At 47.3% G+C, this 71,694-nt stretch overlaps 1 protein-coding gene across 1 annotated transcript; it reads left to right on the top strand.

Moving 5' to 3' along the window:
• The first annotated feature begins 32,906 nt into the window (after positions 1–32,906).
• LOC146356133 (uncharacterized) lies at positions 32,907–66,875 on the top strand. The gene is made up of 10 exons (XM_084830020.1): positions 32,907–35,054; positions 36,448–37,271; positions 41,168–41,291; positions 43,109–43,975; positions 47,684–47,767; positions 59,186–59,943; positions 60,379–60,502; positions 61,399–61,623; positions 64,472–64,588; positions 65,449–66,875. The coding sequence occupies exons 2-10, from the start codon at positions 36,537–36,539 to the stop codon at positions 66,621–66,623; spliced, it is 4,209 nt and encodes a 1,402-aa protein (XP_084686146.1). The 5' UTR covers positions 32,907–35,054; positions 36,448–36,536; the 3' UTR covers positions 66,624–66,875.
• Positions 66,876–71,694: the final 4,819 nt, after the last annotated feature.

The following is a 71,694-nucleotide window of genomic DNA, read 5'->3' as shown; positions in this document are numbered from 1 at the left end:
GATTCTGTTTTCCGAGGCTTAGAGGCTGAGAGAGAGTTCTGTGTCCTCCATTGCTTAGAATCATAGAATAGTACGGTTGGAAGGGGCCTACAAGGCCATCGAGTCCAACCCCCGGCTCAATGCAGGAATCCAAGTCAGAGCATCCCTGACAGGTGGCTGCCCAGCCTCGTCCTGAATGCCTCCAGTGTGGGAGAGCCCACCACCTCCCTGGGTCATTGGTTCCATTGTAGTATTGCTCTAACCTCCCCAGGTAATTGGCTCCATCGTCATATTGCTCTAACAGTCAGGACGTTTTTCCTGATGTTCAGCCAGAATCTGGCTTCCTGTAACTTGAGTCCATTATTCCATGTCCTGCACTCTGGGATGATCGAGAAGAGATCCTGGCCTTCCTGTCTGTGACAGCCTTTCAAATACTTGAATCGTGCTATCATCTCTCCCCTCAGTCTTTTCTTCTCAGGACTAAACATGCCCAGCTCTTTCAGTCTCTCCTCATAGGGTTTTGTTTCCAGTCCCCTGATCTTCTTTGTTGCCCTCCTCTGGACCCTCTCCAGTTTGTCTGCATTCTTCTTAAGGTGTGGTGCCCAGAACTGGACACAGTACTCCAGATGAGGCCTAACCAGTGCTGAGTAGAGGAGAACTAGTACTTCCCGGGATTTGGAAGCCATGCTTCTATTAATGCAGCCCAAAATAGCATTGGCCTTTTTCGCAGCCACATCACATTGTTGGCTCATATTCAGCTTGTGATCTGCAACAATTCCAAGATCCTTCTCGCTTGTAGTGTTGTTGAGCCACGTATCCCCCATCTTGTAACTGTGCATTTGGTTTCTTTTTCCTAGGTGCAGAACTTGGCATTTCTCCCTATTAAATGTCATTCTGTTGTTTTCTGCCCAGCGCTCCAGTCTATCAAGATCACTTTGAATTTTGTTTCTGTCTTCCAAAGTATTAGCTTGATCTGTGTCTGTCTTCTACATCTCAAATGGGGATTAATGACACAAAGTTACCTTACAGGGGTAAGCCTACTTTTTGGGAAACCCTAGCAGCATGGCAAGTGTGGCTAGCATGAAGCAGAGATGGCAGACAAATTCATTTGCAGGGTGGAGCTCAGCGAGTTTCGCTTGGCTCAGCTCCCCCGTTTTGGGTTCGTTTTTCTTGCTATCCCCGTTTGTCTGGAGTTGGGCTGATTCCCAGACTTTCCTGGGGTTACACCATTAGCATGTTACTAAGGGAAGTGGGTCATCAGGCTTACAAAACATAGTACTGATTTGCCGTAATCGCTGCATAACAAAAGACCATGCTTTTGGAGGCCCCAGGGACAAGAACACAACCTGAGGGAAAACAAAGGAGAGGGAAGGGGGGTAATAATCTGTTTTACGAATTACTATTTTGGCCACCTAATGCGAAGAGAAAACTCCCTGGAAAAGACCCTGATGCTGGGAAAGACTGAAGGCAAAAGGAGAAGGGGACGGCAGAGGATGAGATGGCTAGATAGCATCATGGATGCAATGAATATGAACTTGAGCACACTCCGGGAGAGAGCGCAGGACAGGAGGGCCTGGCGTGCTGTGGTCCATGGGGTCACGAGGAGTCGGACACGACTGAACGACTGAACAACAACAGGAGAGCCCCTGTTAACATTGGAGAAGAGCACCCATAGACCTGTTTTTTTGTTTTCACCCTAGATGAGAAATCCTATTGCACTGCGATACCAACTTCTTTACACCGCACACGTCCAAGAAGCAGCATGGCCAATTTTCAGGGAGTTGAGGCGAAACCATCCTGGAGGTGCAATGTCTGAGCATGTGCAAAGTTCAATCCACTCACCAATGTATGCAATAACACCCCCTGACGGGAATGACAAACCTTCCTGAAAGGACTGAGCTGAAAGGGTTCCCAAATGAAATGACTCTATGGGGAATGCGCCGTGCACTTAAAACCTGCATTACCATACTCTTCCATACAATCTGTAGGCCCTTTTCCTGGCGTTTGTGTACTAACAAAATGAAGAATACCCACAGAGCCACTGAAAGCTGCATAATGCAGCCAGGTTCAGTTTTTTCATTTTTGCACTAGCAGTGTGCAGGCATTGCACGGATTTGAACCTGGGTCTCCTCAGTCTTAATCCAATACGTTATTTTATTATTATTACATTTCTATCCTGCCTCTTACACTGTCTTCCTCCCCTTCACTTTTCATCCTCAATGCTGCCAAAATGTGAAATTGTTTCGTAGGCCAAATCTAGTAGGTTTCTCAACCTGTGTAGCAAGTCCAGGCGTCGATCCAATAAATGCTAACATTTCCATAAGTGAAACAGATTCATTATGAATGAACTTATATTTTCTGTACCTGTGTGGACTGCATAACTAACAATCCAAACTCTGCCATTTCTGCACATGCTCAGACACTGATTGCTGTAATCCTTTACTTTCCAAAGGAAAGGTAAAGATCCTGTTTCCAACGCACGTGACTGCAGAATAGTCCTGTGCGGAAAATTTCTCCCACATTTTTTCGACCATTCTCATTTAATTTGATGGAAAAGAGACTGCTTTCAAAAAGAAATTCAATGGTGAAGAAATTTTGGGGAAAGTTTCATGGGATGGGTTTGGGGGGCTTACCTTACTTAGGTCACAGAAGAGTGAGTGCAGATGTCCTGTTTTTCATTGTACAATCCTCTCTCCAGCAGCCTGTAGCTTCCTGCACTTCAATTAATGCCCAGTGGAAGGCATCATGAGGTAATTCCTCCCATAGGGCCTTTTCAGATCATAAAACCATAGAACAGTTGAGTTGGAAGGGGCCTATAAGACCATCAAGTCCAACCCCCTGCTCAGTGCAGGAATCCAAGTCAGAGCATCCCTAACAGATGGCTGTCCAGCCTTGTCTTGAATGCCTCCAGTGTGGGAGAGCCCACCACCTCCCTGGGTAATTGGCTCCATCGTCATATTGCTCTAACAGTCAGGACGTTTTTCCTGATGTTCAGCCAGAATCTGGCTTCCTGTAACTTGAGTCCATTATTCCATGTCCTGCACTCTGGGATGATTGAGAAGAGATCCTGGCCTTCCTGTCTGTGACAGCCTTTCAAATACTTGAATCGTGCTATCATAACTCCCCTCAGTCTTTTCTCAAAGCTAAACATGCTCAAGTCTTTCAGTCTCTCCTCATAGGGCTTTGTTTCCAGACCCTTGATCATCTTTGTTGCCCTCCTCTAAACCCTCTCCAGTTTGTCTGCATCCTTCTTAAAGTGTGGTGCCCAGAACTGGACACAGTACTCCAGATAGTCTCACCAGTGCTGAATAGCGGGGAACTAGTATTTCATGTGATTTGGAAGCTATACTTCTATTAATGCAGCCCAAAAGAGCATTTGCCTTTTTTGCAGCCACATCACATTGTTGGCTCATATTCAGCTTGTGATCAACAACAATTCCAAGATCCTTCTCGCTTGTAGTATTGTTGAGCCAAGTATCCCCCATCTTGTAACTGTGCATTTGGTTTTTCCTAGGTGCAGAACTTGGCATTTATCCCTATAAAATTTCATTGTTGTTTTCTGCCCAGCGCTCCAGCCGATCAAGGTCACTTTGAATTTTGTTTGTGTCTTCCAGGGTATTAGATATCCCAGTTTTGTGTCATCTACAAATCTGATCAACATTCCCTGCACCTCCTCCTCCAAGTCATGAATAAAAATGTTGAAGAGCACTGGGCCCAGGACTGAGCCCTGCGGTACCCCACTCGTCACCTCTTCCCAGTTTGAGAAGATCCCATTGATAACACTCTTTGAGTCCGATTCTGTAGCCAACTGTGGTTCCACCGGATCGTTGTTTCATCTAGCCCACTTTTAGCTAGTTTGCTCATCAGGATATCATGGGGCACCTTGCTGGGAACCTCTTTCAACTTGAGGGATGAATTCCATTTCTGAAAAGCTCTCGGGGGCCGCATTCCAGTGGTGGGCATGCCAAAGGCAAAAGTGACAGGACCAAAAATGAGGGGAAAAAACATATTTTAGCTTGAAGCTTTTACTGCCAGTGAGTGAGCCTCAGAAGAGGCAGTGCAGCCTCTTAGAATGGGGTAAAAATTAGAGCTGTGCGCAAAGAGGGGTCACTCTCTCCCAGCTGTGCCCTCCTGGGTACTCGGTGCAGCACCAACACCGACTTGAGGGTTGGGGAGGGGGGGTTGCCGTGGTCTATAGGAATTCAATCTCCCTCTCCAGGCTTCCTGCTCATTCGAGTGCAGATCTTGAGTGTTTATACCTTGTGTTGGGTACCCGGGACAGATTAGGGATTCTGTTGGTGTACCGCCCACCCCGCTGCCCATCAGACTCCCTGCCTGAGCTGACGGAGGTGGTCTCGGACTTGGTGTTGAGGACCCCCAGGATGATGGTCCTGGGGGATCTCAACTTCCATGCCGAGGCCGCTGTAGAATGGGGTAAAAATTAGCCTCTCAAAATTCTCCAGTCTATTTGGGGGCAGAGAAACTGGGGGGAGAAATTCTCCAATAGTTTCTCACAGACAGGGCTCACTATTGGCAGGGGCTGTAGCACAGGTTTTTCATTTTTATTGTACAATGACAGGACGCTCACGCACACTCCTCAGCCACTTTGTAAGTGAGGTGAGCACAAGAGCCCCAAACCCAACCCATGAGAATTTCTCCAAAATTTCTCCTTCGAATTTCTTTTCAAGAGCAATTTCTTTTCTATCAATTGAATGAGAATGGTGGTTTTAATTTTTGTGAACCGCCCAGAGAGCTTCGGCTATTGGGCGGTATAGAAATGAAATAAATAAATAAATAAAAACATGTGGGAGAAGTTTTCGGCACAGCACTAGTAAAAATGCACAAAGCCAGGAAACCACCCAACAATTTGTGGGTGTGGGGGAAAGGAGTGGGCCCAGGAGGAGGGAGTTTGGCATTCTGGGGAACCCCAAAGGGCCGGATTTGGAACCCCGGGCCTGAAGTTCTGGACTCCTGCATTACACTATATGGCTTTTGGAATAGTTTAATTTGTGAGCTGCATCTACTCTTGTTTGCACCCATAAATAAAACTGAAATGTAGACATAGGGAACAAAATACCACACAACTTTATTAGTATGCAAAACAAAGAGATCGTGTTAATCGTATAAATGACTGCCCGTTAAAAATTGAGTTTAAAAACAAGCCATAGCTACTGGCCCAGTCCGGAGTTCAGTTGAATGATTGAGAAATGACACAAGCCTGCCATACATTCCTCTCCCTCCTCAATCTCTCTGTCTGGCTTCCCATTCTCTGCACAGGGAATTTGTATGGTTTCCCTGATGCACAGTCCAACCTGAGCACTACGAAAGCCAAGCTTGTACATAGCTTCTAAGACAGTGGTTGAAATCCCCCCGTCAGCAGAAAAGGTTTTATTTATCTTGAATCACCATCACCACCAGTGATTTTCCTAAAATGTTAAGAGTAAACCCAAACTATTAAAACCAAGGAGTCCATATACTTATAACATGTAATTAAAGCTACCAATGGACCACAAAGGAGTTCCATACAGAGCAACCACTAAAACGGCCATGCTTTGCGCAACTGCTTTCCAAAGTTCAGAAACTTGGGACAATCGAAGCAGGGGCCCCATCTGATCACGTACATGAAGGGGGAAGTTCAGACGTGAATTTGGCCCCCGTGGGGCTTGTATAATACCAAAAAAAAAAAAAAATGTGTGCTGTGACTGAAGCTCTTTCCACACTCTAAGCAATTAGGTGGTTCTTTCTCTTGTGTGTATTTTCTCACATGCATTAAAGGTTGGATCAGCAGCAAAGCTTTTGTTAGCATGTCAACATTAGTCTGGTCCTTCCTCTTTAGGGATTCTTTGATGTATTCTTAGGCATGAACTCCAGAATGGATCCTTATATGTTTAGTGAGGTGTGCTCTGACTGAAACTTTCGCCAAACGCTGAGCATTGGTAGGGTTTCTCCCCTGTGTGAATTCTCTTGTGGTCATTAAGGCTACTTCGCTGACTGAATGTCTTTCACAGCATGGATACTTATACAGTTTCTCTCTTCTGAGGATTTGCTGAAGTCTATGTAGGGTTGAACTGTGACTGGAGCTTTTGTTACACACTGAGCACTTTCTCTTCCATGTGAGTTCTTTCATGGCCATCAAGGTTCTTACAGTGGCTGAATTTCTTTGCACAGCATGACCATTCCTATGATTTCTCTCCTGCGTGGACTCTTTGATGCATTCTTAGGCCTGCTGCCGTAGTGAAACCCCTACCGCACTTTGAACATTTATATGCTGCTTTTCTTATCCAACGTCCTGGACGTTTAGCATGGGCTTTGCTCGGACCAGAGCTCTTCCCAGACTGTGAGCTTTCCTCTGGATCCTCCTCTGTGCAGGCGGTCCCAGAAGTACTAGGTTGTTCGTCATCTCCCATTTCTGATCGTTCGTCTTGTTGGGTGGGGGGGTGACTGGACACTCCACCCAGAGAATGAGCAGGTATCTCTTTCCTCTCGCCCACCTCTTGAATCTGAGATCCACCTTGAATCCCTGAGTTCTCTTCCAAGCCTTCACTCACAGCTCCTTCAGACGATACCAAAGCCAGTTGCCCTTCAGTCTCCCTCGCCCAATGTTCAGAGCCTGGAATAGAGAGAAACCAGATAAGAGCCCAAGGGAGAAACACGGAGACCTCAGCCTCACTCCAAAATGGTATGTGCTGGTTTCATTTCCTTCCCTTGGGCCAGACGGAGGTGGTTTCCACACTGCCAGCCCAATGTGCTGCTCAGACATCACTCTTCTATGGTAAAGCACAACTGTAATTCTCTTTCTGCACTGGTGGCTCAAATCCCACCTGGATTGATGGAGGTTTCTTATATTACTGCCTCCAGTATTATTCTGTAAAGTAGAGCAATTGTCATTTCTGCACAGGATTTTAAAGAACAGGAACATATAAGCTGTAGCTGAGAAACCAGTAGACACACGGCTAGGTTTTTGTTTTTAAAAGGGGGATGGACAAGCTTAGAACATAAGAAGAGCCCTGCTGGATCAGACCAAGGGTCCATCTAGTCCAGCACTGTGTTCACACAGTGAACCAACCAGCACATGTCATTTTGGAGTGGCTAAACCTCCACTGGCCATGGGGAAGTGGCCGACCAGCTGCCCACGGGAAACCCACTAACAGGACATGAGTGCAACAGCACCCTCCCACCTATGTTCCCCGGCAACTGGTGTACACAGGCCTACTGGCCCTGACAGTGGAGGGAGCATATGGCCACAGATAGCCTTCTCCTCTAGGAATTTGTCTAACCCCCTTTTAAAGCCATCCAAATTCACAGAATCATAGAACAGTAGGGTCAGAAGGGGCCTATAAGACCATCGAGTCCAACCCCCTGCTCAGTGCAGGAATCCAAGTCAAAGCATCCCTGACAGGTGGCTGTCCAGCCTCATCTTGAAGGCCTCCAGTGTGGGAGAGCCCACCACCTCCCTTGGTAAATTAGTGGCCACCACTACAACTTATAGTAGCGAAGTCCAGTAACTATGTGCTCTTTGAAGAAGTACTTCCATTTATCTGTCCTAAACCTCCCACCAATTAGCTTCATGGCATGACCCCGGAGTTCGAGTATTATGAGAGGGGGAGAAAACTGTCTCCCTGCCCACATTCTCCACACCATGCATAATTTTATGCCCCTATATCTTGCCTCCCCTTACTCACCTTTTTCCCAAGCTAAACATTCCCAGCTGTCGTAAGCTTTCTAGTTCATAGGGAGTTGTTAAACCCCCCTGATCATTTTAGGGCGCAATTGTAGGCATGTTTAGACAGGAACAAAAGCCCTACAACTCCCAGTATTCCCCAGCTGGGAGGGACTGGAACTCGGAGTTGCTAGGAGTTGTAGGACTTTTTTTATCTAAACATGCATAGGATTCCACCCTTAGTTGCCCTTTTCTGCACATTTTCCAGCTCTACAATACCCTGTTTTAGGTGGGGTGACCAGAACTGCACACAGTCTTCCAAGTGTGGTCGCGCCATAGATTTGTATAAGAGCAATATGACAGTGGCAGTTCTATGCTCAGTTCCTTTCCTAATGGCCAAGATGGAGTTTGGCTTTTTTAGAGCTGCCACACACTGCGTTGACATTTTCATCAAGCTGTCCACAACTTCCCAGCTTCAGGGAAAACAGGATTTCCTTTTAATTTATTTTGAATGCTAGGTTTATGCTGCCCTTTGCAGGAGACAACGCTTCCAGCATTTGTGCAGCTTCTTACAAGTATAGACCCCCGCAAGAGACGAGGAGCTTCAACCCACCAACAAAGCATTTCCCATATACCAGGTGTTTGCATGCTTTCTGCTCTGGACAGCTTTTCTAATGGATTATGGATTTCTGCCACATATTTTCATAAGAAGATGAGAATGCAAGAGCAGCCCTGCTGGATCACACCAAGGCTCCATCTGGTTGAGCAATCTGTTCACATTGTGGCCAACCAGCTGTCATCCGGGAGCCCACAAGCGGGACTGGAGTGCAACAGCACCCTCCCGCCCATGTTCCCTAGCCACTGGGGTACATAGGCTCAGTGCCTCTGGTACTGGAGGTAGCACATAGCAATCAGGACTAGTAGCCCATTGATAGCTTTATCATCCAGGAATGTGTCTAACCCCCTATTAAAGCCATCCAAATTGGTGGCCATCATTACATCCTGTGGTAGCCAATTCCATAGTTTGGCTATGCACTGTGTTCCCTACATGCAACTCGGATGTCATGGCTCTTACCAATTCCAGGGACGCTCTGGACCATGGTTCCACTGGGGGCTAGGAGACCACTCCAAGAAGGAAGAGGTTCAGCCATCTGCACGTCTGGATGGATGTCCTGTTGACCCTCAGCGGTTTCCTGAATTTCTGGAGCATGTTCCTGGCCTCTCACTGAGGAAATGCTCTCTTCTGCTTCCAGCACAGATGCAGCCTCAGACGCCACCCTTTCTTTTTCTTCTGCTATCACATCCTCAAACACAGAAAGGCCATGCTCCTCCCATTCTGCGGGAGAAAGGAGAGAATCTCAAGTCACTTATTCTTTGGTCGAGCGAAAAATGATTCTGGAACAAACAGGGAAAAGGAGCAATTTACAGAAGACAGGTATGTTCTGTCCAAAGAGTTTTGTCTGGGAAACTGCCCAAGTTGGGCCCGGTAGACTCCCAACTGTAACTTTGAACAGAATGGAATGCAAAAATGCATACAACTCCTATCAGCCTCAGCCAGTGTGGCCAATGGTCAGGGAAGATACAACCTGTAGTCTAAAACCTCTGGAGGGCACCAGGTTGCCTACTCCTGATCTAGTCTATATAACATAAGCTAGTTTTCTGCCAACTGTTTCAGCCACTGGGTGAGCTTCCAGGACGTCACAGAATGTTCTCAAACACTCCACCGTTGTTTCACCCAGTCTGGAAGACTATTATTTTTTTTAAAAAAAGCAAATGCCAAAAGAAAAGTATGGTAGAATTGGCTAAGACGCATGATAGTTATTTCTACAGATTTCCCCAACTCCTCGTTTTCTTGTAAGGTGTATACTCTGAAAGCTTCTAGGAGCTGTGACCCACAAAACATGTCAAACACACTCGGTGTTTGCACACGGTTTGTGCTGGCCAATTCCTCTTTCTGCATTCTGGATTTCTGCCAGATGCTTTCCCCACACGCAGCTCATGTTCTGCCTTTGTAACCGCTCTAGTTTTTCCAAATATGAATCGTTTGGCAACTATCAAGGCTTGCTGTCCTGTAGTTCCTAGAAACGTCTAATCCGGTTTCTACAGGCTCTTCCTCAGTATGCCAAGAAACCATCCCGTGGCCTGGTTCTGGTACTATTCCAGGTTACAGCCGGAAGGCCTGGCCTTACATTGTTTTTTCACTTCATCGATCCGCTCCAACCATTCCACTTCTATGCTCCTCGTCCATCCACCTCACCCACCCACCTTTTCATTTCAACTGGCACACTCCCTCCTTCGACAGCTAAGAATTGCATTTATTCGTTGTTTACTATTTATGCTGTGTTTCAAAAAAGGGGAACTGGTGAGTTACATGGAGATGGGCCGGATGTGAGCTTAGCTGCCTGGATTGACACACAACTGAACGCAAGGGTCCGCCGTGCTGAGCCTGCGGGCACCATGGTGCCCACAGGGACTTCCAAGGGCACCCACAGAGGTCGCCACTCCCCACCCACTTCAAAAATGTTAATAAAAGCCTTTCCAGCCTCACATTTCCTCTCCCCTGCCAGCTCTTCAGCTCACATTTTCTCCCCCACTTAGCCGCTAGCCTTGCTCTTTCTCTACCGCTTTGCCTTCCTATTTCCCCCTCCAGCCTCACTATTTCTCTCCTCACCTCTTTCCCTTGCTGTTTCTCCCCCCTCCCAGCCCCTAGCCTTGCTCTCTCTCTCCTCTCTACCCCTTTGCCCTATTTTCTCCTCCCTCCCAGCCTCACTATTCTCTCTCACTCTCAAGCTCACTTTGGACTAGCCAGCCCCCCACGGCAGCCATTGTGTGACTAGCCATATCCTCCATGGGAGCCCTTTTGTGGTGGTATCCACAGCAGTTGCTCAAATTCCCATGGGTCCAAAAAGGCTGGGAACCCCTGACCAGGGCCGGCCTTAAGGGTGGGTGAGCTGGGCAGTCTCTCAGGGCATCGAGCTATGGGGGGGACCAAGCTAAGCTGAAGGAGGTGCTGAGCTCAGTGGCTGTGCTTTGTAATGCACTGCCTGCAGTGAGCTGGGGTGGCAAAAAGCAAGTGCCTGTCACCTTTTTTTCAAGGTTCTCCAGGCTGCTTGGGTACTAACTATGGAAAGGATCATCCTTCAGTTAGCTTTGAAATGTCTTTCTTTTTGAATTTCCACTTTGATGTCATTTGTACTAGGTGAAAATCAGGGGAACACGGCTTTACTTTGAGGCACTGTTACCGAGCATGTAGCACTTCAAATACGGTCCTTGCATGCCGTAATTCTTGCATCTGGCTCCCTGCTTTGTACTCCTATGCATGGGTCCTTGTACGGAGCAGTGGCCCCCAACATCACACCTGCCCCAGGCCTCAGAAGCCCTCTGGGTGGCCCAGTAAAGCTGATGGGGAGGGGGAGAGAGACCAAACGTATTCTTCGCCCATGGCGCTATTTATCCTAGGGCTGCCCCTGACCTAAAAGGTGTTCAGGCCAGAACAGAGCAGGTGCCATGGTGCTTACCAGTGTCAACTCCTGCCCAGGCTGCACTGTCATCAGGGGCCACGAAAGCTGCCTCGGGGGCTACGGGAGCTGCCCCGGGGGCCATGGAAGCTGCTCCGGGGGCCCCGGGAGCTGCCTCGGGGGACACGGGAGCTGCCACATGAGCTGCCTCGGGCGCCACTGGAGTCCCGGGGGACATGAGCGCTACCACGTGAGCTGTCCCAGGGGACATGTGAGCTGCCCCAGAAGGAACGGATTCACCCGGTTCCTCCCACGGATCAGATTCCTGCAGAGCGTGGGCAGCCTCCCAAAAGTTATCTTCTGTTTCCGATGCAGATTCTGTTTCTGATCCAGTTAACAGTGGTGGTAAGCTCTCCAACGTATCAGCGGACTCCAAAGTCCATTCTGCTGGAGAAAGGAGAGAAACTCAAGGCACTTCTTCCTTGGGAGAGTGAAAAATTATTGTGGAACACACAGGGAATAGGGGCAATTTAAAGAAGACAGACATCGTCTGTCCTACCAGTTCTTTGCGGGAAACTGCTTCTGCGGATCAGAAGGAATTGAGAGAGGTTCAATATGTATGTTAGATTCCCACCAGTCCTAACTTTGAGCATAATACAGTACTATCAGCCCCAGCCAGCATGGCCAATGGTCAAGGATGATGGTAATTGTAGTCCCAAATATCTGGAGGGCACCAGGTTGCTGGCCCATGATCTCATTTTTATAACATGAACTAAAAACTTAATTTATCTGCCAAATGTGTTAGCCCAAGTCACCGGGCAAGTGTCTGGGATGTCATGGAATGTTCTCAAACATTCTTTGTTTCTCCTAATCTAGAGCACCACTGAAAAAAAAATCTAAGAAGCAAATTCCAAAAGAACACTCCGACAGGATTTGCCAACACCACGGGCATTATTTCTACAGTTTACCCCTACTCTTTATTTTCTTGTAAGTCATATATTCTGGAAGCTTCGAGGCGCACATAAATAGGTTTATTGAGCTAAACACATTTCAAATATGAACCCTTCTTCAGGGGCATTGCACGAAAAGTAACGTAACTATTTATATGAAATAATAAAAACCAGGAATGAGTAAGTCACTTTCAGTTCATTTTTGATTAAAAATATACCTAAAGTTGCAAATGTCTTCATGTTCTGGAAAGCAAGAACATGAGGTTAAAAAAATCAAATGTGGGAGAAAGAAAAACTTGGTGTTGTTGTTTTTTTTAATTGAACACTGGAGATAGTGAAATGGACAAATTAATCCAACCCTAACCAAGACGGAATTGTAGAGTATCAGTTTCTTAAAACATAATTCAGAGAGCAATCCTATGGGCCCTAGACAGCATTGGGGGGGGGGGGCATAGGATAGTTTGGAGTCCTGAATCCAAGGATGGAGCCAGCACTCCGACCTCAGACACAGGAGTGCGAGCTCCCCTCCCCTTTGCAGCCAGCGGAGAGAACCACACTGGCTGTCCCCGCAAGGTCGCAGGAAAGGGGGTGTTCCCATGGGCGGGGAGGGAACTGGGGAGGGTGGCTTACAAAGATCGCTTCCGCCTCTCCTCCTGCTCTGCAGCAGACGGCCATCAGCCTCTCCGAGTTCAGAAGCTGACAGACATCCCAAATAGGATTGCACCCGTAAAAAAATAATTTGACTTCTTCACATTCCTCCCCACCTCCAGTACAACTGGAAGACCATTCTGAAAGACCCAACAAGAATCTAGTTACAAAAGAACTGAATTGCAGATTTGGGTGCAGAACCATGCAGAGTTCCTCAAGAATAACCTCCTCTAATCCCCCATGTCCTTATCAGATACACACTTCAGACATTCCGAAGCATCTATGAGCTGCTTCCTGAAGAGAGAAAATAGCTATAGGTGAGGTCAGCCCAGAAAGGAACAACAGAGCATCCAAGAATTGGGTCCAGAAAAGACATATCCCTCCATAGCCTGAGAACCTGTCCTCACCGTGCTCAACTTGCAAGTTGATGTCTGTCAAAAACTGACTCCATTCTTCTTCGAACGGACCCAAGACTGCCTCAGAGGAACCCGTCAGCAAAAGCGCCACCTGCAACGGAGAGGAACGCTTTCAAATCAGTTCAGTGGTGCCGAATATAAGGCATCGTATTATATTCTACTTAGCAACACAAAAACAACTGAATCAGCCTGATTTGCATGCAGGTGATTCCAGGCGGCAGGTGAGGAGTAATCCCCAACTACACCTTCTTGGACTAGTTGGAATCCAGGAAGCTGAATTCCAAATGTCCTGAACAGGCAGCTGTCTCTACTGAGGAAATAATAACATAAGAAGAGCCCTGCTGGATCACTCCAAGGGTCCATCAAGTCTAAGGGTCCATCTAGCATTCTGTTCACACAGTGGCCAACCACAGGAACCCGCAGGAAACCCACAAGCAGGACAGGGGTGCCACAGCACCCTCCCGCCCATGTTCCCCAGCAACTGGTGGACATAGGCATACTGCCTCCAATACTGGAGGTAGCATAGAGCCATCAAGACTAGTAGCCATTGATAGTCTTTTCCTCCAGGAATTTGTCTACCCCATCCCCGGTCAGGGTTCCCCTTACGACCTGGACCCCCTGAGCAACTCCTTAAGAATTTCTTGCCTCTTAAGAGTCCCACCTTCCTTCTTTTAAACTTCCCCTTCCCAATAACATGGGGTTTAGGCTGTAGACATGGGGCAATTGACACTCTATACATAGGGTTTAACCACAACAGTTCACTGGTAAATTAAAGCAAGCCAATCAAAACTAAAGGTATTTACACAATAGAGCCAAGTGATACAAAAGGCTTTAAGAGAAAATAGAAGTTGCAAAATGCAAGTTCCTTTGCCCTAGACTTTTAGACTTCTCCAGGCTGCTTCTTCCTGCTCTCTCTTCATGCTCTGGTCTCTGATTCTGCTCTTACTGCTCTGGTCTCTCCAATGCTTTTTTTTTTTTTTTTTACCCTCCTCCCTCCAAACCAAAAGTACTGTTTCAAGCCTAAAGAAATGAAATTTAACTGGTGAAATGAAACTGAAATTTAACCAGGGAAATGAAACTACTCCTCTCAGGGACACCCCCTCGCAACAAAAAAAAAACTCCAGGCCTCTAGGCCTGACCTTTTTCTTTCCGTCATCTCTGTAGGCCTCAAACCGTCACACACACCCTTTAAAGCCATCCTAATTGGTGGCCATCACTACATCTTGTGGAAGTGAATTCCATAGCTTAACTCTGCGCTGTGTGAAGATGTCCTTCCTTTTACCTGTCCTGAATCTCACACCATCCCTTCTCAATGAGATGACCCGTTTGGGTTCTAGCATTAGGAGAGAGGGAGAAAAATGTCTCCCTGTCCACTTTCGCCACATTAGGCGTAACAGACTGATGGGGCTGCCCCATAGGCTAAGCACATTAAGGCAGGAGTGTTGATCCTCTTTCAACCCAAGGGCCAAATTCAATTGCAGAGAAGAGTTAGTCTACAAAACAAAACAAAAACAGCCTAATCTAGCTTAAAGTTCTTACCGCCAGTAACTAAACCTGAGGAGAGGTATTTCAACATATCAGAATGGGAGGTGGGGAAAGTGTAAAGGTCAGGAAACAACCAAATGATTGGCGATGGGGGGGGCACAGCCGTGTGGGAAACTGTAGCGGGCCAGTTTGGACTCCCCGTTCAAAGGTGCTGCACCCCTTTTCTAAAGGATGAAGACCTTTCTAACATCCCAGGGAACAAATGAAAAGCAAAAACAGGGAACCACTCAGAAATGTAAACTTTTCACTACACAAAGGTAACACTCTGGTGCTTCCCTAATACCAGTATTTTTCATTTTCATTTCATTTATTACATTTATTACATTTCTATACCACCCAATAGTGGAAGCTCTCCGGGCAGTTTACAAAGATGAAAAACCTTAAAAATACAATATTGTACATAATATGAAAGCCATTTATATACGAATATATAAACAAACAACACACACACACACACACACACACACACACAGAGAGAGAGAGAGAGAGAGAGAGAGAGAAAGATAGGGTAGTATCCAAAGGTGACATTCCGCAAACTGAAATCGCGTGAGCGGATCTCTGCTGAATCTTTCTGTGGTGCAAGCAGTTGCCCATTCTGCCTGCACAACCAGCTGCACAAACCGTTCTGCATCCCACTGCACGAGGGGCCGCACAACAAGTGCAAAGCAGTTGCGCAAGCCAAGCAGAATGTGCAACCGCTGGCACAAAGCATTGCATAAGCATGCTACAAAACTGCTTGCGCAAATGTCACTTTCATTGGATGCTCCCCTTGTGCATAGTTCAGAACCTAGTTTCCACTAGCGCAATGTCATTTGTGCTAATGGGATGACATAACTGGATACTTCCCATAGATATATGTAGATATATGAACAAACAATGTTAACAATTAACGATAAGAAATCCAATTAAAAAATTGGATTTTTTTATCCAATTAAAAATCATATGCTGCCAAAAGCCTGAGTGTAGAGGAAGGCCTTAACCTGGTTGGTGCCAAGAGGATAACAATGTTGGAGCCACATGGACCTCATTGAGGAGATCATAATTGGGGGGCCACCACTGAGAAGGCCCTCTCCTTCTTGCCACCCTCTGAGCCTCCCCCAAAGGAGGCAGCCAGAGGAGGGCCTAAGATGATGAGCATAGTACATGGGTGGATTCATGCTAGGAAAGGTGCTCCATCAGGTATTGGAGGTAACTGACTGCCAGGCTGCAGCTGTGAGTCACTGAACTAGGGTGATCTCTCTCTCTCTCTCTCTCTCTCTCTGTGTGTGTGTGTGTGTGTGTGTGTGTGCGCGCACCCCCTCATCACCTCTGTTGTATTTGAGGTGCTTACAAGCCCTAAAATTCTTGGGATCCAAATACCTTGAAGGAATGCCTCCCCACATATGATCCTTCCTATGCATTAAGATGGTCAGAATAGTCCCTGCTCTGCATTCCACCTGTAGGAAAGGGGCATTATGTATGCACAAATTACAGGGCCTTCTCCATGGTGGCTCCATCACTCTGGAACGCCCTCCCAAGGGAGGTTCGACTGGTGCCAACATCATATTTTTTTCAGGCAAAAGGACAAAACATTTTTATTTGCTTGGGTGTTTTGGCAAGAGCTCCTTTCATGGCTGAAAGGTGGACTAGATACTGTTAAAGTAAATAAATGTTGGCTCTCAGTGTTCTAAGATGTCAGTGGCCAGCTAGAAGCATGAGTTGAGCTGGAAGAGCTCTCCGCTGAAGCCTGAAGGACAGCAGGCAGAAGATACTCTGATTTTGATCATGCAATAGCAAAAGGAAGCCAGGCTCCCACTATTTGTATGAGGCCTGGCCAATGCAGAGGCTTGTTACAGCCTGCCAGTCACAGGGTCCAATGCTGAATATCCCTTAGGACCCAGGCAGGTCTAGGGTCCAGGGAGGCATAAAGGGGAGCAGACGATCCCTGAGGTCACCCAGCACCACAATTAATGCCGATGTTATCCATCTTTTGGAGAGTTACAAATAATCTGTGGCAAAGACGCAGGGAACACATTGTGGAGGCAACTGGTCTACCTCTGGGTCATACCATGGACAGAGAACTCAACTGTTACCCATCATCGGCCCTGCATACCACAGGGAAGACACCACACTGAAATATTCTCACCTGAAAGTCATCGGGGGGTTCTCTGGTCTCTTCCGATCCTCCCGCTGAAGTAGAGGCTGTGGGGTTTTGCTCATCCATGGCTCACCCCAGAAGACGGCAGCACACGATAGAAGAGTAGAAGGAATGGGAGCAATCTAGATTGGTGTGTTGAACTTTTGCCCGGGGGAGATGGAAGGAAGAGAGAAGTGGAACTAAGAACGAGAGTGACTGAACAGAACCACAGTCCCAAGACATGGTCCGAAGGCACACGAGGCAGCCCCCTTGCTGAAGCTAAGCAGGTCTGGGTCTGGGAGACCACCTGGGAACCACATGTAGCCACCTTGAGTTCCACAATGGAAGAAAAGTGGGAGATACATGTAATAAACCATGTAGGTCCACCGTCCAGTTCAGCAGCCACCCTTTGTATTTACAAGTCATGGTTCAGTGCTAAATATATGCAGGTTATTTCATGTAAAAATGTTTTTTTTTTTCCTTACACGTGCTGGCATTTCCTTGACTCGGAGCAATTTGCATTCAAAATGACACTTCTTCGGCAAGTTAGCCCACCGTCCAGTCAGCAGTAGCAAAGGGAAGAAGAGAAAGGAGTGGCGTGACCACCCTCGGCTCTGCTTTGAGGCCAGCCCCATCAGGCACCTCCCTCCATCAGTTATCCCATTGCAGCAGCCATCCCAGCAAGCTGGAAATGGCTAAATTAGAACATGGTAGTATGTTTGATTCCATCATTTTGGTCTAAATAGAGACAATGGACTCTTGGCCCACTCCTGGTTCTATTTAACATAGTAACACTGGAATGGATTGCGTTATCACCAATTACAGCTGCTGCGAATGGTCACTTTGATTACCTGAAGCATAATCTTAGAATTATCACAGAGCATATTCTTTCCATTTCATGGCCATTTGGCCCCGTTTCGTTCTCACCAAACCTGCCAATGGAGGATAATACTTCATGCATTTGACGAAGAGGATTCTAGTCTATGGAAACTTGTTTGCATAAGGGTGCGATCCTATGCAGGTTTAGACAGAAAAAAGGCCTATAACTCCCAGCATTCCCCAGTCAGCAATGCTGGCTGGGGAATGCTGGGAGTTGTAGGACTTTTTTCTGTCTAAACCTGCATAGGATTGTGCCCTAAAACTGTTAAGGCTTTAGGGTGCCATGAGACTCTTATGTGTTGCTCTTTAGTTAGTGGGAGCAATCCTATGCCAGTTTAGCAAGCTATGCTGGCTGGGGCATGCTGGGAGTTGTAGGCTTTTTTTTCTATCTAAACTTGCATAGGATTGCACCCTCAGTTTAGTAACAGTGCAATCCTATACATGTCTACTTAGAATTAAGCTCCATTGAGTCCACTAAATTTATATATCGCTTCCCACAACTGAAAGGAGTCCTGAAGCCCTTTACAAAAAAAGAACAGAGTACCCCAAACCAATATATTACAACAATGAGAGCTACTATGGTGTAGTTGTTATAGTGTTGGACTGGGAAGATCCGGGTTCTAGTTCCCCCTGGCCATGAAGCTCACTGGATGACTTTGTGCCAGTCACTGACTCTCCACCTAGCCTACCTCACAGGGCTGTTGTGAGAATAAAATGGAGAGGAGGAGTGAAGATAAAGTGGAGACAGAAGGAGGATGATCTCGTACACCACTCCATGGAGGAAATATGGGATATAAACGTAACAAACGCATTCATGAAAATTTACTGGGCATATCCGTGTCTGCCGTTAAGAGCCACAGTTTAGACACCCTAATAAAAACTCAGCTTTTCCTTTCACTGTTGGGGCTCCTGGGTGAATCTGCTCTGAAGCTCTGCCTTGGAACAAGCTGTTGCTTGACATAGGCATGACCTGATTGCACAAGAGGGCAACAACCCCCCCCCCCATCTCCTGCCCCGCCATGGGGGATGGCCGTCTCTCCTTTCGCTTGCCTTCCCAGCCCTGCTACAGCCAGCCAGCCAGCCAGCCAGGGCGGTCCTTCTCTGCGCTTTTCTTCTGACCCTGGAGGTACAAAATCTTCACTTCACTCACCCAAAGCTTAGGAAGATGCACAACCCAGGCCCAAAGCAGCAACAACTCAGGATGGGGGAGAGTGACCAGCAAGTACCTTCAAGAGAAGCTGGGGAGAGGACCCTACCTTTGAACGTCCTTCCTAGGGAATGTCCTTCAGCATTTACCAGGCAGAAGCCTGGGCCTGTGCAGGGCAGGGGATTTTGTACCTTCCTCCTGCCTGCCTCCCAATCCTCTCTGTCCCCCCCAGGTGTGCGTGTGGCTCCGTGAACTGTGCCCAGGTGTGGGCCATTTCTTTGGGATTTTGCAAGGGCTGCTTGCAAAATCCCAAAGCATGGCGAGTCACAGGAAAAATCACTTTTATCTCCAAAGAGATATGCAGCATTCCAGGATCTTCCGTCCTGTTCAGCCTTCCACTTTGATGCATCATCTTTCTTCTATAATAACAAAAAGAGGACGTGTGTGTGTGTCTGTCTGCCTGGCATCATAACGCCAAGACTGCAAAACCTACACACCTGAAACTTGGCCTGCATGTTAAGGGGCCCCTAGCGGTGTGCACCTCAGGGTTATTTTGCTTGTTACACACATTAATTTTTAATTAATATGAATGTGTCCGTGTAGTTGAAGCCTACAGTAACATCTTCAGTCCCTAGGAGCAGACGTCTCAAATGAGCCCATAGCTTTGCAGTCTCTACAGGGAAGACCAACAGGCACTCTAGATAAGAAAGTTGGGGGCAAGGATAACTAATGACTGTACTATTGTAATGTTCAGCATATGATATAAAAAGGGAAACATAAAATATTGTCAGTGGTAAATAGAACTAAAAGACATGTCAAGACCATAAACCTACAGTAGAGAATGCAGGTGATATCCTGACTGGGAAACTTGTGGAAACGTGTGTCTCGGAGGAGCTGACAAGATATGTAAATATATCGCTCCAAATCATAGCTGGGAACCTTGAAAAAAAGCCCTAATTGTTAAAGAAACTCCACTCTCTGTAAAGGAATCACATAAACATGTTTTAAATAAAATACCCTGAGTTTGCACTGTTTTAACAGTTTTATTGTTTTAGATTTTAAATGGGTATTATTTATTTATTTATTTATTGCATTTATACCCCGCCTTTCTCCCTCTCGCAAGGAACTCAAGGCAGCTTACATTCTCCTACTCCTCACCGTTGTATCCTCACAACAACAACCCTGTGAGGTAGGTTGGGCTGAGAGTCTGTGACTGGCCCAAAGTCACCCAGTGAGCTTCCATGGCCAAGTGGGGACTAGAACCCGGATCTCCCGGCTCCCAGTCCGTCACTCTCACCACTACACTACGCTGGCTCTATTAGCTAGCTTAGGGCGCAATCCTGTGCATGTTTACACAGAGAAAAGGCCTTTTTCTCTGTCTAAACATGCATAGGATTACGCCCTTAATGATTTGATATATATTTTAGCTATTTAAATTATTTATTGTTTAAACTCATTTTATCTTGTCACCGCCCTGAGATCTTAATGATATCGGGTGGGATACAAATGTTTTAAATAAAATAAAATAATAAATAAATAAATAAATAAAATAAACAGCTCTAATAAGAAATCATTTAAGTATGACAGGCAAAATACAGGGACTACAGAATCAAACATTGCAGCCAGGGGAGATTAGTAGGCCGAGAGTTATATGCCTGCCCGCTGTCCGTGTGACAGACTCTTCCCTCAGGGGGCTGTAGGGGTACACCATTGCAGGGGACGTGCCCGGGGGTGCCGGTGGGGGTGGCTACACTCAGACGGGGCTGTGTGTGTTTGCTTGGAGGCTTCAAACCAAGGACTACTCCAACCTGTGCAAAGCTTGACAAATATTTGCCCCAGAAGCCTTTGCCTTTTGCAAGACTGCTGCACCAACTTGAATAATAGGCTAACTTGCAGATATTTATCCAAAACAGAGTTATTGCTCTTCCTCTTCTTAGTCATAAATCGCTGCACTCTTCCAAGCTACAATTTTCATAAAGAAGCAAAGGGAATATTCTGATAGATTCCTATACTGAGCTTGAATCAGTTTGATTGTAACAGAGGCATTTTAACTAAAGCATTCATGCTGGCGTGCTGTGACTTTCACTGATCAAGGAGTCTGCTATTGTTAAAAGAACATTAGGACACCATCCTATGCATATTTAGACAGAAAAAGTCCTATAACTCCCAGCATTCCCCAGCCAGCCATACTGGCTGGGAAATGCTGGGAATTGTAGGTTTTTTTCTGTCTAAACCAGCATAGCCATACTGGCTGGGAAATGCTGAGAATTGTAGGGTTTTTTCTGTCTAAACCAGCATAGCCATACTGGCTGGGAAATGCTGGGAATTGCAGGGTTTTTTCTGTCTAAACCAGCATAGCCATACTGGCTGGGAAATGCTGGGAATTGCAGGGTTTTTTCTGTCTAAACCAGCATAGCCATACTGGCTGGGAAATGCTGGGAAATGTAGGTTTTTTTCTGTCTAAACCAGCATAGCCATACTGGCTGGGAAATGCTGGGAATTGCAGGGTTTTTTCTGTCTAAACCAGCATAGCCATACTGGCTGGGAAATGCTGGGAATTGCAGGGTTTTTTCTGTCTAAACCAGCATAGCCATACTGGCTGGGAAATGCTGGGAATTGCAGGGTTTTTTCTGTCTAAACCAGCATAGCCATACTGGCTGGGAAATGCTGGGAATTGTAGGTTTTTTTCTGTCTAAACCAGCATAGCCATACTGGCTGGGAAATGCTGGGAATTGTAGGTTTTTTTCTGTCTAAACCAGCATAGCCATACTGGCTGGGAAATGCTGGGAATTGCAGGTTTTTTTCTGTCTAAACCAGCATAGCCATACTGGCTGGGAAATGCTGGGAATTGTAGGTTTTTTTCTGTCTAAACCAGCATAGCCATACTGGCTGGGAAATGCTGGGAATTGTAGGGTTTTTTCTGTCTAAACCAGCATAGCCATACTGGCTGGGAAATGCTGGGAATTGTAGGTTTTTTTCTGTCTAAACCAGCATAGCCATACTGGCTGGGAAATGCTGGGAATTGCAGGGTTTTTTCTGTCTAAACCAGCATAGCCATACTGGCTGGGAAATGCTGAGAATTGTAGGGTTTTTTCTGTCTAAACCAGCATAGCCATTGTTGTTGTTGTTGTTCAGTCGTGTCCGACTCTTCGTGACCCCATGGACCATAGCACGCCAGGCCTTCCTGTCCTGCGCTCTCTCCCGGAGCGTGCTCAAGTTCATATTCATTGCATCTGTGATGCTATCTAGCCATCTCATCCTCTGCCGTCCCCTTCTCCTTTTGCCTTCAGTCTTTCCATCATAGCCATACTGGCTGAGAATTGTAGGGTTTTTTCTGTCTAAACCAGCATAGCCATACTGGCTGGGAAATGCTGGGAATTGTAGGGTTTTTTCTGTCTAAACCAGCATAGCCATACTGGCTGGGAAATGCTGGGAATTGCAGGGTTTTTTCTGTCTAAACCAGCATAGCCATACTGGCTGGGAAATGCTGGGAATTGCAGGGTTTTTTCTGTCTAAACCAGCATAGCCATACTGGCTGGGAAATGCTGAGAATTGTAGGGTTTTTTCTGTCTAAACCAGCATAGCCATACTGGCTGGGAAATGCTGAGAATTGTAGGGTTTTTTCTGTCTAAACCAGCATAGCCATACTGGCTGGGAAATGCTGGGAATTGTAGGTTTTTTTCTGTCTAAACCAGCATAGCCATACTGGCTGGGAAATGCTGGGAATTGCAGGGTTTTTTCTGTCTAAACCAGCATAGCCATACTGGCTGGGAAATGCTGGGAATTGTAGGTTTTTTTCTGTCTAAACCAGCATAGCCATACTGGCTGGGAAATGCTGGGAATTGTAGGTTTTTTTCTGTCTAAACCAGCATAGCCATACTGGCTGGGAAATGCTGGGAATTGCAGGGTTTTTTCTGTCTAAACCAGTATAGCCATACTGGCTGGGAAATGCTGAGAATTGTAGGGTTTTTTCTGTCTAAACCAGCATAGCCATTGTTGTTGTTGTTGTTCAGTCGTTCAGTCGTGTCCGACTCTTCGTGACCCCATGGACCATAGCACGCCAGGCCTTCCTGTCCTGCGCTCTCTCCCGGAGCGTGCTCAAGTTCATATTCATTGCATCCGTGATGCTATCTAGCCATCTCATCCTCTGCCGTCCCCTTCTCCTTTTGCCTTCAGTCTTTCCATCATAGCCATACTGGCTGGGAATTGTAGGGTTTTTTCTGTCTAAACCAGCATAGCCATACTGGCTGGGAATTGTAGGTTTTTTTCTGTCTAAACAAGCATAGCCATACTGGCTGGGAAATGCTGGGAATTGCAGGGTTTTTTCTGTCTAAACCAGCATAGCCATACTGGCTGGGAAATGCTGGGAATTGCAGGGTTTTTTCTGTCTAAACCAGCATAGCCATACTGGCTGGGAAATGCTGAGAATTGTAGGGTTTTTTCTGTCTAAACCAGCATAGCCATACTGGCTGGGAAATGCTGAGAATTGTAGGGTTTTTTCTGTCTAAACCAGCATAGCCATACTGGCTGGGAATTGTAGGTTTTTTTCTGTCTAAACCAGCATAGCCATACTGGCTGGGAAATGCTGGGAATTGCAGGGTTTTTTCTGTCTAAACCAGCATAGCCATACTGGCTGGGAAATGCTGGGAATTGTAGGTTTTTTTCTGTCTAAACCAGCATAGCCATACTGGCTGGGAAATGCTGGGAATTGTAGGTTTTTTTCTGTCTAAACCAGCATAACCATACTGGCTGGGAAATGCTGGGAATTGCAGGGTTTTTTCTGTCTAAACCAGCATAGCCATACTGGCTGGGAAATGCTGAGAATTGTAGGGTTTTTTCTGTCTAAACCAGCATAGCCATTGTTGTTGTTGTTGTTCAGTCGTCCAGTCGTGTCCGACTCTTCGTGACCCCATGGACCATAGCACGCCAGGCCTTCCTGTCCTGCGCTCTCTCCCGGAGCGTGCTCAAGTTCATATTCATTGCATCCGTGATGCTATCTAGCCATCTCATCCTCTGCCGTCCCCTTCTCCTTTTGCCTTCAGTCTTTCCATCATAGCCATACTGGCTGGGAATTGTAGGGTTTTTTCTGTCTAAACCAGCATAGCCATACTGGCTGGGAATTGTAGGGTTTTTTTCTGTCTAAACAAGCATAGCCATACTGGCTGGGAAATGCTGGGAATTGCAGGGTTTTTTCTGTCTAAACCAGCATAGCCATACTGGCTGGGAAATGCTGAGAATTGTAGGGTTTTTTCTGTCTAAACCAGCATAGCCATTGTTGTTGTTGTTGTTCAGTCGTTCAGTCGTGTCCGACTCTTCGTGACCCCATGGACCATAGCACGCCAGGCCTTCCTGTCCTGCGCTCTCTCCCGGAGCGTGCTCAAGTTCATATTCATTGCATCCGTGATGCTATCTAGCCATCTCATCCTCTGCCGTCCCCTTCTCCTTTTGCCTTCAGTCTTTCCATCATAGCCATACTGGCTGGGAATTGTAGGGTTTTTTCTGTCTAAACCAGCATAGCCATACTGGCTGGGAATTGTAGGGTTTTTTCTGTCTAAACAAGCATAGCCGTACTGGCTGGGAAATGCTGAGAATTGTAGGGTTTTTTCTGTCTAAACCAGCATAGCCATACTGGCTGGGAAATGCTGGGAATTGTAGGGTTTTTTCTGTCTAAACATGCATAGTAAAGCAAAGTTTCCCAGCTGAACTCAGGAAAGGCCAACAGGTGCTTCGGTTAAGGAAGTTGGAGGAAAGGATAACTAATTACAGTACTATTGCAATGTTCAGCACATGATGCAAATAACTAAACGTAAAATATTGTAGAAAGTAAACAGAACTAAAAAAGACACAGCAAATTAAAATAGTCCAAGAACATAAACCTACAGTAGAGAATGCAGGTGATACCCTGTTGGGGAAACTTATGGAAATGTGTGTCTCAGCAGAGCTGAAGTACATATATCACTCCAAATCATAGCTGGAAACTTTGAAAAAAACAAAAACTAATTGTTAAAGAAATTCCGTTCTGCATAAAGGAATCTCATAATCCAGTGCGGTGTAGTGGCTAGAGTGTCAGACTGGGAGTCGGGAGATCCGGGTTTAGTCCCCACTTGGCCATGGAAGCTCTCTGGGTGACTTTGGGCCAGTCGCAGACTCTCAGCCCAACCTACCTCACAGGGCTGTGGTTGTGAGGCTTAAATGGAGAGGAGGAGGATAATGTACACCGTCTTGGGTTCCTTGCAAGAGGAAAAAAGGCGGGATACAAATGTAATAAATAAATAAGCTGTGCAAATAAGAAATCATTTCAATATGAGACACAAAATACAGGTACTACAGAACCAAACATTGGTTCTCACCAGGACATGCCATCTGACCTCGAAAGAGCCGAAAACATCTGTCTCATTGACTCCTCTGCTCCATTTTGCTTCAGCTCAGAAATGTGATGGGGAGAAAAATGTTAATCTTTAAAGGGAATGCTCCTAGAACTAAACTTAGAACATTTTTATTTGTAGCAACAAATTTGTATTTTTTGTCTATGTTCAATACTCCTATAACAAATGTAACTCATGTAGAAGCTGCTTACGATTTTGAAGTAACAGAAGAAAAGGAACACCTGATCTCAGAGTCCTGTATCCAAAAACTGTATGTTAACACCTGGAATTTTGTTAACTTACCATTTCCTTGGTGGCACTTTGTTCCTGGAATATGGCATGGGATATGTTACCTGCTAATCCATGATCCAGATGATATATAGCCGTTATGGCTTGTAGCCATTGCTAGCCTTCTCCTCCATAAATTCATCTCATGTCTTTCCAGTACAATGATAACATATTAGTACACATAAAATTAAGTAGGGCTACGTTTGAAATAGGGATCGATCTGTGAACCCCAGATTGGGGGCCGGAAAATGAGGAGTAACAAGATTACAGAAAGACTGGAAAAGCCGATATTAGGTTCAAATAAATAGATGTGAATACACATTTTACAACAGGTAATGAACCAATGGGTAGTGTTCTTTCCACAGTCCAAGCAACAAGGTGGTGGTCTCTCCAGCACACATTTTCTCATGTTCACCAAGGGTTGGTTCTTCAGCAAACCTCTTGCTACAATTTGTAAGGACCTTCCTGTTTGATGTCCTTCCACAGCGTGAGCATTCGTACATTGTTTCACCTCTGTGGATTCTTTGATGTCTTCTTAGGCTTCATTTCTTACTGCAGCAGTGAGCATTTGTAGGGTTTCTCCCCCGTGTGAGTTATTTCATGTTCATTCAGTTTACTATGCTTACTAAATTTCTTTTCATGGTATGAGCATTCATACAATAGGGCTGTTCACACAACACGCTAATCCACACTCAGTGCTTGAGTGTGGGTTGTTCGTTGAACCGTGGATTAGCGTGTTACCTGAACCCAGGACATTTTCCGCAGGGCGGCTTGTTAACCCTGCAGTGTGGCTTGTTAACCACACTGAAGAACCCAACAACAAACCATGGGTTCTCAAGGTGGCTTGTTCGAGAAAAATAAGCCATACTGCATGGTTAACAAGCCACCCTGCGGAAAATGTCCTGGGTTCAGACAACACACTAACCCACAGTTCAACAACAACCCACACTCAACCACTGAGTGTGGGTTAAGCATGCTGTGTGAACCCAGCCGTTGTCTCTTCTGTGTGTGGATTCTTTGATGCGTCTTTAGGGCTGATGTCTGAGTGAAGCAGTTTGCACACTTCAAACATTTAGGGCGCAATCCTATGCATATTTGGACAGAGAAAAGGCCTACAACTCCCAGCATTCCCCAGCCAGAGGAATGCACCTTTAATTTATTTTTTCTTTATGTGGAGTGCCGGATGTCCAGCCGGCTTTTTCTCTGACTGTAATGTAATATATTAATATTTAATTAATATTTAATTTATTTTTTCTCCTCCCAGACTCTAAGCTCTCATTTTGGATTCTCCTCTCTGTGGATTCTCCCAGAAATATGAGGCTGCTGCTCATCTCTCCTTTCTGATCATTTTTCCTGTTGGGTGGGGAGGTGACAGGACACTGCATGCTGACAATGAGGAGGCTGCTCACGCCTCTCCCCTGTGTGGTTTCCTTCTTCCGCCTCACGTCCATCTTGAATCCAGGAGCTCACTTCCGGCCATAATGGTCCACTTCTTTTGATACTGAACCTCAGTTGCCCTCAGTTCTCATTCACCCTGCAACCACCACCTGGAATAGAGGGAAACCTGATAAGAGTTCAGGGGAGAAACACAGGGGCTTCAGCCTCATTCCTAAATGACGTGTATTAATTTCCTTCCCTTAGGCCTCATGGAGGGTGTTTCCATTGGTCTGGGATGTTTTTCTCCCTCTCCCATAATCCTAGAACCCGAAGGGGTCGTCCCATGAAGATGATTGGTGGGAGATTCAGGACAGATCAAAGGAATTACTTCTTCACATAGGGGGTCTCCAAACTGGTCAGTCACGGAATTTTGCCGGTCCTTTACATGATGTCAACCTCCTGGACGCCTCATTTCCCCCTGTATCGCACTTTCAAAAAGATCAGAGATAAACTAGTGATAAAAGTTAATGGCGCCATATATCAGCCATGCGTAATGCCGGCTCAGCGTCATGAACTTGCCGAGGAAGGACTTTGCTCGACTCAAACCACATGTCTCTCGATCGCCAATCGGAGGGAGAAGAGAGTAAAATGCCTCCCTGCAACGAAGAGACACAAATCTGGACCCACCCACCCTCACCAAGCTCAGAATCAACGTCCTCCATTGATTCAGAGCACCCCATTAAGTTCAGAGGGGCTTACTCCTGAGTAAGTATGCCCAGGGTTGCAGACTCACAGCATGATCTTATGTCTACTCAGAAGTAAGTCCATTGACCTCAATGGGGCTTACTCTCAAGTAAGTGTGCCTAAGGCTGCGGGGAAACAGTACAGCACAAGTTAAGCCACGAAATCAAGTCTCCCCCACCCCACTCCTTTGCACACATGCCAGGGAGGGAGGGAGGGAGGCTATTCAAACCAGGTGTCTGCTGTGTAAAGTAGCCCATCCTAATGCCACAAAGAAAGTGAAAGCAGAAAGCCTTGGAAAGGATGTGGGTTATTTGCTTAATGTAGAGACACCAATAGTTAAACTATGGAATTCGCCACCACAAGATGTAGTGATGGCCACCAATTAGGATGGCTTTAAAAGGGGATTGGACAAATTCAAGGAGACGCTATCAATAACTACTAGTCCTCATGGCTATATGCTAAAATAAATATCAGTGCAACTCATGTTGCTTTTGATTGATTTGTGCAGATGATTTTGAAATGAAAGTGACTGTACAGGTCAGCATCATGGGAGATGGAAGCATGGACATGTTTCTCCCTCTCTCACAATACTAGAACCCAAAGGGGTCATCCCATGAAGCTGATTGGTGGGAGATTCAGGGAAGATAAAGGGAAGGACACCTTCACGCAGAGTTAAACTATGGAACTCACTTCCATAACATGTAGTGATAGCCACCAATTTGGATGGATGGCTTTAAAAGGGGATTGGACAAATTGGAAGACTACAGAAGAAGCCAATGTGGCTTCACAAAAAGCTTAGAGATGACCTGAAAACAAAAAAGGACACATATAGGAAGTGGAAAGAAGGCCAAGTAACAAAGGAAGAGTACAGGCAGGTAGCACAGAATTGCAGGGATGGTGTCAGGAAGGCTAAAGCTGAGAACGAGCTGAGGTTAGCAAGGGAGGCTAAAAGCAACAAAAAGGCTTTCTTCAGCTACAAATGGTGGTTCAGCTACTAAATAAGGATGGCAAAATGATAACAGATGACAAAGAAAAGGCAGAAGTGCTCAATTCCTACTCTGGCTCAGTCTTCTCCCAAAAGAGGGTCTATGAGCCCCCTGGCAAAGGCGAAGTACAGGCTGAAGGGGCGATTGAGATTGATAGGCATATATGGTCAAGGAACACCTCATTACTTTGAATGAGTTCAAATCTCCAGGACCAGATGAACTGCATCCTAGAGTAATAAAGGAACTGGCAGAAGAACTCTCAGAACCACTGTCTATTATCATTGAGAAATCATGGAGGAATGGCCAGATGATTGGAGGAGGGCTAATGTTGTCCCTATCTTCAAAAAGGGCAAAAAGGTGGAACCTGGGAACTACAGACCACTCAGTCTGACATCAATCTCTGGGAAAATTCTGGAGCAGATTATCAAGCAATCCATCTGTAAGCACCTTGAAAACAATGCCGTGATTACTTGAAGCCAACATGGGTTTGTCCAGAACAAATCCTGCCCGACGAATCTGATCTCATTTTTGGATCAAGTAACCTCCCTTGCAGACTGTGGGAATGCTGTGGACATCATATACCTCAACTTCAGCAAAGCTTTCAACAAAGTGCCCATGATATCCTGATGAGCAAACTAGCCCAAAGTGGGCTAGATGAAACAACGATCCGGTGGATCCACAGTTGGCTACAGAATCGGACTCAAAGAGGGCTTCTCAGTGGGATCTTCTCAAATTGGGGAGAGGTAACGAGCAGGTAATGGCAGGGCTCAGTGCTGGGCCCAGTGCTCTTCAACATTTGTATTAATGACTTGGAGTAGGAGGTGCAGGGAATGCTGATCAGATTTGCAGATGACACAAAATTGGGCAGGATAGCTAATACCCTGAAAGACAGAAACAGAATTCAAAGTGATCTTGAGAGGCTGGAGTGCTGGGCAGAAAACAACAGAATGACATTTAATAGGGATCAATGCCAAGTTCTGCACCTAGGAAAAAGAAACCAAATGCACAGTTACAAGATGGGGGATACTTGGCTCAACAATACTGCAAGGGAGAAGGATCTTGGAATTGTTGTCGATCACAAGCTGAATATGAGCCTACAATGTGATGTGGCTACAAAAAAGGCCAATGCTATTTTGGGCTGCATTAATAGAAGTATAGCTTCCAAATCCTGTGAAGTACTAGTTTTCCTCTACCCAGCACTGGTGAGGCCTCATCTGGAGTACTGTGCCCAGTTCTGGGCACCACACTTTAAGAAGGATGCAAACAAACTGGAGGGGGTTCAGAGGAGGGCAACGAAGTTGATTGGGGACTGGAAACAAAGCCCTGTGGGGAGAGACTGAAAGAGCTGGGCATGTTTAGCCTTGAGAAGACTGAGGGGAGAGATGATAGCGCTCTTCAAGTACTTGAAAGGTTGTCACAGAAAGGAAGACCAGGATCTCTCCTCAATCATCCCAGAGTGCAGGACACAGAATAATGAGCTCAAGTGACAGGAAGCCAGATTCCGGCTGAACATCGGGAAAAACTTCCTGGCTGTTAGAGCAATACGACAATGAAACCAATGACCTAGGGAGGTGGTGGGCTCTCCCACACTGGAGGCATCCAAGATGAAGCTGGACAGCCACCTGTCAGGGATGCTTTGACTTAGGTTCCTGCATTGAGCAGGGGGTTGGACTCAATGGTCTTATAGGCCCCTTCCGACCCTACTGTTCTATGATTCTATGAAATTCACAGAGAAAGCTATCAATGGATACTAGTCCTGATGGCTATATGCTGCCTCCAGTGTCACAGGCAGTAAGCCTATGTACACTAGTTGCTGGGGAACATGGGCGGGAGGGTGCTGTTGCACTCCTGTCCTGCTTGTGGGTTTCCCGTGGGCAGCTGGTTGGCCACTGTGGGAACAGAATGCTGGACTGGATGGACCCTTGGTCTGACCCAGCCGGGCTCTTCTTATGTTCTTATGGTTTGTTGTTGTTCAGTCGTTCAGTCGTGTCCGACTCTTCGTGACCCCATGGACCATAGCACGCCAGGCCTTCCTGTCCTGCGCTCTCTCCCAGAGCGTGCTCAAGTTCATATTCATTGCATCGGTGATGCTATCATGTTCTTATGGTAATCTGGGCTAAAATGCAAATTAATTGAAGAAGTTATTTTATTTGAGATTATTTGATGAGAAATTAGTTGCACTCTCTCTCAACATATGCAAATTTGTGTCCTATGGGCCCAGAGTCCGAATATTTTAAGTGCCTAGCAACACCTCTGTGTCCTAGGCCCCCTAAATTAGTCTGTTTCGCTCAGGTGTGTTGGGAGGGGGCTCTGTCCCATTATCAGTGTTGAGATTTGTTTCAACCACCAGTCCAGTCAGCTTATATATGCGGACCAAGGAGGGGGCACCACTTGTCCTTCACCTCAGGCAGCAAAGTGTCTTGGGCTGGCCCCGGGAAAGGGGAGGCCTGGCCTGTCACTGAGACAACAAAGGGTTTTATGTGTCGTTTTAATTCCACTTTTATCAGTGTTGGCTGGTGGCTCTGATTTTGGTGGGGCCCACAATCCATTCTGGGTTTCAGTCAGAACCAGACAGAGCTGTACAGGAACTATCCAAGGTGCTGACCTATTTGGGGGGTGGCTCAGCACTTTGGAGAGCTCCTTTAGAGTGCTTGCTTGCTCTGACGGAAACCCTGGGTGGAGTCACAGCCCCACTGAAATCGAGCCACCAGCCTCCGCTGGCTTTTATCATGATCCTTTCTTGAATCTCCCACAAGCGCCTTTCCCTCATTTCTTAGACTCGAGCACCCTCTGGTGCCTTTAAATATTTCCTGCCACCCTTGGATTGTATTTTCCCTTCACCGGATCCTTCTTGGTTCCTGAGATAGCCCGTCTCAGGAGGCAAGGATGGGCTATCATCACCTGGATCGCCCCTGGACCTCTCCTGCCCAGAACAATAAGGGTCTCCAGTCCTGCCTCCATTCTTCCCCTCTTCTCTGCAGCTGCTTTTGACATCTTTGCATAATAGGGTCTAATATAAGGGTTTGTCTCAGTCCGCTAATTGCTGGAGGTGTAACACAGCTACAATACATTACATTGCATTGTACAGATTTTGATTTTGATTAGTTTTTTATTGTGTTTTTTAAATAATTGGGGGTATAGGCACAGTTTAAATAAATTTTGGGCTCAATATTTATTGTTTGTTGTATTAGTGACTTTGAAGTTGTGGTAATACTGGCATACCTTTGACTTCTTTGATTGTTGTACATTGTGTGTCAAGGTATGCATACATTTCCTTTTCTTAGTTTGTCCCCTGATTCGATATACACTGAGATGTGGGAAAGCTTCACCAGTTGGATGTCTGCTTATCATGCACTGATAGGAAGGGCACAGAAAGGCCCTTGCCACAAGGAATCAAAGGTGGAAACTCCACTGGCTTTTAGTCATCATGGCAATGCTACCTTCACTGTCAGAGGCAGTATGACTCAGTATATCAGTTGCTGGGGAGCATAGGCCGGAGGGTGCTGTTGCACTCATGTCCTGCTTGTGGGTTTCCCGTGGGCAGCTGGTTGGCCACTGTGGGAACAGAATGCTGGACTGGATGGACCCTTGGTCTGATCCAGCAGGGCTCTTCTTATGTTCTTAAATAAGGAAGAGCTACTAGTCCTCATGGCCATATGCTACCTCCAGTATCACAGGCAGTATCAAGATGAAACGAAAGCCACCAATTTGGATGGCTTTAAAAGGGGATTGGGCAAATTCCTGGAGGAGAAGGCTATAAATGGCTACTAGTCCTCATGGCTCTGTGCTACCTCCAGGATCAGAGGCAGTATGCCTGTGTGCACCTGTTGCTGGGGAACATGGGCAGGAGGGCGCTGTTGCACTCCTGTTCTGCTGATGGGTCTCCCATGGGCAGCTGGTTGGCCACTGTGTGAACAGATTGCTGGACTCTTCTTACGCGCTTATGTAGTCCAGTACAGTTTAATCCTGGGGTGAGGAAGTGCGCTGCAAACCTCTGCCTTCATTATAGCCCGGGGGCGGGGAAAGTGCGGCCTTCCAAAGGTTGCTGGACTACAACCCCCATCAGCCCCAACCATTGGCCATGCTGCCTGGCGCTGATGGGAGCTGGAGTCCGACGACATCTGGAGGGCCGCTGCTTCCGCATTCCATCCAGTTGCAATGCCCCTCACCCTTTTGATCCCCCTCTCCACTTTCCTACACACACACACACACATTCCCCCTTCGCTTTCTGGTGGGGAGTCATCGTAAGGGTTAAGCGCACAGAGAGGGTGTGCGGCTAGACGGGCGACGGGGAAGGCGGGGCCTGGTGCTTCCCTGGGAGGGGGGTGAGGAGGGTTTGAATTTCCTTGCAGCAGAAAACAAGGGAAGCGGAGGACCCTGCCCGGAGAGGTGTGCAAGGGGGGGTGCCGAGGTTGGAGGTGCATGTGCCAAAGGGGGGCAGGGATCCTGGCAAGAGGCTGCATGGGGCTCCCCCCGCCTTCTGCCCCCCGCCTTCTGCCCCCCGCCCGCCTGCCTGCCTGTGCCCCACTGAGCAGCAAAGGTCTTTGCAAGCCCACCTGGCTCTCTGGGGCAATGCTTAAGATTTCTACCTGAGTAACCTTCTGATTAGGGCATGTTTGTCTGCCCACCCTGCATTCCCATTCCGTAATCCCCGGGATGTGGGGATTCCCTCCACTTACTGGGGCGGGCGGGGGGGGGGGAGTGCACTCTGCACCTGCTCAGGGGCACATTTACCTGTTTGTTTCTCTGTTTGTTTATGTTTGCTGTATGCTTCCGAGGGGCTTCCATAAGAAGAGCCCCCCTGGATCAGCCCAGAGGTCCCACGTTCTCCAGCTGCGGCATTCCCCAAATTAGTCACCCGGGGCCCTCGAAGGCAACAGCAGGACCGCGAGGGCAATAGCCCTCTCCTGCAGTGGTGCCCCAGCCTTTGGTGTTCTGGGGCATGCTGCCTGTGAACCTGGAGGCAGCGTATGGCCATCATGGGCTAGCAGCCCCTGCTAGCCTTGCCCTCCTTGAGCTGGTCTCTTCCCCCCTCACCCCCCACCCACCCCCGGTTAAAGCTAAGACAGCGGTGGAAGTTCATCTCCACACACTCTGCACCCTGCTTGCATTAATAATGGAAGGACATGCTGTTCTGCACATGCAAGAGAACTGCTGGACTGCTTGCTGGACTGTACCACTTCAGACAGCAGGGGTAAATGAGAGCAGCAGGAGTGCTTTACTAGAATCTATATCCCTGAAGTGCTGGCTTTCTAATCTCAGGGACAGCCTTTTATACATGGAAGCATTCAAAATTGCCGTTGCATGCGCCACAAGTCTGAAGTGGTACAGTCAGTTTTACCACATCAAGACTCATTCTTCTGCATGGTTTGTTTTTGCTCTAAATGAACCCCACCGCCCTTTTTGGGCTTCCTTCCATTTTCCCAGGAGTGACAGGCTAAGGTGTCTACACACCATTATTGCATCTTGTCAGCCTCCCCCAAACTTGCTCTCCTCCAGATGTGTTGGACTATAACTCCCAGCCAGCATGGGAATGATGGGAGTTGCAATCCAACACATCTGAGGGGCGTCAGGCCAGGAAAGGCTGCAGTGGGTTAATTTTGTGTTTTGTGAAGAAGGACTTCCATTCTTGGCTGCCCCGAATCTCCTGCCACTTGATCCCATGGGATGACTCCCAAATCTGGAGTGGGGAAAAGACCTCTCTCTCCCCCCACTTTCTCCACAGCATCCATAATTTTCTAAACCTCCATCATGTTTCTCCTGTAGTTGCCGTTTTTCTAAACCACCCTTTGCCAACCTGATGCCCTCCAGGGATTTTGGACTACAATTCCCAGCATTCCTGACCATTGGCCATGCTGGCTGGGGCTGATTGGACTTGAAGTCCAACACATCTGGAGGGCACTAGGTTGGCAAAGCCTGTGCTAAAGAGGCCCCAAACGTTATAACCTGCCCTTGTAGAGGAGTTGCTCCAGCCCCTTGAACATGGTTGCCCTTTTCTGCACTTTTTACTGCCCTATGACAGGGCTGGGCAGAATGTAGTGCTCCAGACATTTTGAACTTCAGCTCCCAGAATCCCTGACTATTGGCTAAGCTGGCAGGGGCTTCTGGGAGTTGAAGTTCAAAACTTCTGGAGATCTACTTTCTGCCCACCCCTGCTCCATCACACCCTATGGCAACCAGGACTGGTGCAGAGTATTCCAAGTGAGGTCACACCATAGATTTCTATAAAGGCATTATGATACTTTTATTTTGCATCCCTTTCCTAATCTTTCCTAAGAAGGAATTTGCCTTTTCATAGCTGTTCTGCAGTAGGAGAAAAGTGTTGCACACTTTGAACTGAGCACCCCGTCATACTCCTGGGTTAAGTGGTTACTTACATCACCAACCCCTCAGTGTATACGTGAAGTTTATATTATTATTATTAGCCTTACTCTGTGATCCTATGTATATCTACTCAGAAGTAAGACCCATTGAATTCAGTGGGGCTTGCCTCTAGGTAAGTAAAACCAACAACCAGTCTTGTGGCACCTTAAAGACTAATATTTATTATGGCATGCATTTTCATGGACCATAGAATCATAGAATAGTGGGGTTGGAAGGGGCCTGTAAGACCATCAAGTCCAGCCCCCTGCTCAGTGCAGGAGTCCCAAGTCCAAGCGCCCCTGACAGGTGGCTGTCCAGCCTCGTCTTGGACGCCTCCAGTGTGGGAGAGCCCACCACCTCTCTAGGTCATTGGCTCCGTTGTCATATTGCTCTAACAGGACGATTTTCCTGGTGTTCAGCCGGAATCTGGCTTCCTGCAATTTGAGCCCATTATTCCATGTCCTGCGCTCTGGGATGATGGAGAAGAGCTCCTGGCCTTCCTCTCTGTGACAACCTTTCAAGTACTTGAAGAGCGCTATCCCATCTCCCCTCAGTCTTCCCTTCTCAAGGCTAAACGTGGCCAGTTCTTTCAGTCCACTAGCTTATGCCATAATGTAGGGTAGTCTGGGAGTCCCTGAAACCTTGACACATGTACTTTTATATTGTAATTTTACCTCTGATTTGAGATGCCGCATAATTTATCCTCTTCTGACCAACTTCCCAGGCCATCCAGATGAAAGATGGGTAATCAACTGTCTCTTGGATAAAATCCCACATGTCACTGAACAGGTGGCTAATTTCTTTCTAATCGCCATGCGAACGAGATTCAAGTTGTTTGACTGTGTTCATTAAACTGAAGAAATTGTAGCCCTGTGTCCTGATATTTGTATACTTGTCTGTGTATTTTAACTTGAACAGGTCTAAACGTCCATAATAAAAAGTATTTGATTGGATTTATAAGGGAGCCTCATATGAATACATGTAGCTTTACTGTGTTTTGTGTCAATCCCGTAATTATGCAATTTCCATATAATTTATTTGTTTTTATATCTTTATTACCTGATTTATATACTGCTTCTTAGGGTGGTGTATGAGAGATCATAATAAAATATTCAACCAGTTAAAACTACACTACAGCTCCTTAAAATTGGGCAGTAGCAGTTTAAACATCAACAGTGGTTAATAAAAAGCACAGAAATAAAAAAAAATGCAATTTCATAAAAGTTTCCAAAGGTGGGGTCACTCATAGAATTTATATATTTAGTTTTAGCACAATAGTGGCTGGAGGGGAAGAAAAAAAACCCTAATTCTGTACACAAATAATTTTAACACATTCTAAACCTGTTCCCCACCGTTAGAATATGAAACTGCGTATTTGCCAAAGCATAAGAGCTACAGAAAAAATGGAAATGCGGTGTTATGATTACCATCTGGCACAGTATTTCTAAAATGAAACTTGGCTAGTGTATTGGAGGTTTACCCATTTATTTGTGACCATTCTCTCTCTTTTCTCTCGCTTTCCCCAGGCAGAAACTTGGCGTGCCTTCTTAGATTGCTGCTGTTTATTCCAGAGTTTTCTGTAGCACGGCGTTATTTTTTGTGAGGTTGCTCAAGGATGAAAAGAGGGGACCGAAACCCCACAGGCCTGGTGGATGTAACTCAGGGAACAGCAAAAGCCCCTCATGTTCTCCAAGCTGGAAATATCAGAGAGTTCCTGAAAAGGATGCCAGGAGAACAGATTAAACAGGAACCAGAGGAGAGTTCCCTTCAGCTGTGGGAAGTCCAGTGGCAGGAGTTCCTGAAGACAGTGGAGGCTCCTCACCCAGGTTGGACGATCCCAACATTTCCAGAGAAGTCCTCACCATGGGACGACGCCAAGGCCTTCCTGGCCTCCTTCGAGCAAGTGGCTGAGGCCTGCCGGTGGCCCAAGGAAGAGTGGGCGGCCCGGCTCCTGCCGGCCCTCTGCGGAGAAGCCGAGCAGGCCTTTCGCAGGCTGCAGGCCCAGGACAGAGAGGACTACGGGATGGTGAAGGCGGCCATTTTGCGAGGGGACGCCCTGAGCAGGGAGAAGGTCCGCCAGCACTTCCGGCGTTTCTGCTACCAGGAAGCCGAGGGGCCGCGAGTCGCTTATATCCGACTCCAGGAGCTTTGCTGCCGATGGCTGAAATTCGAACGGCACTCCAAGGAGCAGATCCTGGAGCTGCTGATCCTGGAGCAGCTGCTGACCATCCTGCCCTCCCACATCCAGAGCTGGGTCCGGGAACGTGGACCGGAGACCTGCTCCCAGGCAGTGGCCCTGGCCGAGGACTTCCTTTTAAGACAGGAAGTGGCCCGGAGACAGGAAGACCAGGTGAGGCCATGTCACCATTATTCCAGGCCTCTCTGAGGGAGTCAGTAGCTCGGCGCTGGGCAACGTGTGACCCTCCAGATATTTCTGTCTACATTTCCCACCATCCCACCATGCTGGCTAGCGCTGATGGGAGTTGCAGGCCAAAACATCTGGAGGGCCACAAGTTGCCCACCCCTGTAAATGATTCTTGAGGGGCTGACAAAAAAGTACACAGAGCTGGGGGAGATTCTCTGTTCCTTTCATATATCTTTTTAAACTTAGATGACACGTCTGGAGCCTCTGCGGTGTCCTAGCCAAGTTTTTGCCAAGATCTTAGAATCATAGAATAGTAGGGTTGGAAGGGGCCTACGAGGCCATCGAGTCCAACCCCCTGCTCAATGCAGGAATCAAGTCAAAGCACCCCTGACAGATGGCTGTCCAGCCTCGTCTTGAACACCTCCAGTGTGGGAGAGCCCACCGCCTCCCTGGGTCATGGGTTCCATTGTCGTATTGCTCTAACAGTCAGGAAGCTTTTCTGACTGTTAGAGCAGAGTGTTGCTCCTTTGTGTCAGTGAAGCGGGGGGTAGGGGGTGCCCTAATTCCCCACACTATAGGCAGGGACAAACAATTTTCAAAATAGGCTGCCGCCCCCCCCACTCCCATCTTGGCCTGACCCAGGAGACTCTCAAACCTTACAGGGCACTTTTGAGGATTAGGGAATAGGACTGTAGCTGCACCCCCTATTCCCGAGCCACAAGCCCCAAACAGTGAAATTGTACCGAGTAACCAGGCAGAAGCCTTCTGGAATTAGTCCTGAGATTTACCGGGAAGAAAGCATACCCAGTTCAAGAGGAAGAAATTAAGTTTATTTATATAGGGGAAAGGGATAAAAAGGTGTGCAGAAATCAGAGGAACCTTTGGAACAACGCTCCAGGCAAAAGTATCAAAGCAATACGTAAACCTATCCTATACATTATCTAAAGACAGGTCTTCCAGTAGGATAGGGCCTGATCCAGGATCCAAAAGCTCACAAGCCCCAGAGCAAGTAGAATGTGAAGATGAAGACAAAAGGATGCCTCCCCCTTTCACACTCACACCCCTGACAACCCCAAGAAGATTTCTATAAATCAGTCGCAGCTCGGCTCCAGCAGCATTTCCAAACCCTGTAAGGGAGGGCAGACGTTCCCACAGGAACAAAGCTGAGACAGACTCAGTTAACTGGGATTGAACTTCTCTGGCTTTGAAGGCTGGAGCTATCTCGAAATATCATACCCACAGGGGGTTACATCACTGCGTGCCACTTCCACACAACCAAATGGGGTCGCCACATGGGGAGAGCAGAGAAGGGAAATGAGAGGGTTGGACTCGATGGTCTTATAGGCCCCTTCCAACCCTACTATTCTACTGTTCTATTCTATGAAGGTCTTGACAGTGCCTGCGATGTCAGATTGTGTCAAAGGCAAAGGGGGTGGGCTCAAAATACAAAAAAAAAACCCCGCATATTTTATCTTAAAGCTCTTTCTGCCAGTTCCTGAGAGGCATTTTGACCTTCTAGAATGGGAGAAATCTGCACAAAAACCAGGAAACTGCGGAACCATCGGGAGATGGGGAAAGGGCTAGGGCTTTCTGGGGAAGGCCAAAGGGCTGGATGGAGACCCCAGGAGGGCCTGTGGGAGCTGAGGTTCCCCACCCCTGCTTTGTAGGGTAGAAAGGTCTTAGTAGCATGTACTTCGACCTTGGAGTGTGTCCAGAGGAAGGCCACCAGGGTGGAAACCAAGTCCCATGAGGGACAGTTGAAAGGGCCTGGGTAACTTTAGCCTGGAGAAGAGAAGATGGCGGTGAGACATGACCACAAGTAGCTGAAGGGCTGTCAGTCATGTAGAAGGCGGGGCAGACTTGTTCTCTGTCGCTCCAGAGGGCAGGACTAGAACCGCAAAGTGGAAATTGCAGGAAAGCAGATTTGGGCTGAACATCAGGAGAAACATCCTGACAGTAAGAGCTGTTTGGCAGCGGAAGAGGTTGCCCTTGGAGGTGGCTTGCTGTCAGGGTGGAAACTGAGCCAGTAGAGCCCCAGAGCAGTTCTGATTCTGAGGAGGAACAGCAATCCGTGGGAGAGGAGCTCGCTCATCCCTCACAGGCACAGCAGCTGGCAGAGATTCCTCCTGCCAGCATTCCTGGGATAGATAGTGACCCTGGCAGCGAGAGAGCGCTGGAGGGGGGCTTGCTGGACGCTCGGCGCAGACGCAGGGAGCAGCGACAGATGGAGGGCATAGAAAGGAGGTGTAGCGCTTGCTTGGCGCGCAAACAATGGTCGCATCCCGAGGACCCAAGGGAAAGAGAGAGGATCTCTCCATAGCCCATACGTTCAGGGTCTTCCTGTCGTTCTCCTTCAAACGGGGGCCAACTGCCTAACCTGGAGCTTAGGCTACTCTGCTATCTTTCCCCGGTGCTGTTTCTTGCTTTGTTGCTAGTGATTAGTATCTGAAAGAGTCATAAAGGAATAAAGTCTCAGAAAGAATTCCTCGTCGTCTGTCTCCTGAGTTGGCTATTGGTGGGGACTGCAAGAGGCAGCTAGGGCGCTCCTGACACTTGCTCTCATTTGTTGCTTAAGCAGAGCTCGGACAGCCATCTGTCAGGGATCCTGTAGCTGCACCCTGCAGTGCAGATCCTGTGTTGAGCAGTGGATTGGACTAGATGATCTCCGAAGTCCCTTCCAACTCTGATTCTGTGCCCCCAGGGCTGCCATACAATCCGAAGAGATGCCGTGCCATTTTCTACTCAGAGACTGGGTCTTGAGTAGGGAAATCCTTCACTGGGAAATCCAGCCCTTTTTGCACCCAATGGATTCTTGTGGTGCCTCTGACTCAGCTTGCATTTGCAAGCTGAGCTGGGGGGTTGTTCCTGAAATCCAGGAACTTTTGGGGTGGGGGGATTTTGGCTTAAAAACCAGTTTGTAATTTGTGCGAAGTCCACAAAATTTGGCCATAATTTCCGCAAATTATGCAAATTACAGCTGCAGTTTGGGCAAATTACATCCACAATTTGCGTAATTCGGGCAAATTGCAGCCGCAAGTTGCGCAAGTTGCTGTTTATACAGTTGTTTTTAAAAAGGAAATCTGCAAGTTGGCCCAACTTGATGCAGATCAAGTTGAGCCGGCTTGCAGGAAAGCGAGCTGAAGTCTGGGAGACTGAGCTGACTAAAGTTCAGTGAACTTCACCCCCTGGATGGATTCCTCCAACGTCCCTTGTCTTGAGCTTCTTGATTTCAAGCAGCCAAACACATACAAAACCTCCTCCTCCTCCTGGGTCAGCTGCATGTTAGCCAGGCTGATCCTGGTTTGTTTTTATTTTTTAGATCTGATTCCCACCCCCACTCACCTGCCCACAAACCTCAAAAGACTCTGTATTTCTTAAAGTCACGCAGTTCTTGTTTCTCCCCGATCCGTGGCAATGGGCCTGCTGTAGTACAAAACGGGGAGGGGGCAGGAGTGAGGACTCATGCGTGTCACTTGCCTTCTCGGCCCCGGCGCTCTACCCTAAGAGTGAGGAACCTCGGGCCTGCAGAACAAATCCAACCCTCCTGGGGTCCCAGTCCGGCCTTTCTTGAGTCCCCAGGTGGCCCCACACTCTTCCCCTTTCCCCCAACTGCTGATTGTTTAATGGTTTCCTCCCCCCCTCCCCCCCCGTTTCCAAAAGGTTGAAATGCCTTTCCTAAGACTTGGTTACTGGCAGAAAGAGTATCAGTCTAAAATATGCTGGTATTTGGGGTGCTTTCACCCCACCCCTTTTGCCTTTGGCCATACCCACCCCGGAATGCAGACCCTGAAGTCTTCTCTGAAATTGAATTCAGCGCTTGGGCTGAAAGAGGCTCCCCAGCGTTGCTCTAACCTGGCAGGAATTCTTCCTGCTTTTTTCAGGTGGTCCTTGAGGAGGTGGCTGGGAGCTCCTCCGAAGCAGGCCAGCCTCCAGCCGTGGCTGAGCAGAGGCAGCTGTGCATGGCGACCAAGCAGGAAGTTGACGACGGAGATGCCAGCCTGTTGGGTAAGGAGGGGAGCCCCTCTTGTGTGTCTTGAGTTCTTGGATGCTCAGAGTGTCCTCTCTTGGTTGGCCCTACCTGTGGCACTGCCCTGTGTCAGCACTGCCAAGGGCCCTTGGGCAAGGCGCAGATAGCCCCAAGAGCGGCAGTGAGAGAGCAACCCGTTCAGTCCGGGGTCACGCACCAGAATTCCAAGGAGGTTTTGCAAGCGCGGGCAGAGGCGAGGTCAAGGCAGTCCAAAGCTCAGTTCACAAGCGTCAGTTTTATTAAGCGTCAAGGCTGGTCGGGGGCTGTCCAGAAGCGTCGTGCAGGTGGGTAGCCGAGGGTCTAGGAGCCTGTCAGGTCTGGCGTCTTGAAATGCAGTGCCGAGGTTAAGGCACCGTTGTTCGCAGCAGAGAGCTGGCATCGGCTGGGCTGACTGAGGGCTGGTCATTAATCAGCACAGCTGGCTAATCAGGTCAGCATGCTGATTTTAAGGGAGGCCCCACGCAGCAACTTCCTTTCGTTCTTTTGCTGCTCGTGTCTGATTCTACGCCGTTCAGCGGGATGGATTACCTCAGGCTCTGCTTCCAGCATCTGGGGAAATTCAGGAACTGCTCGAGAGGGGCCAGGCTGCTCCTGTAATGTTTCCAAGGGAGGACTGTCAGCCAAGGCCTCCCGTTCCTTGCCTAGCTCTGGCTGGGGCCCATTGTGCTGGCTGACCCCCTCCTCTTCTTCCTCAGATGAATCCTCCTCCAGGTACGGCATGACAGGCCCCTTCTTTCCCTTCATGACAGGCGTGGGCAACCTTTGGCACTCCAGATGTCTTGGCCTACAATTTCCATCATCCCTGTGATTGGCTATGTTGGCTAGGGTTGATGGGGATTGCAGGCCAAAATATCTGGAAAGCCACAAGTTGCCCACTCCTGCTTCAGAGAGTTCAGCAGCTGCTTTGTCCTTCGGATCTCCAGAGTCCTTGATAACCTAGGGAAAAAGAGAGTGGAAAAGAAAAGCTGAAAAACACCCATGAGATTCTGTAGATGATTCTAGAATGCATTTGTTTTGACATGTGTTTTTATTTCTTTATTGCAAAAAAAAGAAGTTCTTTGTTGCAATGGACACAAGTTTGTCCTAGAATGTTCAAGTACGTTCTGTGACATCACAGTAGCTTAGCCAGTTATTAGAGCTGTGCACAATTACCCTCTTGACAGCTCAGGAAAAGGGGACCAGCAAGGTAATCCTCAGGTTTTGAAGTGTTGATTTAATACTTGGAGGTCCCCTGCTTCCATTGCACACCTCCCTGAGTTTCTAGCAAGGCATTTTAAGACTGATCTAGGATCCATCCCCATTTCTTGGCTCCCATTTGTAGTAAAGAGCCTGGAAAACGTGGTAGACCCTAAGTCTTAAAACCACTTGCTGGAGACTCAGGGAACTATGAAATGGAAGGTGGGGATCCCCAAGGGTCAGTTCCACACTTCAAAACTTGAGGATAAGTTTGCTAAGGGGCTGATCTGGTCCCCTTTCCCCCGCTGACCTGTCAACCTTCAACAGCTGTCAAACTAGCCTATATGCAGTCCTGCCTTGTCATTCGCCTTGTGTGTTTCCTAGTACACTTCCTTCCCTTTGATAGATGAAACATACAAGGCAATAGGCAAGGCAAGGCTATAGATAGTTTCAGCTGAGAAAAACTGGGGCAGGCAGGGGGGAGTTATAATAATTAAAAAAATAATGAAGAAATTGGTGCAAATTCCTAGGGCTGAAAAAAAAATAAAAAACAAAATTTGGCCCCATTTGCGCAAATGTCAGGGCCCCCAAAAATAAATTATCTCATTTATTTTTCCAGCAGTCAAAGGGTGGATGACCATAAATGAGGAGGTGGAATATGTGCCAGAAGGTCCTGAAACGGGATGTCCACATGGGACATCAGTGTGGAAAATAGAGGAGACCCTTTCCCAGTGTTGCATGCAGGAAAATGCCTCGGCGAATCAGGAAAGACCAGAGCGTCAACAGGAAATCCACCTTGTGGAGGAAGCCAACGAATCCATTCCTTGTGGAGGAAGTTGCCGGATCCCCAGCGAAACCATGGCCTCAGTCCCGGTAGGAATCGATCCTGGAAGGAAACGAAACCCATATGATTCTTACCCTAGAAGCTCTGGCATCCCTCCAAGAACTCGCACCGGAGGGAAACCGGTCAGATGCCACATCTGTGGGAAATACTTCCTTTGTAGCTCCAAGCTTGTCGTCCATCAGAGAAGCCACATTGGGGAAAAGCCGTACAAGCGGCTGTATTTGTGTAGCGCCCAGCACGTGTGCCCACCCGGCCTCAGCACGAATTGTCCAGGCCAAGCCACCGTACTCCACAAAATGGTTCCTCGGATCCGCGGTCAACGGTGGGAGGGCAAAGAAGTGGTGGCCCTGTTGAATGGCATCAAGGCCAGCCCCGCCTTGGCTCTCCTCATGAGCAGCAGTTCCCAGAGGGGACAGCAACACTGGGAGAAAATTAAGGACCAGCTCCAGGCTCAGGGGTATACCAGGAACATCGACCAGCTGAGGTCAAAGTGGAAACAACTGAAGACGGACTTTTTTGCCGCTGGCCGGCCTGCTGCAGAAGGGAGAGAGAGGCCCAGCATTATACCACCTTATTTTAACCGGATGCGGGGGGTGTGGGATGCGGCAGGGCGGCCCCCCTTCAAAGATCGTCACCTGCCAGGTAAGTCGAAGCGTTTGTTTTGTGCAAGCTTGAGGGGAGGAAGGGAGTTGGTTGCGGCTTTTTGATGTCAAGGGCTCCTTGGAGGCCTCTCTCAGTCTAATCCAGTAGCCAAGTCCAGACACAGACAAAGGGATTCCTTTCAAAGCTTTATTCTTCTTTTACAACTTAACAACTATACCGTCTGCAACTAGATCTGAGCAGCAGAGTACCTATGCCCTAAGTTGGAAGAGTTGGTCCCTGTTTGAAAGGGAATTGCTGGCAGACCCCTGAACTTGAGGACTAGGGAGAGTCCCTCCCCTTTTCCCTTGGATCCTCTGGGCGCAGCCGTTGTTTGTGCGCCAACCAGGCACTACGCCTCCTTTCTGCGCCCTCCATTTGGCGCCGCTCTCTGTGTCGGCGTCGCGCGTCCATCAAGTCTGCTTCCCGCGCTCTGTCACTCCCAGGACTGCTATCTAAGCTAGGAATGCTGGTGGGAGGAATCTCCGTCAGCTGTTGGCCCTGGGAAAGAGGAGCGTGCTCCCCTCCCAGGAGCGACTGCTCTTCCTCAGAATCAGAACTACTCTGGGATTCTATGGGCTCAGTGTCCACCCTGACATCTGATTGATTAAGTTCCTGACGATATGAGCTGTTCTATAGCAGAACAGGCTGCCTCTGAAAATGGCAGATTCTTCTTCAGTAGAGGTTACATGGTTTCACATTCTTACATGCTTTACACTGGCAGCTCCTTGGGGCAGAGACCAGCCCACTTCCGCTCTGCAAAGCACCATGCAGACTGATGGCACGATATCAGGGGGGTCAAACTTCTTTCAGGCCCCATGACCAAATTCAGTTTTGGAGAAGTTCCCAAGGGCCACATTCTAGTGGTGGGTGGGGCCATAGACGGAAGGGGTGGGACCCTAGATACCAGAAATTTTTATTTTTTATTTATTTGTGATATTTATAGTCCACTAAATATAATAAGATCTCTCAGCAGTTTGCATATATTAAAATCACATTTGAAATACAATATTAAAAACACAACATTTAAAACACTTCCAATTATAATAAAAGGAGCAGTAAGATGGAGCGGCACGATTAATGTACTTACAGCCCAGGGAAAGCCTGGGTGAACAAGTGTGTTTTCAGGAGGTGTTTGAAAGATGCCACAGTTTCTGCCTCCCAAACTGCACAAGGGAGGGTTTTCCAAAGGGTGGGTGCCACTACCGAGAAGGCCCTGCATCGGGGTATTGAATGGTGGCATTCTGTTAATTTTTGGATTTATTTATTTATTCATTTCATTTCTATACCACCCAACAGCCAATGCTCTCTGGGCAGTTCACAAAAATTCAAACCAAAAAGCACACAGTAAAATAATATAAAATATAAAAATATTAAAACCACAATATAACAATACAACCAGAATAAAACCAGAGTAAAACCTAGCAGCAATGCAGAGATTTAAAATACAGATTTAAAACCGCAAAGCTAAAAGTCTAGAAAGCTAAAATGCCTGGGAAAATAAAAAGGTCTTCACCTGGCGCCGAAAGGAATACAATGTAGGTGCCAGGCGAACCTCACTAGAGAGCTCATTCCACAGCCGGGGTGCCACAGCAGAAAAGGCCCTCCTCCTAGTAGCCACCCGCCTCACTTCCTTTGGCAGGGGCTCACAGAGGAGGGCCGCTGAGGATGATCTTAAGGCCCAGGCAGGCACATATGGGAGGAGGCGATCCTTCAGATAACCTGGCGCCAAGCCGTTGAGGGCTTTGAATGTTAATACCAGCACCTTGAATCAGGCCCGGAAATGGACTGGCAGCCAGTGCAGTTGGAAAAGTACTGGCGTAATATGAGCTCGCAGGCCAGTCCCTGTTAACAATCTTGCTGCCCTATTTTGGACCAGCTGAAGTTTCTGGACCGTCTTAAAAGGCAGCCCCACGTATAACGCATTGCAGTAATCCAGACGAGAAGTTATCAGAGCATGGATTAGTGTAGCTAGGCTATCTCTGTCCAGATAAGGGCGTAGTTGGTATACCAGCCTAAGCTGATAAAAAGTGCTCCGTACCACTGAGTTCACCTGTGCCTGAAGTGACAGTTCTGGGTCCGAGAACACCCCCAAACTACAAACCTGATCCTTTAGGGGGAGTGCAACCCCCTCCAGAACAGGTTGAATATCACTTAGCCAGGCAGACGAACCACCCGCTAACAGTACCTCCGTCTTGTCTGGATTGAGTGTCAGTTTATTAGCCCTCATCCAGTCCATTACCGTGCCCAGGCCCTGATTCAGAACAGCCACTGCCTCACCTGGGTTTGACGAGAAACAGAGGTAGAGCTGGGTGTCATCCGCATATTGATGGCACCTCAGCCCACACCTCCGGATAACCTCCCCCAGCGGTTTCATGTAGATGTTAAACTGGGATAAGTCCATGGGATGACCAGCCAGGCCTCTGACGATCTTAAAGGTCGCCTGGGTATGTATGACAATAACAACCTTGTACGTAGCTTGGTAACTGACAGGCAGCCATGACAATATACTAGCCTATTAAATAAGAAGCCTATTAAATATTAGATAACAGAATACCATCCTATTTTAGCTTAACACTCCTACTGCCAGTGATTAAGCCTTAGGAGAGGATTTTGAATTTTTAAAAAAAGATCCTTAGGAAATGCATTTTATCCTTTTAGGGTGGGGGGAAAAACTTGTGCAAAAGCCAGGAAGCCACCAATTGATAGGTGGCTGGGGAAAGGGGGTGCGGAGGGTCTTCTAGGGCCAGGGGAAGGTCTTCTAGGGAATCCCGGAGGGCAGGATTGGGACTCCAGGCGAGCCCGATGTTCAACACTCATGTGCTGTATCGATGGTAGTCAAGGCTGGGACCGTCTGCGTGCAACACACATGACGTCCACTGAGCTACTGCACGGTCCTTCATTACAGCACAATCCTATGCATAATCGGGGGGGGGGGGTTAAGGCTCCGATTTCAGCAGGGCTATGAATCCATTCCGGGTTTCAATCAGAACCAGCCAGAACTCTAAAGGAGTGATCCTGGGTGCTGGACCCAGTGCCCAACCCCTCTCCCCAAAATAGGTTCAGCACCCTGGATAGCTCCTTCAGAGCTTTGGCTGGTTCTGACGGAAACCTGCAGTGGATTCACAGACCTGCCGAAATCGGAGCCACCAGCCTCCGCTGGCTGTGTCTATTCAGCAGTAAGTCCCACTCCGTTCAATGGGATTCACTTTCAAGTAGGTATGTATAGCCCCACTCACATCCAAATCTACTCACTTCTCCCCACCCCTCACTCACAGCTTTGACCCTTCCTTTACCTCTGCCTCCTCTGAAAAAAAGAGGACAAACCCTCTAGGAACGGGCTCTGGTTCCTGCCGTAGAAGCCTCCTTCCTAGAGCATCCTTTCGAGCAGTGCTTCCTAGGGAGCTCTAGAAAGGAGGTTTCCATGGCAGCAACCATAGAGCCCATCCCTAGAGCAGGTTTTCCTCCCCCCCCCACCCCTCTTTTTTGGTACCACCAGGGGCTGGGGGCTTGGGTCAACCAGACAGGACTTGGGGGGCCACCTGGAGCCCAGGAGCTGCACGTTTTGCACCCCTGGACTAAGCCTCTGCAATGGAAATCACGATGAGGATTATGTGCTCTTCCACGTATCCCAACAAGGTGTCCGGTCAAGGGCAAACTCCCCAGCAAGCGTCCAAAATGAAACTGTTTCCTCCATCTGTCCGCTCGCAGCCTCGTACCGAGCCCGAAGGCGTGAACTGGAGCGATGCGAGGAAGACGACGACGACGACGAAGTGGAGGTGCAAGGCCCTTCCTGCTGACAGACGAGCAGACATCCGGAACTGAGGAACAGCCACCTGTGTGGCCGTGTGTGTGTGTGTGTGCGGTCCGTACAGCAGCAGCGAAGAGATGCGAACAGGGGGGCACCGTCGGGAGCATGAGCAGCCAGCGTAAGGAGAATAGACTGACCATTAAAATAATGAACCTTTATGGGGGGCCCTTTTTAGTGCTCGGTCGGTGTGCTTTACATTCCATACCTGGGAAGGCTAACAACAGCCCCGAGAGGTAGAGCGGTGCATCGCATAACCCATTTATTTATTTAGCCAGCTGATGCGTAGGTGATGGGATGCTCATGGCACATCACTCCAAGCCACGACAGACAACTAGCAATCGCCCATCTGGTGTATAAATTTTTGAGGAATGTTTTAAATCAGCAAGCAGACTTTAAAATGCAAAACGCCAGGGACTGAAACTGGTGTTTTGTGCTGAAATGTTTCACATCCTAAAATCTGTTCGCTGATAGAAAAAAATATTTTACAGTTTATAAACTGGATGTGCAATTGCTGGTTTTTATTGTGGTTTGGAGTACTTAGTTAGCAACACCTTTTATTTATTTGCTAGCTCTACATATACATATACATATTCATATATATTGCTAGGGAAAGTGGAAGGCAAAAGGAAGAGGGGCCAAGGGCAAGATGGATGGATGATATTCTGGAGGTGACGGACTCAACCTTGGGGGAGCTGGGGATGGCGACGGCTGACAGGAAGCTCTGGCATGGGCTGGTCCGTGAAGTCACGAAGAGTCGGAAGTGACTAAACAAATAAACAACAACAACAAATACATATATATATATTTCTGCCAATGCATGCAAGGCAATTTGCAGTCCAATAGAATGGCTTGCAGTCGAATAGCTGGATCCAGATTTAGTTATACTTAGAGTAGACCCAATGAAATCCATGGGACTTAATGTAGTCATGACCAATTCAAGTCCCACTGATTTCAATGGGTCTGCTCTAGGTATGACCAAATGTGGATGGGAATGAGTGGCTCTCCAGATGTTGTTGGATTGCAATTCACATCATCCCTCGCCATTGTCTGTACTAGCCAGGCCCAATTTATTATTAGATTTGTATACCAGCTAACTGACAAATGCCCTCGGGGCAGCTTACAATCATAAAACCAAACAAGTTCAAGAACAACATGACGACAAAAAGACAACAATAAAAATATCAAAATAATATAAGATTGCGGGCCAGCAACATCTGGAAAGTCACACATCTTCCACCTCTGAAATACACACAGACATACTAAGGATGTTGGAGAAATCTGCAACAGATTCAAATGAGTTCAGATTTCTACGAATCCAGTCCGTGCTCGGCAGCGGACTGGCTTTTTCCGAGTTATACAGATTCTGCAGACGTTCAGAATGGCTTTTCACTTGTGGGGGTTGTACTAATTCACACTAGCATGAATGCGCATTAGCACTAATTCGCAGTTGTGTATTAGCGCTGATTCACACTTGCGCTAATGAGAATTAGTGCAGATGCAAATGAGCACGAATGCAAATTAGCACAACTAGAACAAAATCCTGGTAGAAAAATCCGATTCTGTCAGTGAGCGGATAGCAGAACAAAAGACACCTGACAATCTACAAAACACAGATGGAATAGATTTGACAAAATCCACATATCCTGAAGACTCACACCACACAAAGGGAGGGCTAGTGTAACATCCTTGGGGTCCTTCAGGGAGAGTCCTTACCCCTCTCCTTATGCAAGGGGTAACTGAATAAGTTTATTTAGATTACTGACTAATTATCCATGGAGGAGAAGGCTATCAATGGATACTAGTCCTCATGGCCATTTGCTGCCTCTACTATCAGAGGCAGTATGCCAATGTACACCATTTGCTGGGGAACATGGGCAGAATAGTGGTGTTCCACTCCTGTCCTGCTTGTGGGTTTCCCATTGGGAGATCTGGTTGGCCACTGTGTGAACAGAACACTGAACTAGATGAACCCTTGGTCTGATCCAGCACGGTTCTTCTTGTATTCCAATGTCCTGGCTTTACCACCTGGGGCTAAACTTACCTGAAAGTAGTCCATTGAACCAGTAACGGTAAGCCTCTGCTACATGATATCTATCATGCTAACCCCCAGCCCAACAAAATATACAAAGTTTTCCCCAACCCTCCAAATACCTCTCACAATACCTGCCTCCCTGCTTTCGCTGGACAAATGGCCCTGCAAAGGGGAGGCAGAGGACATTTTTGGCCCAGCTGGAGTTTCTTTAAGTTGTATTTATTATCTCAGCATTAATTTCGAATTAAACCATTTCCAAGGCTTTTATAGCGGAAACTAAGACAGGATAAATAAAAAATGGCAGGGCGTTTTTTTAAATTTAGAAATAAATAAATGCAACTCACGTGAAGAAGCTCCATTCAACTAGCCTGACTCTTGCCAAACTAAATGTAATGCAGGCGTATTAAACCTCAGGCCCACAGGCTAAATCCAGCCCAGTTGGGGGTCACAATCCGGCTCTCGGGGGTTTCCCAGATGCCATGCCATCTGACCATCAATGTAGTTTTTTCTCCATTCTAAGAGAGCGATCCTATGACCCCTAGACACGGGGGGGGGGGGTGGATTGGATAGTCTGGATTAATGGATCTCAGGCCAGAGACAGCACTCCGACCTTGGACTCAGGAGTCTGAGCTCTCCGCCCCCTCTCAGCCAGCGTTGAGAGAACGGCACCGGCTGCCTCTACAAGCTTGCAAAGGCGAGCTCAGAGAGAAAGGAAAGGGGGCAGCTCTGTAGCTGGGGAGGGGAGGAGACCAGGGTGGCCAGCTCACAACTAATCCTCCGGCTGCCCTGGCTGCTTTTCCTTCCTCTCCGCAGAGCCCCAGCTAGACAGGCAAAATTGCCTATCTAGCGAAAATGCAGGGCAAGAGCACTAAGGCAATGATCCCCTCCGCGCTCCTCCTACCCTGCATAGGATGCCTGTCAGTCTCCAAGTTCGGAGGCTGATGGGCATCTGAATAGAATTCTGCTCTAAGAGGTTGACATGTTTCTTCTAAGGATTAGTTACTGACAATAAGACCTTTGTGCTGATAGTCTTGTATTTGGCTCCACCCCTTTTGCTTTTGGCCATGCCCACCACTGGAATGCAGCCTCCAAGAGCGTCACTGAACTTGAATTTGAAACTTGAAAGAGGTTCGATACATCTGACGTATCATTAACTGCATGATTGTACTTAAGGTGGACTTTTTCTTATGTTCTTATTTTGGATGGCTTTAAAAGGAGGTTAGACAAATTCCTGGAGGACAAGGCTCTCAATGGCTACTAGTCCTGATGGCTATGTGCTACCTCCAGTACCAGAGGCGGTGAGCCTGTGTACACCAGTTGCCGGGGAACATGGGCAGGAGGGGACTGTTACACTCATGTCCTGCTCGTGGGTTTCCCATGGGCAGCTGGTTGGCCACTGTGGGAACAGAATGATGGACTAGATGGACCCTTGGTCTGATCCAGCAGGGCTCTTCTTATGTCCTTATGTTCTTTTGCTGATCAGATTTGCGGATGACACAAAATTGGGCAGGATAGCTAATACTTTGGAAGACAGAAACAAAATTCAAAGTGATCTGGATAGACTGGAGCGCTGGGCAGAAAACAACAGAATGACATTTAATAGGGATAAATGCCAAGTTCTGCATCTAGGAAAAAGAAACCAAATGCACAGTTACAAGATGGGGGATGCGTGGCTTAACAACACTACAAGCGAGAAAGATCTTGGAATTGTTGTCAATCACAAGCTGAATATGAGCCAACAATGTGATGTGGCTGCAAAAAAGGCCAATGCTATTTTGGGCTGCATTAATAGAAGCATGGCTTCCAAATCCCGGGAAGTACTAGTTCCCCTCTACTCAACACTAGTTAGGCCTCATCTGGAGTACTGTGTCCAGTTCTGCAGACAAACTGGAGAGGGTTCAGAGGAACGCAACAAAGATGATCGGGGGCTGGAAACAAAGCCCTATGAGGAGAGACTGAAAGAACTGGGCATATTTAGCCTTGAGAAGAGAAGACTGAGGGGAGATAGGATAGCGCTCTTCAAGTACTTGAAAGGTTGTCACAGAGAAGGCCAGGATCTCTTCTTGATTCTCCCAGAGTGCAGGACACGGAATAATGGGCTCAAGTTACAGGAAGCCAGATTCCGGCTGAACATCAGGAAAAACGTCCTGACTATTAGAGCAATACCACAATGGAGCCAATGACCCAGGGAGGTGGTGGGCTCTCCCACACTGGAGGCATTCAAGATGAGGCTGGACAGCCATCTGTCAGGGATGCTCTGACTTGGATTCCTGCATTGAGCAGGGGGTTGGACTCGATGGCCTTGTGGGCCCCTTCCAACCCTACTATTCTATGATTCTATGATTTTCTTTTTTCCTTTTTCTTTTTTTTACTTTAAACAGCCATCATGGGAGTGAGCAGGATCAGGACTATGGTGGGCAAGGATATGAGGATAGTGCTGCGATTCCAACGAAAATTGTACTTCCTGAAAATTGCAAATGGAATCTTCCTTCCAGGGCTAACTGGTAGCTGGGGTTGTGGGAACGTTGGTCAGGATTGCCATGGGGAGGGCAGAGAGTTACCCCACCCCCTGGTCGCTGCCCAGCAGGGTCCCGATCCTGCCTCCTCTCTCATGTTGTAAAAAAAGTGTTTTTAAGTTTGCACTGGTTTGGGCCCTTAGCATATATTCTTGCATCCTTGGGAGTTTCTCAAGGATATGTTATAGTAAGCGCCCAAGTTAATGCAATGTGCTTTTAAAGTTATTTTACATCAGTTCCTTCCTAACCCTGTTATTTTTCTTGCCTTGGCAGTTGACAAGTTGGTGGTCCAGATTTATGGGGCTCGAGAAGCAGGATGATGGGAAAACAAACAATCAAAAGGTCTCTCTCTGTCTCTCTCATGGATCAGGCTATAGTTCACCTTCACCCCCAGAGGGGATGAAGGAAGAGGTGGCCCCTAAACAGGAAGATGCTTTCCTGATCTCTCCCACACCAAGCTGTCTGTTTTTCCCCCCTTTTCTTCAGTTGGCCCATTCCCAACACATACTTCATTTTCCCTAATCGGAAACCATTCCCCACTTCTCCAAAGGCTCTTATACATTGTTAGAAAATAAATAAAACCTTTTTAAAATGCTGGGTTTGAATAATTCTTTGTCTGTGTTTTTGTGTGTTTGTTGAGACAAGGACTAGATCCCAGTTTTCTGTCAAGGCCAGGATCCTCTTAACGTCTAGCCCAAATCTGCTACAGTGTAGTTTTCAGCCTTCTGTTCTAATTCAGGGGTGGGCAGACATCAGGCTTGTAGGATTTTTTTTACTAAGAATCCTGAGATTCCCCAGCCTGAACCCAGTGCAAAAGAAACACTTTGAATGAAAGACTTCTGAGCTCAGGAGTTGGTTTTGAGTATCTGAACTGAATGGCAGGCACAGTCCTTATGTTCAAAAAAACCACTCCTGCTTACCCTAAGCTTTCTTCCATTTTAAGCAGTATAATTTAGGATGAGCATGGAATCATTTTGATGCTGTCATTGTGAAACAGTTGGGAGTCAGAAATCCTTGCGATCTACTGCAGATCACTCAGAGACAACCAGGATGCTCTAGTCCTGTCCTCTGGAGCAACGGAAAGCAAGTCATACAAAAAAAGAAAAAGGCAGGCATAAGAAAAATTCTAGAATCCATATAGTGATTTGAGTTTACCTTTAATTCTATATAAATGATATAGACAGGCACACACACACCGATATGTTGTCTTTTTGTATACTGTCTGTGTGTTTTTTATATTTTAAATTTTGCATATTGTACTTTTAATGTTTTAACCTTTGTAAACCACCCAGAGAGCTTCAGCTATGAGGAAGTATAGAAATGTAATAAATAATAATAATATACAATTATATACAAAAAAAATGTACAAGCTTTCAAGCTGTCCAGATCACTTCAGCAGCAGCAGCTCAGCTGTTGTCAGGAGCTGCCCCTTTTCAGCATACAACTCCTTTGTTGAGGGAACTGCACTGGCTGCCTATTCACTACTGGGCCATGTTTAAGGTTTTGGTACTAGTATATAAAGCCCTAAACAACTTGGGACCAAGACACCTGAGGGAGCACCCTTCCCCCTATCATCCTGCCCAGTCACTGAGGTCATCGGAGGGCGTGCTCCTGATGGTTCCACGTGCACCTCTGGCCTGACTGGAGTCCATCCGGAGAAGAGCCTTCAGCGTGGTGGCCCCTTTTGATGGAACTCCCAGCCTCTGGAGATCAGGCAGGCCCCAACACTGTTGTTTCCAGCACCTCCTGAAAACATCTTTATTCCAGAGAGCTTTCCTTGACTGACCAGCCACATTTTTTTATCAATACTCTGTTATTAAGAAACAAACCATTTTTAATATAGAGTTTTGTTTCTTTTTTATTTTTTATTGTTTGTCACTCCAGAATCTATTTGGATGTGGAGCAGTACATAAATGCTCTAAATAAATAAGTAAAAGCAGGCAAGGTGTTAGAAAAAAGCAGGCTGGTGTGTGTGCAGCGGGCGGAATGGTGGTGGTGGGGAGGCTGACTGGATGTCGTAGTCAGAATTGTCTTCATGGCTGAATCTGAAATATACAACATGTATATTTTATGTTTTGAAAACAACAATCCAATTGTTAACACTATAAGGGGAAGTATAGTAATATTTGAACTTTCATATCAATCAGCCTTTGAGGGCTAATTGTTGCACACTGTTTTAATTTTTATTGCACCCCAAAGTTGCACACTGTTTTAATTTTTATTGTTTTAGATTTTTTAAAAATTAGTATTAGCGGGTTTAATGGTTTAAGATGCTTTTAACTGTTTAAGTTATTTATTGTTTTATACTGAGGTCGGAATTAAGATTGCCGGGAGAATTATCAACAACCTCCGATATGCAGACGATACCACCCTAATGGCAGAAAGCGAAGAGGATCTCAAGAGCCTCTTGCTGAGGGTGAAAGAGGAGAGTGCAAAAGCTGGTTTGAAACTCAACATTAAAAAAACTAAGATCATGGCATCCGGCCCCATCACTTCCTGGCATATAGAAGGGGAAGAAATGGAAGCAGTGACAGATTTTACTTTCTTGGGCTCCAAGATCACCGCAGACGGTGACTGTAGCCATGAAATTAAAAGACGCTTGCTCTTTGGGAGGAAAGCTATGGCCAACCTAGACAGCATAGTAAGAAGCAGAGACATCACCTTGCCGACAAAGGTCCGTCTATTCAAAGCTATGGTTTTCCCAGTAGTAATGTATGGCTGTGAGAGCTGGACTCTAAGGAAGGCTGAGCGCCGAAGAATTGATGCTTTCGAACTGTGGTGCTGGAGAAGACTCTTACGAGTCCCCTGGACTGCAAGGAGGTCAAATCAGTCCATCCTAAAGCAAATCAACCCTGACTGCTCATTGGAAGGACAGATACTGAAGCTGAAGCTCCAATATTTTGGCCACCTAATGCGAAGAGAAAACTCCCTGGAAAAGACCCTGATGCTGGGAAAATTGAAGGCAAAAGGAGAAGGGGACGGCAGAGGATGAGATGGCTAGATAGCATCACGGATGCAATGAATATGAACTTGAGCACGCTCCGGGAGAGAGCGCAGGACAGGGAGGCCTGGCGTGCTATGGTCCATGGGGTCACGAAGAGTCGGACACGACTGAACGACTGAACAACAACAACAACTGTTTAAATTGATTTTATCTGTACGCCGCCCTGAGATCTTAATGATATAGGGCGGGATACAAATGTGTGAAATAAATATCTGTTCGTCCAGTCTTTAAGGACGCCGTCCGATGCATGTTTAGACAGAGAAAAGGCCTACAACTCCCAGCATTCCCCAGCCAGCCATGATGAATGCTGGGAGTTGTAGGCCCCTTTTTCCCTGCCTAAACATGCATCGGATTGCACCCTAAGGTGCCAAGCTCCCTCTTTGGGAACCGTGCAAAAGGGTTAAGCAGACAAAGCGTCTCTTCCTAGAGAGGGCAGCAGAGAGATGGAAGCAGCTCTTTTTCTCTCTTCCCACCCCCAGCCTCGGTCTCTCCTTTTACGAGGAAGCGAGAGAGCCTGGAACTGGAAGGGCCCTGGACGGGGTGAGCATGCCGGGGACGGGACGGGACGGGACGGGGCGGGGCGGGGCGGGGCGGGGCGGGGGGGCAGAAGAGGAGGGAGGGGCCGCAGCAGGAAGGGGGGCGGGAAGGGGGAGACCCCACCCTCTTTTTTGATCCTGACCCTTGCAGCCTCTTGCCTGCGTCCCTCCCAGCTCCATCCCCAAGGAAGAAATCTCTTTCTAAATTCCCCACCATCCTCCTCTGTCCAAAAGGGGTCTAGATCCTCAACCGTGCACTTTTCTTTCCTCCAGATTTCCTTTGCAATCTCGAATTGGGGGGGGGCTGCCCCGCCATCCCCCCGCCGCCTCGATCCAACGCCCCCACCCCATCCCTCCCCTCTCACCATCCATGTCTAGCCAGGCTGTAGGGCAGACATGACAGCCTCCTCCCTTCACGCGGGAGAGACGGAGCATACCGGCTCCCGGTCGCTCCGAGGAAGCGCAGGACGGGAACCGGTGGGTGGGAAGGGCAGATTTGGGCGAAACGTTAGGAGGGACTTCCCAATGGTAAGAGATGCTCAGCAGTGGGGACAGAGATGGCGAGTTTCAGGGGCGGCTGGTGCCCGGTGGGGCTGGGGGAGGACAGTCGGAGGTCATCCGTGGCACCGGTCTGCTGTACATTGGAGCAAATGTACCGGCTTGTTGGGAGATCTCTCTGCCACAAGTGGGGGACGGGGGGGGGGCGGTCACCACCCCATTCACCGCAAATACAGAGCTGCATCTATGTGCACATTGGAGCAAACGCGCCTGTTTGTTGGGGGATCTCTCTGCCACAAGGGGGTGGGCTAAAGGCAGGGGGGCGTTGCCCCATTTGCCCCATATACAGAGCCACCCTGGGTTTCTCCCATTGCTCAAGGTCTTTCAGCAAAGGCAGGGTGGCCCTCTGGCAAAGATGCTGTAGCTGCATTCTGCCTTGCAGAGCCTGTGTTGAGCAGAGGGGGTGGACTAGATGGCCTCTAGGGTTCCTTCCGACTCTGACTTCCCTGGGGCTGCTGAACAATCTGTCAAAGTGGTGGGTCCTTTTTTGGATAGAGGCTGGACAGCCGTCTGTCAGAGATGCTGTAACAGTGTTTGGGGGGGAGGGTGCTGCTCTGGAGGGGAGGGCTCCCTTCCCCAACACCACGAGCCCTCCTCCCGTAAAAAAGTGCCAGTGGAGGCTTTTTTGAAAGCCTGATTGCAGAGTGGTGGGGGGAGTATTGGGGGGGTGGCCCCTGGGGAGGGGACGGCATTTGGCCCTTGCGTGCCAAAAACCAATTTGGCCCTCAGGCTGAAAGAGGTTCCCCACCCCTGCTGCGCTTCATCCTGTGCTGCCGACCTTGTGCTGATCAAGACTAGTTGGGAACGCTTTAGGTGAAGCTCAGAGAATCTCTTTTTTTGGTGGTGGTGGGTGGGTGAGATTCACACTTTCTCAAGTGTTGATTTTGCACGTGGCCGATACGTCTCACGATCCAGCTGTTGGATTTTGGAAGGGAAATGTTGTATTTTTATTAGGTTGGCAGTCTTAACCATGCTTCAGCAGGAGGAACTTTGAATTATTGAATGACTTCCATAGGCAGCCCCGGACTGGGTGGAGTGAGCAGTGAAGGGGCCAAGTTTGCGGATGACACCAAACTATTTAGGGTGGTTAAAACAAAAAGGGATTGTGAAGAGCTCCAAAAGGAAAATGGGCATCTAAATGGCAAATGTGGTTCAGTGTAAGCAAGCGTAAAGTGATGCACGTTGGAGCAAAAAATCCCAACTAAAGTATAGCCTGATGGGATCTGAGTTAGCGATGACCAACCAAGAAAGAGATCTTGGGGTTGTGGTGGACAGCTCGATTAAAATAATCCAGTGTGCGGCCACTGTAAAAAAAGGCAAACTCCACGTTAGGCATAATTAGAAAACAGGTTGAGAATAAAACTGCCAGCATCATACTGCCCCTATACAAATCTGTGGTGCGACCATGCTTGGAATACTGTGTCCAGTTCTGGTCACCACACCTAAAAAGAGATGCTGTAGAGCTGGGAAAAAGTACAGAAAAGGGCAACTAAAGTGATCAAGGGGCTGGAGCATCTCCCCCATGAGGGAAGGTTACAACAGCTGGGATTGTTTAGTTTAGAAAAAAGGAGGGTAAGGGGAGACCTGATAGAGGTCTACAAAATTATGCAGGGTGTGGAGAGTATGGATAGGGAGACATTTTTCTCACTCTCAAAATACTAGAACCCAGTGGGGACATCCCATGAAGCTGATTGCTGGGAGATTCAGGACAGATCAAAGGAAGGACTCCTTCACACAGCACAGAGTTAAACTGTGGAATTCGCTACCACAGGAAGTAGTGATGGCCACCAATTTGGATGGCTGTAAAAGGGGTTAGACAAATTCCTGGAGGAGAAGGCTATCAACGGCTACTAGTCCTGATGGCTATGTGCTACCTCCAGTATCAGAGGCAGTGAGCCTATGTACACCAGTGACTGGGGAACATGGGTGGGAGGGTGCTGTTGCACTCATGCCGTGCTTGTGGGTTCCTGGTCGACAGCGCATCGACCACTGTGTGAACAGAATACTGGACCAGATGGACCCTTGGTCTGATCCAGCACGGCTCTTCTTATGTTCTTCAAGATCAGAATTACAGACATGACAAGTGGGACCTGCAACATTTTTTCCCTTTTCCTCTTTTTTGTTTTGTTTTGTTTTGTTGACATTTCACAATAAAAAATTAATCAAAAAAAGGGGGGACCAGCAACTAAATGTTGCAGTATGGCGTGGCTGCCGTTCAGGAATCTAGCCACTCTATTCAATTCCCCCTACCCTGGTTTTCTTTTTTTCCAGTGGCCACTGAGCAACCCCAGTCATCATCCCCATCCTCATTTATTAAATCAGATTCCAGCCACGACAAAATAAATGCACATTTTAGTGCAGTTGTGTTTTTAATTGCAGGCTGATCCGGAAATTTTATTTATTTTGTTTATTTAAAATTAAAGGTCAGATTCCATATGAGAATCTTGGAAGAGGGCATGGCTGGCTGGAACACTGAACAGGAGTACCACACGCAGCAACATGTAGTTGCAGGTCCCACTCTTTTTTAAAAATAAAATGTGAAATTATACATTTACAAACATATGATAGGTACAAAGATGGAAATTCAAATGTGCATATAATTTTCATAAACGTATCATATAGCCAATGTATTTTCTTCCTCTTCATTGCTAGTTTTAAGCACTCCATTCACTCCCCCTGTTTCCATCTCTTCCCCAGGCAGAAGCTCAGCATGCCTGTTTAGATGACTGAAATTTATTCTAGGACTTTTTAAATAGTGCGATGTTACTCTTCTGAGTCACCTGGGTATAAAAATATGGAAGCCCAAGACCACACAGGCTTTAGATTAGGGGAATTTCCAGAGGGAATGAGAGAAGCCCCACATGTACTCCAAGCTGGGACTATTGGAGAATTCCTTAAAAAGAGACCAGGAAAAGAGGTGAAACAAGAACCAGATGAGTGGGAAACACAATGGCAAGAATTCCTGAAAACAATGGAGTCCACTCATTCAGGTTGGGGAATCCCGCAGTCGTCTGAGGATCCTGTAATCTGGGACGATGCCAAGGCCTTCCTGGTCTCCTTCGAGCAAGTGGCCGAGGCCTGCCGGTGGCCCAAGGAAGAGTGGGCGGCCCGGCTCCTGCCAGCCCTCAGCGGAGAAGCCGAGCAGGCCTTTCGCAGGCTGCAGGCCCAGGACAGAAAGGACTACGGGATGGTGAAGGCGGCCATTTTGCGAGGGGACGCCCTGAGCAGGGAGAAGGTCCGCCAGCACTTCCGGCATTTCTGCTACCAGGAGGCCGAGGGGCCGCGAGTCGCTTATATCCGGCTCCAGGAGCTTTGCTGCCGATGGCTGAAATTCGAACGGCACTCCAAGGAGCAGATTCTGGAGCTGCTGATCCTGGAGCAGCTGCTGACCATCCTGCCCTCCCACATCCAGAGCTGGGTCCGGCAACGTGGACCGGAGACCTGCTCCCAGGCAGTGGCCCTGGCCGAGGACTTCCTTTTGAGACAGGAAGTGGCCCAGAGACAGGAAGACCAGGTGAGGCCGTCTCACTGTGTGGTTCCCGCGGTGACCTAAGGGTCGAGATCTCTGCCCATCTCTGACAGTGGTCTCTGCCATGCCATATTCTATGATTCTATGTCATTCCATTATTGTTGTTGTTAAGTTGACTGCTTCTCCTTCGGTATTTTGGCCCTGCCCATCACTTGGATGTGACCCCTGAGAGCTTCTCCAAAATAGAATTTGGCCTTGGGCTGGTGGCTCTGATGTCAGTGGGGCGGTGAATCCACTCCGGGCTTCAGTCAGAACCAGTCAGAACTCTAAGGGTGGGAAATGCCTTGGATAGCTCCTTTAGAGTTCTGACTGGTTCTGACTGACATCAGAGCCACCAGTCTCCACCGGGTTCAGCACTCCTAATCTAGTCCTCCCAGGACCGTTGTTGCACCCTGAGATAGGTCCTCTCTACTGTTACAGGTATCATTGGAGGAGGCAGCCGTGAGTTACTCCCTGGCAGGCCAAGCATTGTCCAGTGCCGAACAGAAGCAACTCTGCGCAGAGACTAAACAGGAAGTTGATGATCTGGAGGCCAGGCTGATGGGTAAGGTGAAATATGCATGTTTGAGATCCTGGATGCTGTCAGGATTGGGCCCAGGCTCCCTATGGAGTCCAAAGACTCCGATTCTGATTAGCTGCGGTGCAATGCAGCTAATCAGATTGGTGCAATTGCGGTGCAGTGTTTTAAACGTATGTTTTGTCAAAGTCCAGTACTTGTGTCTTTTGGGGAGGAGATTGTTACACAGATAAATTTTTGTCCTAGAACAGTTTTTCATATTCATTGATGTACATTCTCTTAAATTATTTACCTGCTTCATGGAAATTAAATGGCCATCGTAAATTGATTCTCTGCACCCTTTTGACAGCTAAAAGACTGATATTACAACATTGGAGGGGTAAATGCTCCCATCCTGTAATGCAATGGATGAAGACCTTATCAGACTTTCCATATTGGTACGGGTGGTATATAAACACCACCTTCAAATGGATACTTATTTGGTTATTTGGTCCACTTCTGTTAAAGCCTATGTATAATTGTTTGTAAGCTATATGAATTTCATATGTATTCATTGCTATAGATATATACAAATCCATGTTTGTAGATTAAAAAGGGGGGAATTTTAAAAGAATTAAAGAGATTTTTGTGGGTGCCCACGGGCACCACATTGGGGACCCCTTCACAGGTGCCATTGGAGATGCGTGTGGGTGCCAGATTGGGGACTCCTGCCCTAAGGGAAGGGAAACCCCAAAAACAGTCCAATGAGGACTGAACACATCATGTTGACTGTATGCGTGCGGCATGCGGAAATGGAGAACTGAGTGGTATGGAATGGAGAGGGTAGAATTTTGGGCAGAAACATTCCTTGGTGCAACATTTTTGGTGCAGGCCCGCTTAGTCAAGAACTAAGCCGTTTGAAAATTTCTTGTTTTTTTCTCCAGGAGACCAACAGTGGATGACCCTGGATGATGAGCAGAAATATGTGCCGAAAGGTTCAGAACCGAGATCGACATGGGAAGTAGAAGAGAACCTTTCCCAGTGTTGCGACAAGGAAAGCGCCTCAGCAAGTCGGAAAAGGGACGAGGCTCATCAGGAAACCCACCCAAGGGAGGAAGTAGATGAACTCGTTCCTTGTGGAAGAGGTTGCAACACAGGAATTGATGCGGGTAAGAAGCAAAATGACTACAGTGCTTATGGGAAAAGATGGCAAGTGGCCCCAAGACCAAGTCCTAACAGGAGAGATTGCCGTAATACTTTTTATTCTTTTCCCACCAGGGAGGAATCTTTTGAATGCTTGGGCTGTGGGAATTCTTTGTTCAGAAAGTTAACTGTCACAGTGGATGGCAGAAATGGTGGGAAAAGTTTCATTACTGCCTTTCATGAAACACATCCATAAAGTGAACGGACTGTGCATAAGAGAATGCCGTATGGAGTTTAGAGCGTTCATTCAGACCGAAAGGACACACAAAGTAATTAAAAACAAATTAAAAGGACCCCTTTTTCATCAGGGTTGCCCGTTCCTTTTTCTAATCCTGCCTTGTCGAGTTCTGGTTTCTCTCCCCCTTTTTATATTAAGAATAGGCTAAATTTCCAAATATTCAGAGCTGTGAGGAACAGATGCTGGATAATGGAGGGGGCAAAACTCCCTCCGCTCTTTTGCACTTCAATCACCTTAATGCCTGAAACAACACCATATCATGATGCAGTGTCACGCCAAGGGGGATTTGAGAAGCAAAATATGGCAGCACTACACAGAATAATACAATAGGAAATATAAAAATTCATAACAGAATGCAATAAAGTACAGTACAGCGACCAAACATTGCAATAAAACAACTGTAAAACGTCACAGTCACAACCTATGCATACAGAAAGGCGGAGAAGGTTACTTATTATAAACAAACCAACATGTACAGTCTTAAGAAAGATGCAAGTTTTTTGCAGCCATCCTGTGCCCCTCCAAAATTCAGCAGCAAAAAGAGGGTATTTTAAACCACAATAATCCCTCCCACCACAACCTTGCTGAATTTCAGTGGTAAATTAAGCATCATGGCTGCTGGGGGGAGGTGGCCCTGGGGGGCAAGGGGTGGGCACCCTGACCCCTAAAAGGTGCCTACCCCTGCCATAAATGAATGCCATACACGTTTCGACTCCACACTCCTCTTCAGTGGCACATATTAGCACTAGGGAGACTTCTTCAGAACGAACCCAGAAGGCTTGCTATCTGATTCTCAGAGCACGAGCTCCTATAATTGAAAGACACGCTAAACGCTCCTCGGGTTAGACCTGCTGAGTAAAGCCTCTTCCAATTTAAAAAAATATCCAAACAGCAGTGATCTATCACTGTAGTATCTCTTCATCTGCAGAAAAGTATATATCCAACTACAGTATCCATTCATCTCTAGAAAAATATATACAGGTGAATGGCTGCTAGTGTGATATATCTCCGCTGTTTGGAATTTTTTATTGGAAGAGTTTTTACCCAGATGTGGTAGGCCTAACCAGTTGAACATTTACAGTATTTTTTCAATTATATGAGCCACTGAAAAAGACAAAGTGTTGGCATTTATTTGTGGGCATCTGTATTAGACCGCACATGTTGGGTTTGTTAACAAGAAGTAACCTTTTCTGTCTTTCTGCATACATAGGATGCGATTGGGATGTTTTAAAGTTGTTTTACTGTAATGTTTGTCACCGTACAGTACTTTGTTGTATCCTGTTAAAGATTTTTATATATATTCTGTTGTATTATTCTGTGTGCAACTTCTTTTCAATGTTTCCAGTAACCTTTGTGGTTTTCTGTTCTGACCTTTTTATACTGAAGCTTGAGTTTATTTGATATCATTACATTTATATCCCAGCCTGTTTTCCCAGTTGCAGGGGACCCAAGGCGGCTTACGTGGTCCTCCTCCTCTCCATTTTATCCTTGGGGGTAATTTGGGGAGGGGGAGGGACCGGCCAAAGTGGCCGTGGCTCTTAAGGGAGGGGCTAAATGGGGGGAAAGACAACCTGAAAGGAAAACGGGGGTTGGGGGATTGTTGTGTGGGGAATAATGGAGAGAAGGGGGGAAGGGGTGTATTGGCAGGCTGTTCTGAGGTGTTAAATAAGGAGAGTGTTGTGGGGTTATGACTGAGGAGGCTGGAACGCAAATGGGGATTTGTGAGGGGCAGGGGGGACACGGCTTGAGGGGACTAGGACTTGACCTGTCAGGGGTGCTTTGACTTGGATTCCTGCACTGAGCAGGGGATTGGACTCAATGGTCTTATAGGCCCCTTCCAACCCTACTCTTCCATGAAATGGGAAGTGGGTTAGAGTGGCGGTAAGGAGGAGGAATTGGGCATTGTGCTGTAAGCGGGGCTGAGGCGCTATAACTGGGGCTGTAACTGGGGCTGAAGGGAGACTAGTTGGGTTGGAGGTTCCAGAAAGCAATTGGCCACCAGTGCAGGCCTTTCAGGACAGGTATAATGTGTAATGAGAGCCAGTGTGGTGTGGTGGTTAAACTGTTGGACTGGGACTTAGGAGGTCCAGGTTCTAGTCTCTGCTCGGCCATGAAGCTCGCCGGGTGACTTTGGGCTAGTCACTCGCCCTCAGCCTATCGTACCTCATGAGGTCGTTGTGAGGATAAAAATGGAAAGGAGGAGGACCATGTAAGCCATGCTGGGTTCCTTGCAAGAGGGGAAAAAGGCGGGATATAAATGCAATACTAAATAAATTCAATCATGTGGTCCTGATACTGTTAGCAGCCTAGCTGCCACTTTTTGCACCAATTCAAGCTTCCAGACACTCGTAGAGTGCATTTCAGTAGTATATACTTATCTATTCAGAAATTAGAACTTAGTGCCTTTCATTCCAACATCACATCTGTGCATTGCAGTTGTTAGATAATCCTGGGTGAGGTTTATTATCCATTAGCCTTCGAGTGTTGTATATTTGGATTTTATGCCATGTATCCTGGCCTCTCCAGTCTCCTCACCTTCCTGCCCACTGAAATGCCCCTTTTACCCCCTCTCCAAGGTCAAGTTCCCAAACTCGGAGAGCAGCCAGCACGGTTCTTTCCGCGCCGGCTACGAGCACCGGCTCTACGGGCGCAGTTCTTTCGGCGCCGGCTATGTATACCCTCTGTAATAAAATGTACGTAAGACTTTTGTATGCATATTAGAGTCTAGTGGTTTAGTTGTATTTATTATTTATTTATTTATTTATTCTTTCATTTCATTTCTATACCGCCCAATAGCTGAAGCTCTCTGGGCGGTTCACAACAATTAACACCAAACAACACACAATAAAACAATTTAAAATATATAGAACATTAAAACCACAATATAACAATACAACCACAATAAAACCTAGCAGCAGTGCAGGAGTTTAAAATACAGATTTAAAACAGCAAAGCTAAAAATTTAGAAAGCTAAAATGCTAAAATGCCTGGGAAAATAAAAAGGTCTTTACCTGGCACCGAAAGGAATACAATGTAGGTGCCAGGCGAACCTCACTAGGGAGTTCATTCCAGAGCCGGGGTGCCACAGCAGAAAAAGCCCTCCTCCTAGTAGCCACCCGCCTCACTTCCTTTGGCAGGGGCTCACGGAGAAGGGCTGCTGACGATGATCTTAAGGTCCGAGCAGGCACATATGGAAGGAGGCGATCCTTCAGGTAACCTGGCCCCAAGCCATTAAAGGCTTTGAATGTTAACACCAGCACTTTGAATCGGGCCCAGAAATGGACTGGCAGCCAGTGCAGCTGGAAAAGTACTGGCGTAATATGAGCTCGCAGGCCAGTCTCTGCGTTGTAGTAGTTGTGTGCTCTTTAGCACTTGTTGGTTGCTTGTACGTGCAACTGTTGTCCATATTTTGTTTTGCTTATAAATATATGAGGACATGATCTTAGGCTTTTGTCTTTTGGATTCTTATCTATGGCTTTTCTCTCTTGGGTTCTTTTGTCTCTTGGGTTCTGTCTCTTGAGTTCTTATCTGATTTCTTGTTTGTTTATTCCAGCAACTAGTACACAGGAGAGCGAACTTGAGCAGGATCCATGCAGGATATCATCAGAAAGAGCTGGCCACGAAGAGCTGAAAGGAACCATTTGTAATCAAGGTGGTTCAGAAAGGCAGGAAGGAAAGAGGAAGGATAATCCCATTCTTTGTCAGAGTGGGGACTTCAGTGGGATCCCAATCCAGCAAAAAAAGATAACAGAAAAGAGAAGAAATCAGTGCCTTAACGCTGCTTGGAGATGCCATGCTGGGGAACCCACTGGGAAAAGTTTCAGTCGGAGCAAAAACCTTCCTGAACGTCAAACCCTCCACAAAGGGGAGAAACCCTACAAATGCTTGGAGTGCGGAAAGACCTTCAAGCAGAAGAGAAGCCTGACTACCCATCAAAGAATGCACACGGGGGAGAAGCCATATCAGTGCTTGGAGTGTGGAAAGAGCTTCAATCACTCCTCAAGCCTCACGTCACACAGAAGGATCCACACAGGGGAGAGACCCTATAAGTGCTCAGATTGTGGGAAAAGCTTCTGTCAGATCGCCAGCCTGACCTCTCATCAAAGAACCCACACCAAGGAGAGACCGTTCAGCTGCTCCGACTGCAACAAGAGTTTTTGCAGTCGATCGGATCTGGTTAAGCACAAGAGAATCCACACGGGGGAGAAGCCATATAAATGCTTGGTATGCGGAAAGACTTTTGGTCAGAGGACACACCTTATTAAACATCTGATAATCCATACAGGGGAGAAACCGTACAGCTGCTCCGACTGTAGCAAAAGGTTCACTGACAAATCGAGGCTGACTCGACATCAAAGGATCCATACAGGGGAGAAACCCTACAAATGCTTGGAGTGTGAAAAGAGCTTCAATCGGAGCACCAACCTCGCTTCACATAAATTGATTCACACGAGAGACAAGCCGCGATATGGCTGCTCAGACTGTGGCAAGAGCTTCTCTCACAAGTCAAGGCTTCTTCAGCATCAAAGAATCACACATGGGAAGAAGCCCTATAAATGTTTAGTGTGCGAAAAGAACTTCGGTCAGAGAAAAGATCTTACCTCACATCAAAGTATCCATGTAGATCGTATAAATGTCCAGACTGTAGCCAGATCTTTTGTGATCAGTCAGACCTCTGGGAAGCATAAGAAAACCGACACAGAGGAAAAACTGTACGTGAAGGAATGAAACTGTTTGGCCATTTTGCGCTTGTTTTTCATTGTAAAGTGGTTGCTCTCTGTTTAGAGGCTGATCTTGCCAGGGCCTGGGCGTTTGTGCGGGAGGTCAACCCAGAAAACTAAAACTTAAAGGGAAAGACCAGAGCACTGATGACAATGACTACAGAAACAAAAAACTTAGCCAAACTCTAATGGCCTAATGATTGACTAAGAGTGCAATCCTAGCATGTTTAGACAGAAAAAAGTCCTACAATTCCCAGCATTCCCCAGCCACCATGCCTGTCTAAGGAATTCTGGGAGTTGTAGGACATTTTTTCTGTCTAAACATCCATAGAAATGTGCCCTAAGAGGTTGGAAAGGAGAACTAGAATAGCATGTACAAGTGAGACTGGCAAACAGAGCAGGGAAAGGAAAGCTAGAAATCAGAAGAAGCCAGGAAGGAGAATGACAAAAGTCTCCAGAGAGAAAAGAAGCTGAGCTGGAAAGGAAGAAAGCTGGAAGCTGTGCTGTCAGGATTGGGATAAGGTGAAAGAAGTGACTTTATTGCTAGGTCTTAGCTAAACTAGGGAACCATTTTAGACCAGGGGTGCCAGACCTCAGGTCCAAGGCAAATCTGGCCCTCCAAGGCTCCCCAGAAAGCCATGCCTCCTTTCCCTGGCCCCACCCCCTTTCCTCCCATCCAGAGCCAGCTCCAGGTTTTTGATGGCCCTTGGGCAAGACACCTCAGTGGCTCCCCTCCCTCAGCAAGTCTACCTTCTCACTGCCATTGCCACCAACTGTTATCGCTCCTCATCCTTTTCCTTATCATCAGCACATAGTTCTTCACACAGCACATAGTTAAACTGTGGAGTTCACTACCACAAGATGTAGTGATGGCCACCAGTTTGGATGGCTTTGAAAGGTGGTTATACAAATTCCTGGAGAAGGCTGTCAGTGGCTAATAGTCCTGATGGATCTATGCTACCTCCAGTCTCAGAGGCAGTAAGCTGGGGAACAAGGGCGAGAGGGTGCTGTTGCACTCATGTCCTGCTTGTGGGTTTCCTGCAGGCACCTTGGTCTGATCCAACAAGGCTCTTCTTACGTTTATTTTATTTATTTCATTTCTATACTGCCCAATAGCCAAAGTTCTGTGGGTGGTTCACAAAAACTAAAACCACAAGGTACTACATAAAACAATATAAAATATGAAAGCTTGAAACTACAATATAAAAGTACAACCAGAATAAAACCTAGCAGCAATGTTCTTATGTTCAGTGGTGTAGTGGTAAATTCTGAAGTGCAGGCATGCATCATGACAATCCCCATAGCCAGACCCCCAAGGAGAGTTCAAACTTGCAGGCAGCTGTGTCGATCCATATCAACAAACCAGCTCTAGGAATGTTCCTCTCCACCAGGAGCAGATCTTCTGTAAAGCTAATGAGTCTCAAGATCAGGCCATCCCCAAATACATAGCATTACAACAGAACAGAATATATGGTTGCTGGGAAAATTCATTTCCCCTGCAGCTACTGTGAGGATTGTAGCAAAGGCCCAGAGGCAACAGGGAAGTCTGAGGGTGGTGGCAGATGGCATCAGAGCTGGCGCTGTGTCCCCGTGAGCCCTGGGTCATTGCTAGCACTTGCAGCAGAGTGCCAGTGAAGAAGTAAGAACATGAGAAGAGCTCTGCTGGATCAGACCAAGGGTCCATCTAGCAGAGCATTCTGTTCCCACAGCGGCCAACCAGCTGCCGACCAGGAACCCACAAGCAGGGCATGAGCGCAACAGCACCCTCCCACCCATGTTCCCCAGCAACTGGTGTACACAAGCTCACTGCCTCTGGAACTGGAGGTAGTGCATAGCTATCAAGACGAGTAGCCATTGCTAGCCTTCTCCTCCAGGAATTTGTCCAACCCCCTTTTAAAGCCATCCAAATTGGTGGCCGTCGCTATACCCTGTGGTAGCGAGTTCCATAGTTTAACTGTGCTGCGTGAAGCACAGCACAGTCCCTTTTCTGAAGAAGTACTGCCTTTGAAGAAGGCACTGGCATTTCCTGCTCCTTCCCACCTCCACCCTTGCCTTGGCCAGAGCGAGAGGCAGGCAAACAAGCGGGTTGCAATGGAGAAGAGGAGCAACACCAGGGAGCTCTGTTCGTGGGCCCCTGCCAGGCTGTGGGACCTTGGCAAATGCCCCACCATGCCTACCCTTGATGTTCACCCTGGCCCCAGCCACCAATCGTTTGATGATTTATTAGCTTTGGGCAGTTTTTTCCCTGTTCTAAAAGGTGGGAATACTTCTCCTAAGGCTTAGTTACTGAAAGTAAGAGCTTTAAGCTAAAATGGGGGGGGGGGTATTTTTTTTCCCATCCCTTTTGCTTTTGCCCCCATCTTCCACTGGAATGCATCTCCAAAATGGAATTTGACCCTTAGGCTGAAAAAGGTTCTGCACCCCTAGTCTAGACCTAAAACAGCTACTCACTAGCAACAACAGACCATATCACAAGGATACAAACACAGGGACTAGGCCCTGCAACACATAGGACAAACAGGACAGTCCTCTACAGGAAAACAATAAATGCACACAAATCTGACATCAGAAATGGTAATATTCAAAAAAATAGTTGGAGAACACTTAAGCCTCCCAGGGCACTCTGTCACCAACCTTAAAATGACTATTGTGGAGCAAAGAAACTTCAAAGGGAGATTAGAGCAAAAGATGGCTGGGTTAAAATTCATCAATAGGTTCAATTCCATTCCCAGAAGCTTAAATCAGGAAAAAGGATTCTTATCACACTAGATATTGTAATTGTCTTACCTAGTGCCAAGGCGTTTGTGTTATCTGCAGCAACTCCACTGTTAATGACCACTGATAATAACGCAATTGTCATTTTTTGCACTGAATTTCCTTCTGACCTCACTGTTTACTATTCTTTCTCCCCATATCACCACCCTAATGTACTGTATATAAACTACTGTCCCTAATACTCCATGCATCTGATGAAGTGGGCCAGAGTCCATGAAAGTTTATGCCAGAATAAATATGTTAGTCTTTAAGGTACCACAAAACTCTTTGTTGTTTTTCCTGCAATAAACTTAGTGGTGGAAGTCTAGACTAGGTTTAGATAGATGGGTTTTCCCATGTTATTTTCATATCCTAATTGTTCTTATGGTTCACTGCCAAAGCTGTTTTTAAAAATCTGTTTTTATTTTCTAGAAATATTGTAACATAAGGTCAGTGTATGCCATATGCATCTGGTGTCTGTTGGGCCTCTGAAAACTACAGAGTTCTGGAAGCAAAAAGACCTGTGTGTGGGCCAAAACAGACATTACTTTAAACCCGTATCTATCAGCTATGCCTCTTAACTGTAGAGTAGGTTCAGGGCCTCCTGTCCGGATCTTTTAAAAGTCCCCTACGCTAGGGTCCCAATCCAGATGCGTCTCTATGTGGAGTTTCTGGAGAGAGAGGCCTGTAAGGACAATGAGAGAAACAAAGGCCTAGTTTGTGTGTTGGGGAGTTGACAAAAGTATTCATTGTTTTCCTAAACTGGATCACTGTGTTCTCTGGAAAATATTCTGCCTGGCTGCAGTGCTGGAGTAGGCCACAAAGCTAGGCCAAGATAATTACAATTATTGTTTAATTACTGCTTCTTACATCCTTTAGTAAAAACTAAACTTGTTGGTGGTTTAACTTAGCTCCGATGCCTTCATTTTCACCTATACTCTACCCAGTATACCAGCCTGGTGCCCTCCAGGTATTTTGGACTTCAACTCCCATCAGCCCCAGGCAGCATGGCCAATGGTCAGGAATGCTGGGAGCTGTAGTCCAAAACATCTGCAGGGCACCATGTTGGAGAAAGCTGCAGTACACTGAGCTGGCTGGGACATTAGCAAAGTCAGGGAGGATAAATGCCTGTTTCGATGAAGGCCGTTATCCTCCAGTAAAAATCATAGCATAATAGAATAGTAGGGTTGGAAGGGGCCCATAAGACCATCAAGTCGAGAAAAAGAGGTGAGGACCACAGGAGGGAAAGGCAAGTAAGGGGGCTACGTTATCTGGTTTGCTCGCCTTGCCTCCCCTCCCTCTCCCAACTCAGGCTACAGCCTGTTCCGTCACATGGGAAGTGTTCTGGTCAACACTCCGATAAAAGGAGATTGTTGAGCTGGAAAAAGTGCAGAAAAGGACAACTAAAATGGTCCAGGGGCCAGAGTAACTCCCATATGAGGAACGATTACAATGTCTGTAGCTATTTAGCTTAGAAAAAAGGCGTGTGAGGGGAGACATGATAGAGGTGTACCAATATATGTATGGTGTGGAGAAAGTGGATAGGGAGACATTTTTTCTCTTTCTCTACTAATACTAGAGCCCAGTGGGGTCACCCCATGAAGCCGTACAGTGGGAGATTCAGGACAGATGAAAGGAAGGACATCTATACACAGCACAAAGTTAAACTATGGAATTCGCTTTCACAAGATGTAGGGATGGCCGCAAACCTGGAGTGCTTTAAGATGATATTAGATAAATTCATGGAAGATAAGGCCATCAATGGCTATATATTACCTCCAGTATCGGAAGCTCTGTATACCGGTTGCTGAGGAACATGGACGAGAGGCTGCTGTTGAGCTCATGTCCTGCGTGCAGGCTTCCCATTAGGGCATCTGGTTGCCCTAATAGAACAGAACCCTGGACTAGATAGGCGCTTGATCAGCATGGCTCTGATTATGATCAGGGTTTATCCATCCCAAAACCCTTAGCTATAATCTGAGGATTTCTACGGCTTTTCTGGTCGGTGTCTAAAACACTGACAGCTGTGACTGTCCGTGCAATGTAGCCCAATGCTCCCATGTCATTCAGCTGTCACCCTTTTAGACATCAAGGTGTCCACCTACCAGAAAAGCCATAGAAATCCTCAGATTATAGCAGAGGGTTTTGAGATGGATGAACTCTGATAATACATCAGGGAAACTACAGAGGTGACTGGAGGAATGTGAATCAACGCAGAAGAGCAGTGAGCAGAGAGCAATGGTGCTGCTACAGCGGGAACAGGGGGCTGAACTCTGGGTCCCCGTTGCCCAGGAGGACCCCAGTGATCACCCAGAGAGTGGCAG

Source organism: Heloderma suspectum, chromosome 2 (assembly GCF_057233095.1).
Source record: "Heloderma suspectum isolate Gila_16-S chromosome 2, 16-S_ref, whole genome shotgun sequence".
Taxonomy (NCBI): domain Eukaryota; kingdom Metazoa; phylum Chordata; class Lepidosauria; order Squamata; family Helodermatidae; genus Heloderma; species Heloderma suspectum.
This window is presented reverse-complemented; position numbering and strand designations above follow the sequence as displayed.

Bases quoted from the DNA above. Each gene is read 5' to 3' on its own strand.
- LOC146356133 (XM_084830020.1), top strand. From the start codon at position 36,537: ATGAAAAGAGGGGACCGAAACCCCACAGGCCTGGTGGATGTAACTCAG. The intron at 43,976-47,683 runs GTAAGTCGAAGC...GTCCGCTCGCAG, and splicing joins CAAAGATCGTCACCTGCCAG to CCTCGTACCGAGCCCGAAGG. The intron at 47,768-59,185 runs GCTGACAGACGA...CTTTTTAAATAG, and splicing joins GGAGGTGCAAGGCCCTTCCT to TGCGATGTTACTCTTCTGAG.